Source organism: Carassius carassius, chromosome 7, assembly GCF_963082965.1.
Source record: "Carassius carassius chromosome 7, fCarCar2.1, whole genome shotgun sequence".
NCBI lineage: Eukaryota > Metazoa > Chordata > Actinopteri > Cypriniformes > Cyprinidae > Carassius > Carassius carassius.
The window spans coordinates 39,817,511-39,889,394 of record NC_081761.1 but is presented as its reverse complement, the minus strand read 5'-3'; the positions used below and the strand labels follow the sequence as shown (position 1 = coordinate 39,889,394).

Here is a 71,884-nt window from a genome sequence, read left to right as displayed (position 1 = left end):
TTAATTTGTGTGTGGAGTATGAGTTTATGAGATTTGAAAATCATTGCATTGTCCACAGTGTTTGAGTATTTATTGATATGAAATATAACACGTCTGTGTGTGTGTGTGTGTGTGTGTGTGTGTGTGTGTGTGTGTGTGTGTGTCACTCGTGTGAAGAGTGTGGTGGCGTCTCAAGAGGCTCCTCTGGTGGATCTGTTCCTGGGTCAGTTAGAGGAAGTGGATGGTCTGCTGGAGGAAGCGGGTGTGTCTCTGGTGTTCTACTACGCCCCCTGGTGTGCTCACTGCCTCGCTGCACGACAGCACGTCCAGCAGGTGGCGGATTTAGAGAAAGAAGGAAAAGAGAAACTGTTTAGAGCTATGACAAAGTAATTAGTACAAGAAATATTAAGATACTTTTAGTAACTACTAATACCACATTGAGGAAAAACTAATTGTCATATTTAAAACCTTTGCTAAAGGGATAGTTCACCCAAAAATGAAAATTACAAACCTGGAACAACTGAAGGGTGAGTAAATGATTACAGAATTTTCATTTTTTGCTGAACTATCCTTTAAGTAAAAGTATAATCTTGCATACTCTAATGTACTTAAAGGGTTAGTTCACCCAAAAATCATAATTATGTCATTACTAACTCACCCTCATGTCGTTCCAATCCCATGAGACCTCCGTTTATCTTCAGAACACAGTTTAAGATATTTTAGATGTAGTCCGAGAGCTCTCAGTCCCTCCATTGAAGCTGTGTGTAAGGTATACTGTCCATGTCCAGAAAGGTCAGAAAAACCTCATCAAAGTAGTCCATGTGACATCAGAGGGTCAGTTAGAATATTTTGAAGCATCGAAAATACATTTTGGTCCAAAAATAGCAAAAACTACGACTTTATTCAGCATTGTCTTCTCTTCCGTGTCTGTTGTGAGAGAGTTCAAAACAAAGCAGTTTGTGATATCCGGTTCGTGAATGAATCATTCGATGTAACCGGATCTTCTTGAACCAGTTCACCAAATCGAACTGAATCGTTTTAAACTGTTCGCGTCTCCAATACACATTAATCCACAAATGACTTAAGCGGTTAACTTTTTTAATGTGGCTGACACTCCCTCTGAGTTAAAACAAACCAATATCCCGGAGTAATTCATTTACTCAAGAGAGAACTGAAGATGAACACCGAGCCGAGCCAGATAATGACTCGTTCTCGAGTCAAGAACCGTTTCTGTCAGACGTGTCCGATTCGAGAATCGAGGAGCTGATGATACTGCACATGTGTGATTCAGTGTGAAGCAGACCGACACACAGAGCGTCTGAACCGAACTGATTCTTTTGGTGATTGATTCTGAACTGATTCTGTGCTAGTGTTATGAGCGCGGGTAAACCGAAGGCTTGAATCAAGGGCAATCATCGCCAGTGACGTCATTATGTCGAGCGCAAAAGAACCGGTGAACCGTTTTCTTCAACCGGTTTATTGAATCAAACTGTCCGAAAGAACTACTGGTGATCCGAAAACAGATGCAACCGGTTCTTCACTCGTCTGTCTGTTGTTCGTTATCTGTTTTTGATTGTTTGCTGCCTGCCCTGATCATTTTATGTTTGTGGATTACTCTTTTGCCTCTGGCTTCGATACAATTGTTTGCTGTTTCTGGACCCTGCCTGTTTGACCACACTCTCTTTGAATAAAACCTGCATTTGGATTCCCAACTCCATTGTCTCCTCCCTCATTACATATGTGATAGGTGTAAAACTCCAGACAAAAGCTACCAAATTCCTTCATTTAGGCTCTTTTTATGATTATTGAAAGGTAAATATCTTTAACATAAACTTAAAAGGTTTGTTAGTTTTAAGCAAATGCGAATTAAAGACACAGAGGCTATATTTGAAAAATAAGACATTTTATTTATAAAAATGACATTTTATTTAAATTTAAAGGGGTCATATGAAGCAATTTCTATTTTTCCTTTTCTTCAGTGTGTTATGTATCTATTTATGCATGTATAAGATCTCTAGACTTACAAAGCTCAAAGTCTCCCACAAAAGGATTTATTCTATCTAAAAGAGAAGGCTGATCCAGACTGGACTAAAACGCCTCATTCGAACACATTCCAAATCTCTTCATCACGAATGTGGAAATATTTGCATAATGCCTCCCAAATGTTCATGCAAAGAAAGAAGGCGTGGTTTCAGGAATCACAGAAGTATAGATGCAGTCATGTCAGGGAGATGCTGTATGTTTCTGTGTCAAAGCAAAAGCACTTTATTTGGCCTTCTCAAAGTAGATGCAATGAGGAATCAGTAGTTAAGATTTATTTACAACAGAACAGCACAACCCAGAATCTGTGCAACGCTTTTGATGGACAACGGTTTTGCAAACCTAGGAGAGTACCCTACAAGGCTGGCTGTACAAAGGCTATTTCTAAAAACAAATGGGTAAATTCTGACTTTGCTATGACAATCTGAAGCTTTTCTGAATCAGCTACTGTAAGTATATTTTCTTAATAGTTTAAGTATTTGCTATTTATTGACTGTTCAAATGTGGAGTTTTGTGCTGTGTAGAGTATCACGCTTTATGAGAGAAAGAGAGACAGGGTCACATCACAGTTAAATCAGCTTCCTTTCCAGATTGGATTCTTTCCAGATGAAGCACTCTTTAACAGACATCTTAGACATTAAAGGTTCTAAAACTTATGTTGTTTCCTTCATGCTGGGAACTCAACCCTTAAAATACAAAGGCATCTTACTAAGTTTAGTGAAGTTGTGGCCTAATGGTTAGAGAGTCGGAATCGCAATCAAAAGGTTGTGAGTTCGAGTCTTGGGCCGGCAGGAATTGTGGGTGGGGGGAGTGCATGTACAGTTCTCTCTCCACCTTCAATACCACGACTTAGGTGCCCTTGAGCAAGGCATCGAACCCCCAACTGCTCCCCGGGCGCTGCTCTGGATCTGTGTGTGTGCACTTCGGATGGTTTAAAAGCAGAGCACGAATCCCGAGTATGTCACGTCACTCACTCACTTAAGTTTAGGATTAGGGCTATAAATGTGTGTTATGATAAAGACATAAGCTTTGATCAGTCATGGTGGTTTCAGGCTGCTGTTGTTCTCCTATTCTCTATAACAACCTGGGAAACAGACAGAACACATAGGACACAATTATAAATAAGAATTTATGATAAATATACAATCTGACAAATGCTGTCAAAAAATATACTTTATGAATTATACTCCCTGAGTTTTTCATTACAGTAAGGAGCTTTACCTTTCCAGTTCTGGGTTTCTGTTAATTAAAGATGAAGCATGTTTAGTCAAACATCTCAGACAACAACAGGGTAAATAATGCACATTTTGTATTTGAAACAACTTTTTCTTTTTCTTCTTAAATTAGTTTAACTGTTTGTATGTGATCTTCAACAATATTTTGGCACTTACTTCTAAAAGTTAGTACGGAGGCGAATACTGTTGCTCCTATTAAGCTCTTTCTTTCTTTTGATTATTTTGAATAAAACACAAATAAGAAAATAAGTATAATAAGTATCATAACCAAATCACTATACTGTAATTTTTTTCACTGTATAAAAATACTCCTAAAACACGAGTAATGTTGATTCAACATGAAATTTAATTTTATTACATTAAAGATAACTGACATTACGGTGTTTTAGTTTGAAAAAAGAGCAGCCAGACTGCATGCTTTACAGTCAAAGGAAATAAATAGATATATGCAGTTACATGTCTAATAATAACTTACATAACAAGAGCAACAATGAGTGCCACAAAGGTTATTGCTAGCAGAACACCGAGAGCAATCTCCAGAGCTTCCAGAACTGTCCTCCACTTTGATTTCCAGACCAGGACCAAAAACATTCACCAGCTCCGATGTTAAAACTTTGTGCTCACTGTGCACTTTCCTGTGGGAGTGAACATATATATCAGTGGTGGCTGGCTGGAAATGGTCTAGGTTCGGCTGTGCCACATCCAACTATTTCAGCAAACATCCCAGTATGATTAAATGCTAAACGGTGAAAGTGAAAGAAAAGTTAACAGAAGAAAAATAAATACTTGAATCTGAGAGGCTTGAAACATATTTAAAAAACAAATCTGAACAAGATTGAAAAAATATCTAATCAAGCTCTGGATTATTCTGCAGATAATTCTCACAATACTTTATTTTCAGCAAACTTTTTTAAAGGTAAATTAAAAATTCTTTTTAATTTCATAATTCACAATGTATACAGTGCAACAGCAAAAACTATGAGGAAAAAATAAATGTTACATTTAGTTTAGAGCTTTATAACCAAACCACACCGAGATGTGATCATTTTTACCTTCATTACAATCATCATTCATCAAAACTTTACCGATGAGATACTGGTCTGCTTTATTCAGACCCTACAGAGTAGTCCTAATAGCATTATATTTATAGATATTGTGATATTATCTTGCACTTGTCACAAAATTCACATACCTTGCTTGTTTCCATTGACAAGCTTGGTTGTTAAACCAATAGACTCATGAGCATTTAAAGTTAAAATGGAAATTAATGTACTCAGATTCATTTTAGAACTGAAGAATATTATAATTGATTTCCATCCAAAGTCCTGCCCACAAGGCTATCGTCTGCAACTATCATAAGTGTATTTATTATAATTATGTTTTTTGTTAACTTACATATATTGAAGATTAGAAAAAGAAGCTGATCTAAATCTAAATACATTGACTCAAGTTGACAGCTTACTCTTTGACCTCCGTGGCTGGGATCACAGCACCACTGGAGTCCATGGCGAAGAAACTGACGAAAGTCTTGGCTGTAGTTTCTCTGAAAATGGTGCGCATCTCAATCCCATCCTCAGCTCTCACACTGAGGATTTTCACAGTCCAGCCTAAAGCTTTTCCCATGGAACTGAGAAAAAACCACACTATCAGATGGTGAACAGAACACATAACCATAAGAGGAGGCAGAAAGAGGTACCAATGAAACATTCAGTTTGATTTGTAAACCAGGGGAAAAATCATTTAAAACACTCAAAACAATGTTTTGTTCATGATTGATCCTGTTCTTTAATCTGATGCCCTGATTTAACAGCTCACTATAGAAGAGAGGCTTTCTGTAAATAATGGCATTAAGACAAAACAAATTGCGTGACTTGAACACATAGCCCAGAAGTTAAATGGACTACTTTTTATTCTGCTTTTTTGTGGGTCATTTTATGGCAAAGAAGTGCATGAACCTTTTCTTTTTGTCTTCAAGTCAAAACACAGAACCTCACAGGTTTGGAATACCATGGTGGTGAGTAAAATAATTCATTTTTACAGTTATTTTAGACTACTTATCCTTTAAACATGTTTTACATGTTTTTACAGTGCTTCAGTGAGATTACTCACTCCTCCACCTCTGGGATCTTCTTCTCCACTATGTAGACAGGCTGGTTTAGGGAGATGATGGTGACGCTGTAATGATGTACACTGTTTTATTCTGATCTGCAGGCGACAAACACAAGAACTCAATCTTCGCAATGACTGGTCTTCATTCCTGCTCCATTCTAAATCAAAATGGCTTTCATGCTCTTTTCACGCTGTTTTGAGTAGTATTCTGACACAGCCTTGTAAAAGCTTTCTCTTTTGATCTGTTCCTGCTCACCTGTACTGATGTAGTCATGGACAGTCCATGTTTATCCGTGGCTTTAGCCTGAAAGTTGAACAGACCGTCTGTAACACTCGATGCATCCAGTACGTAGATCTGACCAGTGCTTTCCTCCACATCCAGCAGAGATGTGGACTCCAGCAGTGAATACTGCAATTCTGAGCTCTCGCCCACATCAGGGTCTGATGCCTGAAAGACAAACCACATTGCAACAAAAAAACAAACAAATAAATCATGAAATCAGTTGTGATTAGTAATTCTAGTCCATTGAAAGCCCTGAAATATACAGCTGTGATCTTGGTCATGTATTTTTATTTGGTAAGTAATGGTGTTTTGGGGGGAAACATTGCAGACACCAACATTTAATATGCCAAGAGAAAATAGTATGTCAGCTCAGTTTGAAAAATAGCAGCACTCCTTTTCTTAATCATTCGTATCCATAGCACAGGATGAGTTACATGATGAAATGTATTTAAGGGTCTGAATAAATCACTCTCCCTAGACATGAGCAAAAGTAACAGAACAAAAGCACAAGCCACCACAGAGGTTCACTTACCTGGATCTTCACTATAGGGAATTTGTATGGAGAGATACTGAAAATTTCTGCTTTATATATTTCATCGTCAAAAACAGGAGCCTCATTCACGTTTTCAACCTGAACTCTGACCTGAAGATTAAGTGAAAAAAAGTCAAATGCTTCTAAGAAGAAATCTTTGACTTTGACATGCTTGAAGAGAAATAAACACATTCTATGCAAGGATGTGAACGCAAACACTTTTAGCTATAGAAGCTTGTCTCATTGTTTCTCAAATGTTTCAGAATGCAAATGCAATGCAAGTACTCGTTGCATTCCCAGTGTAGGTAACTTGTGTAGGTCAATTACTGCCAATGTTAAACAGTCCTCAAGTTTTAATCTGATTTAATGATTTGTTATGACTACAATAACTCAGAACAATGTGTTTGTGTAATTGTGTAGTCTGTTTCTGGTCTTATTTGTAGTAAGAGGAGTACCGTTGTCTCTGCTGTGTTTGGAGGAGTTCTGGAGTCTACGGCCTCTACTGTGAGGATGTACCACTCCTCTTCCTCCCTGTCCAGAGCTCTGAGAGCTTTTATGGTTCCTTCACCATCCACAGAGAAGACATCCTCATGTGACTTCATATTATAGCTGACTGTTACCAGTGGACTCCCTGTCAATGCCTTGACTCTGCCTACTGTTGAGGACTCAGGTTCGTTCTCATTGATTATGAAGTTGTAGGAGGTCCTCTGAAAAGCCATACTCTCGTTGACAGAGGAAATTTGAAAGTAGATCAAGACTGCAGCTACAGAGAGAAAACAAGGTGTTGGTTTTGACATGTTGGTTCTGTTGAGCCCAGTTCATTTTCACAAGCACACCAAGTCACATAAGTAACACGACATGCACTCACAGATGAAAAAAAATCATGACTGATTATAAAAGTATTTATTATGGAGCTAAAATAGTCTCAAAATTAGGGCTGGGCAATATATCGAACGATATGATCATGCGCATCTAATCAATAAAGCTGCTTCCGTGATCACCGCTAAAATCGCCATCACCTGCTTATAATTGGAGTGGCATTTAATAGACAGCAGAGGTGGGACTTTCAAGTCACAAGCAAGTCTTCAAGTCATATCCAAGTCCTCAAAGGGTTAAAGTTAATAAGATAATTAAGTGACTAATTAAATGATGATTGTGCATTAGTGATGAACTTCTGCTGTTAACAATCAACATCACTGAAGTAAAGCGAAACACAAGAACTACAACTGAATTTAGCCACAGCCTTCAACTGAAAAAAAAAAAACACTATGCCACCATAATTGTGGTCAGGGTTTGCTTTAGGTAGTGTCTTGACCCTTTTACTAATTCAAAGCAATTTGGTTCAAAACAATTTCAATATTGTTTTCGCAACAAACATGTATGCATTGCTGAATCAAACCTTGAAGTAACAGATGATCTTATGCTTTTTCTGCTTATAACTCATGTTGACTTGGACATCGTGAGATAGTCTTCTTTGGATTGTTGACTGACATTCAGCTTTTACCAGAGTTGGGACTTTCAAGTCACAAGCAAGTCTTCAAGTCATATCCCAAGTCCTCAAAGGGTTAAAGTTAATGAGATAATTAAGTGATGATTGTGCATTAATGATGAACACCTGCTGTTCTTGAGAATTACAGAGGATCAGATGTTGATGTTTTATTGGTTAAAGTGATGCAACCATAATGGAGATCAGTGTTTGCTTTAGTGGGGCTCTTGACCCTTGACTGTCATGTTAGATCTCTTTATGTTGCATTGCATGAGGTGCTGTAAAGCAGAGAGAAGAAATTAATCTGTTTGTGATAGGTGGTCAGATTACAATCAAATTAACATTAGCTCTATTAAGTTTGGCATAATCAACCCAGTAAAACTACACTATGGAAAAAAAAATTAAGTGAATTTTAAATCTACTAAGTGCATACAAAATTTGAAAAACTATACTCTGCAGACACACACAGACATCAAGAACCAGCATATGACTCTCAACAGTGGTGACAATCAACAAAATGTTGCATGCTGGGTAAAACCTTAGTAAAAACTCCCGTCATGCACTGCAGTATGAAAAATTGTCACCACTGTTGAGGATCGTGTGATAAGTGTGTTTGTCTAAAAACCTGAACTGATTGTCTCCTTTTGTGTCTTTCAACATTGAAGCATTGTGATTTTTTTTTACTTCAGTTCAGTAATAGCTGAGTGTCAGTCTACTATCCAAAGATAAACACAATTTCATGATGTTCAGTCATCATGAGTTATAAGCAGAAAAAGCATAAGGTCAATCTGTTACTGCAAGGTTCGACTCAGCAATGCATACATGTTTGTTGCGAAAACAATATTGCAATTGTTTTGAATCAAATTGGTTTGAATTAGTAAAAGGGTCAAGACACTACTTAAAGCAAACCCTGACCACAATTATGGTGGCATAGTGTTTTTTTTTTCTTTTACTTTTTTTTCATTTGAAGGCTGTGGCTAAATTCAGTTGTAGTTCTTGTGTTTCTCTTTACTTCAGTGATGTTGATTGTTAACAGCAGATGTTCATCACTAATGCACAATCATCATTTAATTAGACACTTAATTATCTCTTTAGCTTTAACCCTTAGAAGACTTGAATATGACTTGAAGACTTGCTTGTGACTTGAAAGTCCCAGCTCTGATAGACAGAGCCGTAGATCGCTGACAAGCCACGCCATATCGCGTTCATTATCGAAGGCGATTCATCTGCGATAATGAACGCGATATGGCGTGGCTTGTCAGCGATCTACGGCTCTGTCTATTAAATGCCACTCCAGTTATAAGCAGGTGATGGAGATTTTAGCGGTGATCACGGAAGCAGCTTTACTGATTAGATGCGCATGATCATATCGTTCGATATATCGCCCAGCCCTACTCAAAATAAATTAATTTGCTAAATATGTTTAGGTAATTCACAATCACAAAGAAAGTTTATATATTTAAAAGTCTCAGAATAAACACATACAAACTGATAGTGATCCACACAAACAACAATGATTTGCAATTGAAAGTGAACAATCAATTTATACACATAGAAACATTCAGAAATGTGCAAAAATACCGTTGTGTTTTTATTTTCTTTGCAGTGTAAATTTGGTTGTGCATTTGCAGATCATATTTTGTGAATATGAATTATGCTATGAATTTGTGAATTGCTTTAATTTTGCATTGCATTCATTTTGAGACTATTGTAGCCCCATATGTTATTTTCAATCATGTAAAATAGCCCCGAGTTTTAACTTATAAAGGTTTCGTGCTGGCATTAACACATTAGCACTCTGTTTTTGCTTCTTTCTTTACATTTTTACAGTATGGGACACACTACTAAGGACGATCAACAACTTGCACAAACCTTCCTCAGACTGTGCTGGTGCTCCATGATCTGTCGCTACAGCAGTCAGTGTTAGCTGTATATCTTCTGTGACCTCGCTAAGGTCAGAGGTCAAAATGATGTCTCCTGTTTCAGCATCCAACACGACCATGGAAGAGTCTTCAGAGAAACTACAGAAAATCAACATTTATGTTTCAGGTTCATGTTTTTTGCCAGCTTTTAAAGAATCTTTTAATGGAAGGTCTTGATTGTGAAACTAGAGCTGCACCTGTAGCTAATGACGGCGTTGGGTCCGGCGTCTTTATCTGTGGCAGAGACTGTCAGCAGCACCTCTCCAACCCTTGCGTCTTTAACCAGAAGGCTTCTGCTGTAGGAGTCCGAGCTGAAGACTGGAGCATTGTCATTGACGTCTGTGATACTGACCCTCACTGTGGTGATGTTCTACAGAAGATATAAACAAGCAACGGTTTTGAAGTACAGACCAAATTTGCTACTATCTCTTTTAATGTGAGAATTAACAGTAATGTCCTATGAAGACTTCTGAATAACAGTAAGAAATCTAGTAAAGAGTGCAGATGCTTCTTTTTTGTTTCTTGTGTCATTAAATCCCAAATTCAAATCAAATATAATCCTTAGGACTAAAAGAAGTATGCAGGTTTGCTGAAGGTTTTCTTCTTTTGCTATGCAAGCAATGCCTTAAATGTAGCACAACTTATTAATTAATTCCCTAGTTTACGGTAAATTGTGACCACGAACAAATTTGCACAGTTTGGCCAAGATTTACCTAAAAACTAGGAAATTACTAAATCGTGGGAATGAATTCTTAATTTCTGACCACGAAATGGAAATGAATACTGTACATTTAGCTGTGGTATTGCACTGTCCATGGCAACAATGAGCACATCATACACGCTCTGTGTCTCCCGATCCAGCTCATCCATAGCTAGCAGAGTCCCATCCTACAAGTGAAGGAAATTAACATTATTTTTTTACAAAGTAAATAAGATCTGAGCATATAAAAATCTGGTATCAAGAGCATCAGTGACAGCTCTCGTAAGTCCACTCACCGCTCTGAAGCTGAATAGTTCAATGTGTGAGTAAACAGTGATGGCGACACGTCCGTTTTCTCCAGAGTCAGAGTCTGTGGCTGATATCATGCACACCTCTCCAGGTGATGAGGGCATGTACACACCTTCCTGAATCTCTATGCGCTCTGGGAGAGGAAGGAATTGTGGGTGGTTGTCGTTGATGTCCAGAACAGTGATGATGACCCTAGCTGTGGAGATTAAGCCATCATCAGGCTGATCTACAGCTATTACCTGAAGAACACAATGCAAGCATCCCATTTAGAATGAACAGTCATCCTGAACATGTTGGGTTCAAGAGATGAATATGATAGTTTTGAACCTCAATGTTGTAACTGCGTCTAGTTTCTGTGTCCAAGGTGGCATCGCTCATAAGTGATATTACTCCTTGACTGTTAATAACGAAGGTATCACTGTCCATGACAAAGTGACCTTTAGAGAACCCACCCTGATTGGAAAGAAGATAAGAAAAAGTAAGTTCATAAAACAGATAGTTCCGCTGCTTGATTCTGATTGGCTGAGTCACGTTCAAAGCTGTTGTAAACATACACCTTTGTTTACGTCTGTGTGTTGCCCGGCAACCACTTTGTTGCAAACACAAATGTTTCTGAGGAGCTACATTACTTGGTGGAAGATAACCATTTTTATTAATACCAATACACATTATTTGCTCTGTTTTATTCTGTGAAACCTTACTATGTATATGGAATAACCATATTCCAAAAAGTCGTACCTAACAATGCCCCCTAGCTGTTATAAATACACTGTAAATTCACTTGGAAGGTTATCTAGTCAAACAAGACTTGCAAGTTCACAGTGTTAAAGCTAAAGTCCTGGGCTGCATTTCCCAAAAGCATCGTAAACTTAAGTACATCATAGACCCATTTAAAAGCAGGTTTTCAGGAACAGTACCAGGTCTGGATCAGTGACTCTGATCTGAAGCACAAGCTGGTCCTTTGGCGAGTTCTCCAGAATAGACACTGTGTACTCATCCTGGTCAAATTTTGGCGGGTTGTCATTCACATCCTCAATGGTAACTGATACCATTACGCTAGCCGTCTTACTGGCATCATCCTGCTGAGCTGCCTGTTTTTAAAGGGAAAATATGAATAATAAAAAAATAATAATAAAAACTTCAGCTTAATGGTTTCCATTAATGTTTTGAGAAACTGAAACCTGTATGTAAACAGTAATCTGGTCAGATTTCTCTCGGTCTAGTGCTGATGTCACAGAGATGACCCCACTGTCTCCATCAATCTCAAAATTGCTCTGATATTAATTTGGAAGAACTGAAACAGAAATGTGGATATGTTGTTATGATCAGAAACCTGACTCAGAAAATGAGGAAATGTCTTCATTCAAATAGAAATATATTATTAGGGATGTAAAGTACTATGATTATGCATGAGTATTGTTTAGTATAATTTTCACACCCCTCAAATATAATCAGATTTAAAATCCCACATTTATCAAGAAAGTATATTTAGAAACAGGTGGTTTAGATCAGAACGCATGTCATGTATGTGTGGTGTGTTGTAATTCTGTTAACACTACCTGCTGTTATGCTGTAAACTACAGGCTCGTTGATGCCCGAGTCGCCATCTTGAGCTTTTATGGCCTCAGGAGTGACGCCTGACAAAGGTCCTGTCTGTGCATGGACAGAAAACACCATGGTTTTATTTGTGTGGTCAGACAAGTGTTCAAAGCACTGATCTTGTCCTCTGACGTCAGGTACCTGATTTTCCTCAATGGATGCTTTATAGAGACTGTGATCAAAATAAGGGTTTATGTTGTCGAAATCTTCAACAGTTATCGTAACCGTTGCAGTGTCACTGTATCCTCCTACATTCTGCAAAGAAACAGTGATGTGTTACTACTTTAAAATTATAGTTCACATGAAAGTAAATATTTGGACATTTATTCTCCATCTTCTTTCACTGTATGGAAAAAAAAAGCAGCTTGGACATTCTGCTAAGCATCTAATCCTGAGTGAGTATATGATTTCTGCTTGAGCTATTCTTTTACTGTAAAGAACAGATGAGTAAATCTAAGCAGTGACATGGATGTCAGAGTTTTATCTTTACTCTAGCTTCCACAGTGAAGATGTACTGTTGAACACTGTTGTAGTTCAGCTGTTGTTTCATCCTGATGTTACCATCACCTATCACTTCAAAGTCATCTGGCACTGGAGGCTGTTAATACAGTGGAAGTCATCAATTAAGACACAAACTCAGCTTACTCAATAATTAACTTTTCCCTGGCTCTGCATGCATTGAACTGTTACTATGAAATAAAATAGGTACAATAAAATATTTTAATTGGCTGACAGCCCTATATTATAAATATAACTTTGGAGAAATTACAGTTAGCGCCCAGTAATACAGTTTTGTGGAAGCCTGCATGTTGTAATAGTAATATATCACAGGATTCAATGCACAAGACTCACAAGTATAGAATACATAATTCTGCTGTTTTCTGGAGAGGCGTCTTTATCTTCAGCCGTCACCTTGAGCACAACTGATCCCACAACTGTCATCTGCAGCAAAAGACACGGTTTAGTGTGCGATGTGAGGTGTCTCTGTGACCGAACACACTACAGCTGTATAAAGACCTGGCATTACACACACCTCTGACACTGTGACGCTGTATGATTTACTCTGGAAGATCGGAGGGTTGTCATTGACATCCAGAACCTCTAATGTCCGGGTATTTCTCTTCTAAAACACACAATGAGGCCTTTATCAGCTCAATAATATTCATATCATAATGGATTTGATTGTATAATGCTTACTGAATGGTTTAATGATGGTATTGTGTAAATAAACTTACCTCTGTGTTTGAGCAGGTAACTGAATAATACAGATTCCCTCCTGACTAAAAGAAATAAAACATACTGTAAATGGCACTTATTGTCTTTATGACAGAGTATGACTATATGAAATATATGACTATGTAAGTATGATAGGTAATTTTACAGATAGGCTTATATACTTTATCTAACAAATATAATAGAGGAGTAAACCTGCTTTAGTTCTTCAGCGTCCAGTTGTTTTCTGGTCCGTACAATCGCGGCTGAGTCTCCGACCGTGTAAATCAGCTCCAGAAACGTCACACCGTTGGGATAAATATATGTGTCCAGCACCGGACGGTCATCAGGCCTGATATTAGTGATAATCTCTACATCTCCTGTAGGCCAAGTCAAATACACATTTATATACATACTCTTAATACAGGATCTAAAACACATATACTGGATATACGCTATTGATCTTGCATTACTACTCTTGTAATACACCTCTCAGAAGCAAAGGTGCTTTAAATGGTATTAACAATTGTAATAAAACATAGTTATAATCACATATTAGTAATATTATCGAATGAATTAATATCTTATTAGTGAAATTGTCGTTATGCTGAGGACTTCTTCATATTCAGGTAAAGGTATAGGCTGATCTCACCTTCATATTCCTCCTGGACGCTCCCTACAAAGGCATTAGTTCCAGTTGTACAGTTTATCTTTGAGAAACCTTAAACAGTAACAAGTAATAGGTTAGGACTTAACGAACAGCTAAAGGACTGAATCCAGTAGTACACACTGCATTAAATCACACACTGTGTTGAGAAACAAGACAAATGATAGTGAAATGGCTCTCAGATCATCTCTTTACATCTCTTATTTCTTGCCAAAGCAGTAAATCAGAGAATGCAAAGTGAAAGTAAGCTATGTTACTGATTTTTTGTGTACACTTAATAGCTTCAACACTAAATCCTGACAAGCATTTTACTTCGTTTTATATCTCTTTTCAAATTCTAGATCCTGATAGATCATAACATTTATTTTTTGATAAACAAGACTCAAGACTCATGTCAGTGATGTTTCAGCTATGCCTCACATCCAAACTTCAGCAGGTTATAACAAAAAAACTGACTTACCAATATTACTCCATACACTCTGGACATGCAGACAAGCTACAACGAGTGAAAGAGACAATAAGGCCATCTTTTCCATACTTCATTGTCAACAATACGGTCTGAAGGAAGACAACGACTATTCCTTGAATAATTCACACCCTGCACTGCTACAGTAACTAGATGAGGTTATTGTAAAACCTATTATTTTATGTTGCTAAGGCCCTCACAGATACTACCTTATCACTGCTTAAGTTCTCAGAACCAACCATATATTTATTACACCAACATCACACAACATATCAAAGGTTACACACATGTATAAAATGCATGAAGGAGATTATATCTTATCTTTGTCCCGTTGTATTGGAGGCAAACTTGCAATCCCTTGGCTTGAGCACTTGTCTACTTACAGTACATGATGTATTTCATGTGTTTGACTTGTGTTGATCTGGGCTTGAAGACTACAAGTGTGTCTTGAACTTCTCATTACCTGTTGGGACACACTTACAGAAAGAGCTTCATTTTAATTTTCAATACATTGCAGTTTAAAATAACTTGTGTACTTCCTGTTGTGTGCATGCCCTCTCAAGTGCTCAAGACCACAAGCCCTAGGTCAACTAATGAAGACAGCAAATAAACACATTGCACCAGGAACACGATTATTAAACTTGAAGGGAAACGTTACGGTCTTGATTATTTTATATAATTAAAGATTTCAGATTAAAACATCAGTGTTACACCAACAAACAGACTTGTGCTGGATTTGAATGATTTAGCACATGACTGTGGTGGAGGCACGACATGCAGCTTGTTGAGAAGTGTGCACTTATTTTTATTGCATGTATAACATGTTCACCTGGCATAAAAGTACAAATGTATGAAAATAGTCATATGTTTTACAGTTTTTAGAGAACACTAGTGAGATCACTTCAAAACATTGTTACAAAAACCTGCTTTCGGGAAGCAGAAAATATTTTGCTAGTCAATGTCTGTTACAGTATACAACACAAATAGAGTGGTGCAGATATAGAAAAATTCAGAAATCAACTTTTTTTTCAATTGCTACACAGCAAAAACATCTGAGTGAAATTAACTCTGCTGGGAGTACATGTGAGACCACACTCAAGAGTGTGAAAGTGTTAAATTAACACTGAAGCATTGTTAAAGTTAATGAGATAATTAAGTGATTAATTGAGGGATGATTGACCATTATTGACTAGACCTGATGTTAACATGCAGAATCAACAAAGACGAAAAACACTATTTTAATGCTGTCACCATTATAGTGGTCAGTGTTTGCTTGAGTTGGGCTCTTCACCCCTAAAATGACAACGTCAGATTTTAATTGGCTGTTATAACTGAGTTATAAAACTGATGGACAAGCAAAGTCTATTGTTATTCCTGAACTATTGAGTTAAAGTTACATTGTTGATTATTGCAGCCGTATGTTTCTTCAACAAAGTATTTCTAGCATTTTAAATACAATCTGAGGAGAGTCTTTCAGTTATACATGCAAACATCAAGAATCAACCTGTCAATCTCAACAATGGTGAAAATCCAAAAAGCATGTTGCAGTGCATTCTGGGTGCCACCTATCAAAATTCATCCATGGCTCCCATGATGCATTGCGGCATGAATAAATTATTAGCTGAATTGTTTCAGTAATTTCCTTTATTCTTACTATTCTATTTTTGTTTTCTAATGTTTAGAGTTCTTCTGTTTTTCGGTATATGCTGTTTGTCACCGTTGTTGTGATTCCTACACTACTTTTTGATGTATGTGTGTGCCTAAAGCAAGCTTTTCTTATGATCAGAACCACTTTCAAGAAATCATTTTAATTAGCGGATACTGTACAATCACAGGGTTGTTATAATCAATGAGGTCAATCAAATCTGTTTATGCTTTAATTGAGTTTGGTGATTCAGGTCAAATGCCCATGTTTTGATTTTTTTTCTTGTCTGTTTGTTACAATTCAGTTGTAACAGCCAAACCAAATCTGACTTTAAAAAAGTAAGGCTCAAGAACCCAACTAAAGCAAACACTGACCACTATAATGGTGACATAAAAATAGTGATTTTCGTCTTTGTTGATTCTTCATGTTAACATCAGGTCTCATCAATAATGGTCAATCATCATTTAATTAATCACTTAATTATCTCGTTAACTTTAACAATGCTTCAGTGTTAATTTAACACTCCTATTTTAACATTTTCACACTCTTGAGTGTGGTCTCACATGTACTCCCAGCAGAGTTCATTTCACTCAGAAAGCATTTTTAAACTCTGAACACAGCAACACACCTACATCACACAATTAGCCAAATAGTTAATTTTCTAGCCAAAACCACACTTTGTTAAATAAATACAAACTCTACATTTCAAAATACTGAATGCCTTTTTCTACATATACTGTACTAACTCAAAACTCAGCAAAACCTATCCAACAGAAAGATATAGTCAATCATAGCACAGTCAAAATACTACTGATGGCTTTACAAAAACATGTCATGTTTCAGTTCTACCGGCATATAATAAAACAATATAAAAATCCCTAGTTTTGTAATTTAGCCTTCAGTTTACCTTCAACTAAATGTTTTAGTGTTGAATGTGTTCATTCTTGGCAACATACTGTCTAAACCTGACTGTATAGAATGTACAGTAGAACAAAACAGGGTCCTCTATGCAGAAATTCAACAGGAACTGATTGAAATTGTTCTCCAGTGGGTGTGTGCTGGATGTGGATAGATGCCAGTGATCAACAAAAATTCCAAGATACTGTACATGGCCTTTGGTTACTATGTAAGCTTGTTTCTGTCACAGAATAAAAAATAAATACAGTAATGTGACCTTTTTATGTCACAATTCTGACTTCTGTTATTGGAATTGCGGTTTATATCATGTAATTCAGACTAGAAAAAAGTCAGAATTGTGAGATAAAATTCACAATTACCCTTTATGTTCCCTGGCAGAAATAACTTTCATATAATTCCACATCTGTAAGAGGGAAAGCACATAATTCTAATTCCTCTCCCATACCCTTTCTTCTTTCTTTTTCTGATCCAACTACTCCTCTCCCTCCTACAACTATTCCTCTTCATCTCCCAGACATTATTTCTCTCTCTCTCTCTAATTCTGTGTTGTTCTGCATCCTCAATACCATTTTTTTTACTCTGTGTTGATGTGATGGAAAGAAGTATGGTATTCAGGCTATCATGTGTTCCCGGGAAATCAAACCCCCAACCTTGCGCTTGATAGCTCAGTGCTCTACCACTTGAGCTACAGGAACACTAATTGTATTAAAATTTACTTGTTGTGTACTTCCAATCTTAAAAGTATACTTTTTTTTAAAAGTGCATTTGCAGATAATATCATATAATTTAAATCACACTTTAATCACAATCAAAACTTAACATACTTAAGTGCGCTTTATAAAAATGCACTTTATGAGAATGTCTAATTAAGTATTACTTAAACATACATTTTACATAATTATTATTTTATTGTAGTTTAAATAAGTACACTTATTTTTATATATTTATCAATATACTAAAGCACATGTAAAATAATTTTGATTTTAATTTCAACTTAATTGTGTTCATAATGAATCATTCATTTGTTCTGCAATACATTATATACACACACAGAGAGTTAAAAATGTGCTCTTTTCTGATCCCAATGTCAATAATTTCATAATTTCATATAAATTTACTATTTACTATTTGTTTCATGTTGAATGTGTGATACAGGCTCTATATATATTTTTTCTAATATGAAATAATCATTGTATGCTGTACGTTTTATGTTTGTTACACTTTGTTTGGATTTTGTATCATGTATGTGGTTTTGGCAATATCCGTATATTGAAAATTTATTTAAAATAAATAAATAAATAAAATAAATACTATTTCTTATTTAATATTGATAGGCAATTTAACCACAATTGAAAATAGATGGGTTTTGAAAAACTGTGATGTACTGTTGTGGACACCTGTTGATTAATTTGCTCATTTTTTTTCTATTTGAGTCTCCCTGTCATCTCCTGCTATGTGTTAATGAAAATTACATGAAAACCCCAGTTTTAAAGCATGAAATTGCAGTTATTTTTTAGAAGGTGGAAAATAAGAAGAAACAATGCTTTAAATTCAGTTGTTAGCTACACTGCATTATTATGGTGTTGGAAATGTATGGAGGTGGTGGGTGATGGCCTGATGGGTCCCAGCAGGCACAGGATGTAGACTCCAACGTCGGCAAGACGTTGGATTTTGGTTGAAAATGAAAATCGGGTTGACGTCTAAATGCAACGACTGTTTGACGTCAAGCTCCAACATTAGGCAGATGCTGAATGACGGCTGGAATAAACACCCCCCCCCCCCCCAAAAAAAAACCATAAAATACGGTTAAATGCATGGCACTATACGTATTACCAACTTCACTTATTACTAACCAGTTTGACTTTATTTCTGTCAGACGTCTACAGAAAGTCCTTTTGAGAATTAACAGAGGTTTAGATGTTGATGTTTTATTTTAAAATGTTTGATCACCATTATTGTGATCAGTGTTTGCTTTAGTTGGGTAGTTTGACTCTTGGCTTAGCAAGTTTGTGGTTTCTGTAATAGTGTTTATCAAAACACATAATTTATTATAAAAGGGACCATAAGAAAAGAAAAGTTATTAATGTAAACTAATTTTCTCATCATTGATCTAAAGGGGTGGTGCTAGCGCAGTGGATAAGCAGTGTTGGGAAGGTTACTTTGGAAATGTAATAGGTTACAGATTACAAGTTACCCTGTTTAAAATGTAATAGTAGTGTAACTTTTTTAATTACTTTATTAAAGTAATGTAACTAATTACTTTTGAGTACTTTTTGATTACTTTTCTAAATTTGTGAAATTAAAGAATAATAAATAAAAGCATATACATCAACTTAAATACATTTATCTAATAAGCATGTGATGTATTCTGTGTAATAAACTCCTGAAACATTGGTGTTTTTTTAAAACTGCTGTCTCTTTGTATATGATGATAGTTTTCTCAAAATAAGTAAAATGCACATGAAGTGACACAGAGCAGTTCTAGAAATTATGTTTATGTGCTCGTGTACTCCTATATTGAGACAGCAGGGGTTGAAAACACTGCGAGCTTCAGTAGGCCTATGTGTAGTAAATGAAACCATGTCTTTGCCATTAATTTTCAGGAGGGGCGGACTGGGAAAAAAATTCAGACTGGAAAATTCAAACTCAAACAAACAAAATCATGGACAAAACTATTTTTTTGTATGGACCTGACATAAAAAAGGTTTAAATCTTTAATTTGGGGACATGCAAAATAATTAAAAGTTTTCTCCTGAACTGCACGTTCACACCCATTTTTCTCTTCAGTCTCTTTATTTTGCCGTTATCCATCTCTCTCATGACTTTAATACTCAAGATTGAACAAAACTATACTTTACAATACAATACTCTACAATACTACAATATCTTTATAGAAAAATCCTAATACTGTACACGAGTCATGTTTTTCCCTTACAAAAATTAACCATGCTTTTATTAGCCTATATAAAAGTAAAATAACCATGTTTTGTTTGTTTTTTTTTGCAAATGGATTTGTATTTATTTTTACATTTTTATTTTTGGTGATCACAGTTAGACAATAGTAACCATTTTCTCTGGATTTATAGTTAAATATTAAAATGTTAATTTTCGTAAGGGTTGTGTTGTTGTCTGTCGTAGCTCCCCCTAAACCTATAAAAAAATCTGATTTTTTTTTTCAGCTAAATTCCTACTGTAACATTACAACAGATAATAATGATGTCCTTTATATAGTATTTTGAGTGATGACTGATGAGCAACGTGCTGCTGCTTGATTAAATAAATAAAAAAACAAAGACAAAAAAGCATCTTTACAGATGAAACTGACCTGAAACCCTGAACAGTAGTTCTGCTTCTCTGCTCCAGCGCGCTTCCATAGTCTCTCTCTCTCTCTCTCTCTGTCTCTCTCTCTCTCTCTCTCTCTCTCTCTCTCTCTCTCTCTCTCTCTCTCTCTCTCTCTCTCTCTCTCTGTCTCTCTCTCTCTCTCTGTCTCTCTCTCTCTCTCTCTCCCTCTCCCTCTCTCCGTCTCTCTCTCTCCCTCTCCCTCTCCCTCTCCCTCTCCCTCTCCCTCTCTCTCTCTCTCTGTCTCTCTCTCTCTCTCTGTCTCTCTCTCTCTCTCTCTCCCTCTCCCTCTCTCCGTCTCTCTCTCTCCCTCTCCCTCTCCCTGTCCCTCTCCCTGTCCCTCTCCCTCTCTCTCTCCCTCTCTCTCTCTCTCCCTCTCCCTCTCCCTCTCCCTCTCCCTCTCCCGCTCCCGCTCCCTCTCCCTCTCCCTCTCCCTCTCCCTCTCCCTCTCCCTCTCCCTCTCCCTCTCCCTCTCCCTCTCCCTCTCCCTCTCCCTCTCCCTCTCCCTCTCCCTCTCTCTCTCTCTCTCTCTCTCTCTCTCTCTCTCGCATTGATTACTCTGAGTCTGATCCAAACCGTTTGGCGGAGGCGCGGAGAGCGCGCGAGTCATGACTAGACTAACACTTCATGACTTATTAGAGATTTAATTATCAAACGGCGGATTCGCAAATGATCGCTTTAGTGCATTCAGCAGGCAATTATACAATAATGATATTAAATAGTGGGGCAAAATCATCTGCCAGGCCACCGGGAATTGTCCCGGTTCTCCCGGTGTCCATTCCGCGCCTGATTTACACAGACACGCAGAACGTGCAGGAGTCATATATTGCATTTTTGGGGCTTTATATTCACAGACACTAGTCGATGTCATGTTTTGATTCAAGTGTACTGACCTACTTTTGATTTAGTCATCCAAAATGTGGCATATTCCGTCCGCGTTAGGCATTTTGTTTTTATGACTGGATTCTACGAACCAGACTGTGTTTCCGCATCCTGGAAATTATTAGGGCGGTATGTCTCAGAATAGTCAGTGCAATTTGGGAAAGAAATCAGTTAAATCTGTATGTGGATGTGTGTAAATATTCAAATGTAATCCCCTTTGTAATCGTAAAAAATTTCATAAGTAACTGTAATTTAATTACTCATTTTTTCTTAGTAACTGTAACTAATTACAGTTACTATAATTTTGTAATTAAATTACGTAACGCCTTTACATGTAACTAGTTACTCCCCAACACTGTGGATAAGACACATGTCTTTGGTGTGAGAGACCCAGGTTCGAATCCACTGTGAGACACCAATGTGTCCCTGAGCAAGACTCTTAACCCCTAGTTGCTCCAGAGGCGTGTGACCTCTGACATATATAGCAATTGTAAGTCGCTTTGGACAAAAGCGTCAGCTAAGTGAATAAATGTAAATGTAAAAGTGGTTGTTCATTATTAATAAACAATATTCAAGAAACAATACTTTCTTGCCTCAGATCAGACATTCAGAATTTTCATTTTTAAATACTTTTGGGAGTAAAATCTTTCGAGACACATAGACATCAATAATCAGCATATGAATCTCAACAATGGTGACATGCTTCATGCAGCAATGCATGCTGGGAGCCACCATAGTATAAAACACATGGCTCCCAGCATGTCACCATTGTTGAGATTCATACGCTGATTGTTGATGTCTGTGTGTGTCAGCATAGGTTAAGTTTTTTGAGCTCATGTTTGTTAAAAGATTTTAACTGATTGTTGTAATACTGCTGGTTCTCATGTGGCAGAAACACAGGGTTTGTAATATGAATGTACTAAAGGACCAACATAACTTTTAGATTAAAAAACATCAGTGAATCAGGTTATTTCATGATGATTATAAAACCATTTACAGATAATCACCTGATCTCATGTCACTTTAGCTGTCTTTGATGCTGCAAATGTGCTCGACAAACAAACTGTCACAGCAGCCAAAAAGGCAAAAGATATAATAATTGTTAAGAGCCCAACTAATGGAAACAATAACCACTTTTTTGGTGTTTAACTGTAAAGCTGTTATGGAAATTAAACACATTAGATTTAAACCCCTGTTAATTTTAAGAGCTTTTGTAGACGTTTGACAGAAATAAAGTCAGTCTGGTTAGTAATAATTGAAGCTGGTAAATGCTGTTTGTGGAGTTGTTTAATCCTCCTCTGCTGAGGTCTTGAGATATTTAATGTGATGCCATGCATTTCACCCTTTGTTGCAGTGTGGTGCTTATTCCGACCAAAATTCAACGTCTGTCTGATGTCACAGTTTGACGTCAAACAAAGTTGGGTTTAGACGTCAACCCGACTTTCATTTTCAACCAAAATATGACTTCTGACTGACGTTGGATTAGTTGGAGTCCAACGTCTTCCTGACGTCACATTGATGTACTGTGCCTGCTGGGGTGGGTGACGGAAGCACACATGACTCTTTTGTGTGGGCCACTTCTGCAGTTTGCAGGTGGCTGAAGAGGGTGCATGGCTTTTGTGATAGCTGACTGCTGGAGACATGTCCTCTTCGCCCATACGTCCTGTCACCTGTGCAGCAGCCACCACTGCAGTTTAAACCATTTGTTTAATCTGACATAATTTCTGTTAAATATTTGATTTCACACAGTTGGAGTTTTTATTGACCTTAAAAAGGCCTTTGACACTCTCGATCATGGAATATTGATATCTAAATTACAGACATATGGAATTAGAGGTGTAGTATTAAATTGGATTATTAGTTATTTAGAAAATAGACAACAATATGTAGAGTATTTAGGCCATGAATCTAAGTTGGAAACAATACAGTGTGGAGTCCCTCAAGGCTCTGTGTTGGGGCCTAAATTATTTATTTTATACATTAATGATCTCTGTGATGAATCAAAGATTTTATGTTTTGTTCTTTTTGCGGACGATACAAATTTTTTTGTATCGGGGAAGAACTTAAAAATCTTAATCAAAACTATTGAACAAGAATTGGTCCTACTTCAGAAATGGTTTAACAAAAATAAACTGTCGTTAAATTTAAGTAAAACTAAATTTATGTTGTTTACGAATCAAAAATGTTCTGATAATGTTTGTTTGAATCTAAATGGAATAACTATTGAGAGAGTGTCAGAATTTAGGTTTTTAGGAGTACTCATTGATGAAAAATTTAAATGGAAATCACATATAGCCTATGTAAGAAATAAAATGTGTAAAAATATTGCTGTTTTGAGTAAAGTAAAGTTTATGTTAAATTATAAAGCAATGAGAATCCTTTATTGTTCCTTTATTTTGCCCTATTTGATGTATTGTTTGGAGGTATGGGGTAATTCATATTTTACTAATTTAATGCCCTTATTTATTTTGCAAAAAAGGGCAATAAGGATAATTAATGGAGTTGCTCCAAGAGAACATACTACAGGACTGTTTCTGAGGTCAGGACTACTTAAATTGAAGGACTTGGTTTCTTTACAAACTTTATTAGTTGTTCATAAAGCAAAACATTGCTTGTTACCACATGGACTGCAAACCCTTTTTACTATAAATAGTGAGACAAGTAGAAGAAATAATGATTTTAAACAACCTTTTGCTGGAAATACCCTCAAACAAATGTGTGTTTCAATTTCTGGTGTGAAAAGATGGAATTGTTTAGAGAATGATTTAAAATGTTGTTCAAATATAGTTCGATTTAAATATAAGTATAAAGAGAAGATACTGAACTTGTATAAAGATGATGGTGAAAATTCTTAAAACTATAATATGAATGATTATGGTCTCGTCATTGTCTTTGATGCCAGAGTTGTCATTATTGCATTAATGTTGTTTGTGTTCGTTTAGTGTTGTGTAAGCAGAATGAAAGTAGATTACATCTGGTCTGCGTTATTTTTAATTTTTTTTTTTTTTTTTTTTTTTTTTTTTTTTTTGTCGTTGTTATTTATTTTTTATTTTTCTTCATGTCGTTGTTATTTATTTTTTATTTTTCTTCATGTCGGTTAGGCCATCTAATTTGTAACTTTCTTATTATAAGAATGGGGTAGGAGTTTATAAGATTCTTTTTTCTTCATCCTACTCCTGTTCTTCTTGTCATGGAATGTATTTTTGTTGTGTTTGTGTGGATTGTTGTTGTGGCATTTCGTGTTGCATTACCATGAAAAGAGAATAAATAAATGAAATGAAATGAAATTTCTTTGCTGATATGCATTAAATGAACACTTAAAAACACACACAAAAAATAATTTGGCAAACAGTGTATATATCTCTCTCTCTCTCTCTCTCTCTCTCTCTCTCTCTCTATATATATATAATATGTACATTCACACACAAACACATTTGTAGAGTGATTTCTATATTTCTGTAAAAACAACAAAATCACTTATTTATACATGTTTGTTACTTTATTTGGGTACATACATTTACTAAAAAATACTGTAATTTGAGTGTTAACATTTTACATACGTGAAAACCTCTAACACACTGTTTTACCAATATTGTTCTATGAGACATATGTATTTTGGAATGTTTTTACAAAGGTAACTCACTTGACAAACTCACCGTTTCTTCGCACAAACGAAACAATGACTGCGTTCTAATCGGCAAGATTAATGCTTTCAGAGGGCACTTCGAAGGGAGAATAATAGCGAGGGCCACGCTGCTATATAGTTTCACACTGAATTTGTAATAATAATAAAAAAGGCGAATTATGTAATAAACTTAAACCACAACTTCAAGTCTTTTAAATCACTCAAAGTGGATAGTGAAATCGTCTAAAGGAATAGGGCACAGGGTCGATAACTGTGAATAGAACACAGCCCAGGTGCGCGCAATCAATGACGTCGACACAGCAAACTAACGACGAACTATGCCTCTAACCACAGGTGGAGAGCTGTCGTTCACACGACACAAGTTTGCGACGCAGTTTGCGAATGTTCGTTTGAACTATGGTTTCGGGAAATACCGGATCGTTGAACTACGTTGGTAACGACGGAACTTGCGACCATAGTTGGCTAACGATGCTTTTGGGAAACTCACCATGAGCAACAGAAACACTTTTTATATACTGCTTAATACAGTGCCATCTTCTCAAGAATAAAGTTCTGCATAGTCATATATTTATAAAGTGGGGAATATATGCTTTTATCAGTTTTGTATGATAAACGTGACTCAATACAACAATGCGACTACAGTAAAAAATAAATAAATAAATAAATAAAATAAAAGTTTTTACCGTCCTAAAAACACAGATTTGTGGCAGTTATTGGAACTGGAAAGGTTCGTCTAATCTAAAAACACACGTGATCGTTGTCATGCGGTGAATCTGGCCAATCGTGAAGCAGATGTGACGTCATCAGCGCTCCTGCAGCCAGTCAGCAGACTCAGGTGTGTTCACCTGAATTACACTCCAGGGATACTCTTTCAAACCCGAAAGTAAAAAAAGATCCCAATAAAATCCAAAATATCAAGACGAATTTTGAAGACTTAAAAACTGCCATAAACATCACAGTACAGTAAGTTCGTATACCGTCTTCTGATATTAAGGTGTATTATTGTTATGTTGTTTTATTGTTTGAGTTGTTTTCGCTGTTAAAATCCATCTTTAAGCTTCAACCAGCATTTTAAAGAGTTGTGACGGATGTAGAAATGAACCAAATAATCTTTCGGATTATAATAATATCGAGCTCTATGGATTCTGCTTTTAGTTGAGATTAATGTAGCCTATGTATTCATTACAGTCTAAAACACACAAAGAAAGATGTAATCATTTAAAAATGAAGTAGATTGGCAGATGTTCAGGTTCAGTGACAGTCAGATATTCTCTGGTGCTTGAGTCTCATGGGAACAGTTTAAATACTGTATTTGAAGACAAATCTTCAGTTTTCAGTGAGATTCACTCGGGCACGAAGTTTAGCTGCAGTTTGTGCCATTCTGCGGTCTAAATAAGTGTTTATTATGTTCATTTATATTGAGTTTTGTTAATTCAGTATACATTTATTTACAGCTATTTTAGTACTTCGCCTTAAATGAAAATGAGAAACATCATGAAAACTGGCTAAAACTAAATAAGGTTTATTTTTCTGTTTTAATGTATTTCAAATAATGAAGTTTAATTTAATAGTAATTAAAGATCTAAACCTGTCTTTATTTGGACAGTTTCTGAGAGGTTTTGTGTTTGTTCATGAGAAGAAAAGCCCTTTTGTCTGATGTTTTGAAATGAACATGCAGGAATGAGAAAATAAAGTGCGGACTTCCATCCAGAAATATATAAACAGTGCTGCATCTGAACTCTGTGGATGCAGGGATTCTTTTATGTGATGATAAAAACTCATCAATCCACGGCACTCGAAAATACTGTGAAAAAGCCCTTTATGCACATGACTATAACATTAAAAACAACACACATGTGTGAGAAAGTACGAGACTGGATTGATGTTAAAAGAGTTATTAACCCTCTGGTGTTGTTCAGTCATTTTAGACTGGAAAAAAATGTCTGGAAATTTAAAAAATGCTACTGCATCACATGGTGCTGATATAAAACTCTGTGACTGTGTGACTTACACCGTGGGATTACAGATATATTAAATAATAGTCCATAATTTAGATAACAATATTAATTAATAACATGCAATTAATATCGATCCATGTATTTAACATGAAATGTAAAATATTGAAGTAAAAACCTTTTTGAAATGAAGTAGACCTATTAATGTTACAAAAAAAATAAAAGTGATCATGGCCTTTGGTCAGTATTAACCGTGAACAACACAACTGTGACTAAAAATAAATTTATAAAACAGAAAATACATTTGTGACCCGTGATGGCAGAATGAGTCACAATCAGCAAATTTGCCTAAAAAGAAAATGTTAGTTATTTCCTCACAGCTAACAGTTATTACTAGCTCCATACCCAGTGTTGGGGGTAATGCATTACAAGTAACGCGAGTTACATAATCAGATTACTTTTTTTCAAGTAACTAGTAAAGTAACGCATTACTTTTTAATTTACAAGAAAATATCTGAGTTACTTTTTCAAAACAGTAACGCCAGTTACTTTGTATTCCCATTTTTTGATTGACAAGCCTCCTGTTCCCATATTGGGAGAAATCGGAAGTATGGAGGCGTTGTGTGCGCTGTGTGAACATGTTACTGTAGTTCTAGACTAAATGTGAATGTGCATTAATTCATCCCACTCACAAAAAAACAAAACAGATTTAGTATTCATCAAAATTAATCAAAACAGTGAAATGCAAACTCAGAATATGACGCAAACCTGCAATAACTAAATATATTAAATAACACAAATGTATCTATTCCCATTTTATTAACAGTGTCTTTGCTGCTGATCTTTAATGATCCAGTTCAACCATACTAATAATTAAAAAATGACTTTAGATAAACTAAAAATTGTGCTTCATTGTTTTTTTTATTGCTGAAGAGTGTTGAACCTTCTTCTCCTGTGTTCTACTGTACAGACGTGAATTGACTTTTCCTTCAGCCTGAGGTTTATTTATTACACTTTTTGGTGTGAAAGGGCTTTTACATTTGCTATAAGTAGAACTTCTTATATTAAAAACAATCAAGCCCTGCTCATATTTAAAAAGTAACGTGAAAGTAACGCAAAAGTAATGTAACACATTACTTTCCATAAAAAGTAACTAAGTAACGTATTTAGTTACTTTTTTAGGGTGTAACGCAATATTATAAGGCATTATTTTTAAAATTAATTTTCCCCAACACTGTCCATACCTAACTACTACACTATACAGATAAAGACAATCATTTCAGAAGCACAGACGTCTGTGACTGAGCCTGGTTTAACAGTGTTGTGTGAATCTATATGCTGTACTGTATCTGTACTGCACTATTCTAATATAATCTAATATCTGTCTAATATCTGTTACACATCTGATGTTTTTCACCAACAGTTTCCCAAACATTCACTTAAGGCATAACAGATAATGTTTGCGTGAAGTCAGATATTCTCAAATGATGTGAATGTGTGTATCTGTCTGAAAGATGTGTGTGTGTGTGTGTGTGTGTGTGTGTGCTTCAGATGTGTCAGTCAGCACCAGGAAGATCCTTTTCATCAGTTATCACTCTTAATCTTCTGGTAGATCTATGGTTTATTTGGTCACATGAAAGATCAGCTCTGAAAATACTCCTCATCAGTTAGTGGATGTGTGTCAGTGATGTCAGCAGAAACACAGATTCCTGCTTTTCTCCTGCTGCTGGAGTCAGATATGTTGAGTAACACACAAAAGCATCAGTGAGCTCAGATCTTGATGATGATGATGATGATCACTCTTCAGATCTTCTTCACTGCAGTCAGTAAAGCAGCACTTCAGGATTCAGAAGAACAAACATTCTCTTCAGTCTCATTCTGTGTGCAGCGTTGAGAGATCACTGGAATAATAATCTCAATATTATGTGTCCTGTGTTCTCTTATGTTTCCATATGCAGGTGTGAAGTCAGTTTGTCATTATGGAGAACAGAGAGAGATCTTCATATCCGGATAACAGCTGTGTGTCTCTGAACAGTGACAGATCCATGGATTGTCCTCTTGTATTCAGTAATAAACCAGTGACCTCTGACCCCAGGTGAGATATATTCCAGTGTTAAGGTCTGCAGTGATACACAGCAAAATCCCCAGTATTAATTTAACAGTCTGAGTGTGGACACATATAAACACTGGAGCAGTGTTAAAAGTAACACCGAAGCAGAGTTGAAGTTAATGAGATAATTAAGAAGTTAATTGAGTTATGATTGACCATTATTGAAGACACCTGATGTTAACAAGCAGAATCACCAACCGACAAAAATCACAATTTGTGTGTCACCATTATAGTGTTCAGTGTTTGCTTTAGTTGGGACCTTGACCCTTCAGTTTTTAACTTTAGTTTTTGTGTGTCTGTGGTAACTGAGTTATAACATAAAGACCAGAGCAAAGGCAATATTATGGTATTGACTGTGGACTAATTGTCATGAAGGGACCTGAATGCCTGAGTTCAGGTTTCTTTACTGTGTACATAAATTAGGTGGATAAAAAAGTGATCCAGCATTTCTGGCATAATATGACATGTTTTTAAAAGTTAGTTCTACATAAAGAAAGAGTTCTTTAGTTTAGACACATCAAGAATCAGCGTAAGCATCACAACAACGGTGACTATCAAAAAAGCATGTTGTAGCCAATAAAAACTCATCCATGACTCCCATCATGCATTGCGGCATGAATAAATTATGAGCTGAACTCTTTTTAACTTTTTATTCTAACTATATTTTATTTTTGCTGTTTTTATGTGGATTTTTAGTATCTAGTTTTGTGATGTTAAGAGTAGATCTGTTTATCCTAAAATGTTGTTTGTCACCGTTGTTGAGATTCATACGCTGATTCTTGTTATCTGTGTATGCCTAAAATAAACACTCTTAAAAAAAAAAAATCTGAATCGCTTGCAAGTGATGCCTAAAAATGTATAGAAAATACAAACTCTTTCATTGTGGAATCAAAGCTGTTACAATCAATAAAGACCGATAATCTTAGAAAAGAGACTGTAAATGAGTTCAGTGATTAAGGTCAAGCAACAATTACATTAAAACATAATTATCACCACCCAATGACTCTTGCTCTTGGCTTGACACAATAATCTGAAAATTAAGAAGTTACAAGCCAAGATCCCAACTAAAGCAAACACTGAACACTATAATGGTGACACACAAATTGTGATTTTCTCGTTTGGTGATTCTGCTTGTTAACATCAGGTGTCTTCAACAATGGTCAATCATAACTCAATTAACTTCTTAATTATCTCATTAACTTCAACTCTGCTTCAGTGTTACTTTTAACACTGCTTCAGTGTTTATATGTGTCCAGACTCAGAGTGTTAAATTAACACTGGGGATTTTGCTGTGTAGACACTGATCAACGTGAACAATCACTGGATCACACTTCATCATTTTTTAGATGCTCCATGAGTGAACAAGTGCTGCTTCAACATGTTCAATCAGAGAAAACACACACTGAGAACAGCAGCAGATTCAGACAGAAGTCACACACTGATCCCAAAACTGATCAAGAGTTTCTGCTGTTCAGTGAACCGGCGTTTAGAGTCAACAGACTGACTTACAGCTCATCAGTTGAAAATTATGAATTATTTAAAAATATATATTTCTTATTCTGCACAGTGTTGTCCTCCAAACAATCTGCAAAATAAAGACTATGAAAACTAATATAGTGAATGTATCTGTGTAGGATCTGCCATACATTATGTGATTTTTTTTTAAAGGTAAAGTTCACCCAAAAATGAAAATTAGCCCTTGATTTACTCATCCTCAAAGCATCCTAGGTGTGTATGACTTCCTTCATCAGAGGAATCCAGTCCAACTTCCAAGCTTTATTAATGGAAGTAAATAGGAGATATTTTATAGTCTAATGGAAATCGAATAAACTAATAAGATATATCCATCATAAATATAGTACCATTATGATAATAACATTATAATTAGAACTTTATAAACTGTAATCTCTGGCTTCTGCTAACTGTCACGAGAGAGTGGCTGGGTTCGACAGGGCTTCAAACCATAGCAAAAGCACCTTCACATGAAGCTGTAATAATGGCATCCAGGAGAAAGAGATCTGCCTGAACATCTCCAAGATCTGGATAAATCAGAGAAAGAGATTTATTACCAACTAACCTATATTAAGTAAATATTTTATGACTTCCGTTCAATTAAATACTGCAGGTTCAGCGGAAAGAAAAAAGTGTATGCTATTCATTCTAAGATTGAAGAATTTGAAGCTTCTATGAACTAGAAGATATTATTCTGTTAAAGGATAAGTTCACTTCCAGAACAAACATTTCACCATGACAGTCATATGATCCTTCAGAAATCATTCTAATATAGTGGTTCATTATTAATGTGGAAACATGCTGCTTAATATTTTTTGGGACCTGTGATTAGATTGTTGCAGCACTTTTATAATAAACGAAACAGCATACATAACTAAAGGAGGAATGATTTCTGTGTTTATCAGGATCATCAGGAAAAAACAGAAGAGAAACGCATCCTTGAATTCTCCTGATCCTAATTTCAGTAATGATCCAGTGACCTCTGACCCCAGGTGAGGATAATTGTGTGGTGATGATTGAACTGCTTTATGGGAGTCAGAAACACACTCAATACACACAGACAGATCTCCACACAATGAACACATGATCTCCTACATTAAAACACTTCAGGAGCGCTAGGAAGATGTGATGAATATATATGAAATATCATGAAAATATCTAATCATGTGTTTTCCTTTAATTTAGGAATACAACAAGACATTCACAAGCAAAATTATTGAGTTCCTTAGAAAACAAAAAACACAAAGTTTTTAAATTAATCTGTTATTAACCTGTGTTTAATAATTATGTAACTATTGTCACAGGGTGAAGAATCACTCGACAAGGGTTCATGAATTAAATGCCCCGGAGGGTGGATTTATTTATTGGTGTAAGGTGCCTGGTGAAGTGAGGTGAGCCGCTTCCTGAATGCTGGTGCTTCCCGTGCGTTCTCCTTGCTCTTCGGTGCCAAACCAAAGTGAAAGTGGGTCCCCTGACGTGCTCCAAAGGGGGTGGGCTGTCGGTCACTCACTGCTTTCTGTGGAGAAATGAGAGAGGGATTAGACCAGCGTTGCAGGATTAGAGTGCAGCGTGTGTGCTTAAAAGGGCGCAGGCTGATGGGGAGCAGCTGTGACCGATCAGCCGGCGGTGAGGACCTGCAGGTGTTTTACGTTGGTTGCCAGGGTGACGCTGATTACTCCGAGGACGCTCGTCACATTCCCCCCCCGGTCCTGTGAACATAGGCAGAGAGAAGGGGTGAAGTTAAGGGGGGGGGGGGGAATGACCCCTGACAGACCTGCGTAAGCTGTCCAGATTCAGGAGAGGCCATCGGCGTTCACGTTGGCGACCCCGGCTCAATGGCGAACTTCATTCGCAGGAGGATGTCCATCATTCGCTGGAACGTCGCGGGGGCCCCGTGTAGGCTGAAGGGAAGGATCCGGTACTGCCAATGGCCACTGGGGGTCGAGAAGGCGGTCTTCGGCTTGGCGGCCTTGGAGAGCGGTACCTGCCAATAGCCCTTGGTGAGGTCCAGGGTACTAATGTACCGGGCCCTTCCTAGGCGGTCCAGCAGCTCTTCGACCCGAGGCATGGGGTACCCGTCGAACTCGGAGACTTCGTTCAGGCGGCGCATATTCTGCCCGCATTCTCCACCACTTGTCACGGGGTGAAGAATCACTCGACAAGGGTTTGTGAATTAAATGCCCCGGAGGGTGGATTTATTTATAGGTGTAAGGTGCCTGGTGAAGTGAGGTGAGCCACTTCCTGAATGCTGGTGCTTCCTGTGCGTTCTCCTTGCTCTTCGGTGCCAAACCAAAGTGAAAGTGGGTGTCCTGACGTGCTCCAAAGGGGGTGGGCTGTCGGTCACTCGCTGCTTTCTGTGGAGAAATGAGAGAGGGATTAGACCAGCGTCGCATTCGGTTCGTGACCGAATTTCTCCGAGGATTCCTCTGAGGACGCTCGTCACACTATTTATAGGTCTATGTTGAACATAGTGTGAAACCAAAAATACCAATATTAACCAGGAAAATGTAAGTTGTGCATTGAGGAAAGCACGTCTCATATATATACTGTACAGTAGGTGGCCGATCAAAATAAACTTTTTGCCGCCGTGAGTGCCGAGTGCATTTGCAGCTTTTGACCGCTGAGTGATGCTTAATCACAAGTTATAAATAAAACACATCAAAGCACATTTTCGCAAATAGCAGTCATCTTTCCCTCACCGATGTGTAACATTTGACAGCTGCAGTCTGGGAAAATTAAAGAAAGACACTGTAGTTAAAATATTGAATATTCACAGATGAAAGTTTAGTACTTATGAAGTTATGTGCGTTTCTTAGAACAAATTCAATCGGGATAAATTTCAAGCCTATGAGCCTGTGCATAAATTTTCTCTACGCTACACAGTATTACACCATTTTTTAGATTTGAAACATTTAATATGTATGTAGTATTATATATATATATATAATATGAATTATGTGTTATATTATCCTTAAGAAATGGTTGATTACTTTGCATCAGAAAATTTTACTGAGTAACCTTTTTTAGTGAGCTAAGCTAAATGGATTTATATGACAATATTCTCACATATTAGGCCTATATTTGTCACAAGTACATTTTTAATTTATATTTCAAAATTCTTTTAATAAAACAGCATGCATTTTTGTCACACACTACTTTGTTATTCGTTACCTGTTCTGTATTTTGACCGATAACTTCTTGGGTAAAAGATATCTGTCTGTACACTGATTAAGAAATTCCTTTATTTTAGTAAAATGTGAGGCACTGTATAATTTCGCTCCCATTATTTAGGCCTAATTAAAACAAGAAACAAATAAATTTAACATGCTCGATTTAGCTAAATCCTTGAAACTCTAAAAAATGAACTGATTAATAAAGCATCCTCACGTTTAAACTCTCGTTATAATCAACAAAATGCACACAATGTAAAAAAGAGCTTCATTAATTGACAACTTCAGTGATTTTAAAGGGAGCCTTCTTTACTTGCTTTCATACAATTTTATTATGCAGCTGCACTTAAATGCAGGTGTGTATCATATTCCTTAAAATATCAGAGTCCTAAATTTGTGCGGCGTGCATGATGCTGAGTGTGACATGCAGAATTTATTCTTATTTGTCTACATATTCTATCTTGATTACAAGTGTTGTTTGGTTTTATTTTGGATAGTTGCATGTAAAAAATGATTTACTTTGTAATGGATATGCAAGATGTGAAACTTACATCTTATTCGCAGTCTTTAGCATTTTTATCTATGGTGTTTAACAACAAATTAATTTTACTGTGTGTATTTTACTTTGCTATTTGAAGTTCTCTTTTTATGTATTTTTTCTAATGCCCAGCCTTTTGGTCAACCTTTCGCTTGTTTTTATATGTGCTTAATAACTAACTAACTAACTAAAATATCCACAGCATAAAGTACAGCCTCATAATTCATCAGCATTCAATCACAAGCAATCATCTGGCATAAATTAGAAATTCTAAATAAAATACAAGACTGACATCTCTATCGATTTAGATTTTAATTCATACATCCTTTATATTTAGATATTTTTAATCAGTTGTTCTTGTGATATTTCAGCGGAGCAGATGGAGAGAGAAGCATTTCTGGAGGAGTCTCCTCTGTCTTCGGTCTGAACAACACGAGCGTTACAGCGTCTCTGAATAAACATGATCAAGCAGTGAATGATGTACTACAGAGAGTCAAAGAGCAGCTCAAAACCAGCATGAAGAACAAGTATGAGAGATTATGTGAGGGACTGAAACTCCAGGAGAATGAAAGACTCCTGAACAGCATCTACACACAGCTCTACATCATAGAGGGAGAGAGAGAAGGAGTGAATGAAGAACATGAAGTTTTACAGATGGAGAAAACATCCAGAACACAACACTCACAAGACACTCCAATCTACTGCAATGACATCTTTAAAGCCTCCGCTGAAGCAGGATCTGAGGAGAAAGAGCAGATCAAGACTGTTCTTACTAAAGGCATCGCTGGAATCGGAAAAACCGTCTCTGTGCAGAAGTTCATTCTGGACTGGGCCGAGGGAAAAGCCAATCAGGATGTAGATTTCATGTTTGTGCTTCCATTTCGAGAGTTGAACTTGATCCCAGATCATCAGTACAGTCTTCACAGACTTCTAATGGACTTTCATCCTGAACTTCAAGATCTGGACTCACAGATTTATGAGGAGTGTAAAGTTGTGTTCATCTTTGATGGTCTGGATGAAAGCAGAATCACACTGATGTTTTCAGACGCTCAGAAAGTTTGTGATGTGACTGAGACTTCATCAGTGGCTGTGTTGATGTCAAAGCTCATGAAAGGAGAGCTGCTTCCCTCTGCTCTCATCTGGATCACCTCCAGACCAGCAGCAGCCAATCAGATCCCCTCCAAATACATCCACCGTCTGACAGAAATTCAGGGATTCAATGAGCCTCAGAAGGAGGAATATTTCAGGAAGAGAATCAGTGATGAGCATCAAGCCAGCAGAATCATCTCACACATCAGAAGAGCAAGAAGCATCCACATCATGTGCCACATCCCCGTCTTCTGCTGGATCTCATCCACTGTGCTTCAGAAGCTCCTGGAAGAAGATCTGAGAGCAGAAATCCCTCAAACTCTGACTGAAATGTACATCCACTTCCTGCTGATTCAGATCAACATGAGGAAGCAGAAGTATGAAGAGAGAGATCCAGAGAAACTCCTGCCGTCCAACAGAGAAGTGATTGTGAAACTTGCTGAAGTGGCTTTCAAACAGCTGATGAAGGGCAATGTGATGTTCTATGAGGAGGACCTGATTGAGAGCGGCATAGACATCACTGTTGCTTCAGTGTATTCTGGGATTTGTACTGAGATCTTTAAAGAGGAGTCTGTGATTCATCAGAGGAAAGTCTACAGCTTCATTCATCTGAGCATTCAGGAGTTTCTAGCTGCTTTCTATGTGTTTTACAACCACAATATGAGCACTACAGAAGCATGTTTTGATTCACTGCATAATTTGTACAAAAGAGTAATTAGTAAAGCTCTTCAGAGTGAGAATGGACAGCTGGATCTGTTCCTGCGATTCCTGCTGGGCATCTCACTGGAGTCCAATCAGAGACTCTTACAGGGTCTACTGACACACACAGTGCACAGCTCAGAGACCATCAGAGAAACCACACAGTACATTAAACACAGGATCAAGAGTCTAAATGATAATGATGAGCTGCATGTAAATGAAATTAATGAGCAACATGAACAAGTTAAAAAACATCTCTCAGTTGGTCAATCCATCAATATGTTCCTCTGTCTGCTGGAAAGATCTAGACTCTGTCCAGAGAGATTCAGGAGTTTGTGAAATCAGACAAACACTCAGAGAAACTCTCTCCTGCTCAGTGCTCAACAATCTCCTACATGCTTCAGATGTCAGAGGAGCCTCTGGATGAACTGGACCTCAAGAAATACAACACATCAGATGAGGGGAGAAGAAGACTGATACCAGCTGTGATCAACTGCAGAAAAGCTCTGTGAGTGTTCAGTCGTTAGAACATATTGAACCATGTATAACAATGAATTTACCACATTTAAAAATGAACCATTTCCTAAAATCAAGGTTTTTTCCTAAATAAACTCATGACATTTGTTTTCATTATTTTAATGTGATAATTGAAATTCACTTACAATGTTAGTAAAGTTTTTTTTATGGTAAAACATTTTCAGATCATGACTACTTTCACTCGGTCTGATTGTTGTCAGTAAATGTCTACTGTTATGATTTTCTAACATCATTGCAGCTCTCTTCTGCTCACTGCTGGGTGCTTAAAACCTGATCAGGTGTTGAAGTGCTGTTCTGGAGATGTTCAGATGCAGATATCTACTACAGTGTAACATCAAAATATGAAGGAATTAGAAAACAGTCAATTTGGCAGCTTTGGCAGTTAATCTGTCAGCAGAAAAAAATGCATTACTTTTAGTTTTAGTTTGTGATTAGTTTTATCAAATGCTCTTTTTACAGTGATGAGGATTTTTTTTTTGGTCTGAAACATACATTATACTTTAAACATTACATATATAAAAGCATCAAAGAAAGATTGATTCCTCTCATTTTTGTCATTTCGACTTTGCTGGGAGTGGAATGTTTCTATTTACCTGTGGTAGTGGCACGTGCCCATCGATCCCTGGCTCTTAGACCTGCGAAAGGACAATATCTAAGGCCTTTGATTGTAAAGCTTCATCACTACCAGATAAAGGAACGCATCATCAGTCTGGCATTACAATACTTTCAGCTTGAATACATGGGCTCACGAGTGCATATTTTTCCAGATGTTTGGCAGATGTGCAGAGCAGCCAAGTTCAAATATGGTTTCCTCTTCCCATCCCGCTTTCATATTACTGTGGATGGTGTGTCAAATGTTTTCAAAGATGCAGCGAAAGCATGATAGTTTCTAGATTGAAAGCAGATAGGTGGGGCAAAATGTTAATGCAGCTGGATGCAGAGCAAAAATGTGTACTTGCTTTATGATTTTCATTTTTTTTTTGGAGGGGGGGTAGGCTTTCTATAATTAGCTCAATTGGCAGGACTATTGGGACTTGGACTACTTAAGGATATGTTGTCCAATCTGAAGGCATTATAAGTGAGGGTTAATGATGTTCAAAGTGTTTAAGATGTTTTGTTCTAAGATTTAAATTGTTCTGTTTTCCTTTTTATGTAGCCAGCTAATTTGTTTAAGATGGAAATTTGTCTTATTTATATTAAGGATAAAACGGCCATGAATAAGCAGGAAACATCATAGTAGAACCATAAATGAAAGGGGATTTGGACCTCAGTTTAAGTTAAGTTATATTACTTGGCCGCTCATTTGAATATTTTCTCATTTTATGAAGATTGTCTCCAATGTTGTGATATTCAAGACATGCCAACTTGGCTTCAGATTGTTCACTCTTCATGCAAACATATAGTACTTCTCTCCCAGCAATTCTTTATAGCCCAGTGAGAATGAGTAAAGCATTATATAATTATAATCCAGTGATACTTATTTCATTAAGAATAAGCAAGACAGTGATGACAATAAATAAAGCCCCTAAACTGTATAAAAATGTAAATTTTGCTGGAATCATGCCTTTTAGCCAGGATTAACTGATTCAAGTAAACCTGAATTATAAAATAATCTAATTATTTTCTCATGCTCAGGAGCAGATCTTATTGTTTCAGGGTGGAACATTACAAATATTTAGTTCCAGGTTCCTGGGGACAATTGAGAATTTTCTTTGCATGTATTTATTGTTTTCTCATTATGGTTTTAATTTGATTTCTTATTATTTAATCTCTTCTAGTCTTTATGGCTGTAATCTCACTGAACAGTGTTGTGAGAGTTTGTCATCAGCTCTTCAATCCTCAAACTGTGTCCTGAGAGAGCTGGATCTGAGTAACAATCACCTGCGGGATTCAGGAGTGAAGTTGCTCTCTGGTGGACTGAAGAATCCAAGTCAGTTGCATATACTAAGGTATTTAAAAACAAATAAGAGGTAATTTACAGTCAGCCAGTTATAATGTTAAAGTGTGCCTATAGATAATCAGTATGTTGATGTGTGTGTTCTTGCCTCTTTCAGTCTTGCTGGCTGTAATCTCACTGCTCAGTGTTGTGAGAGTTTGTCATCAGCTCTAAAATCCTCAAACTGTGTCCTGAGAGAGCTGGATCTGAGTAACAATGACCTGCAGGACTCTGGTGTAAAGTTTATTTCTGACGGATTGATGAGTCCAAACTGTCAGCTGCAGATACTGAGGTATGTTTTAACTGGGATGTGTTTAATAAAAACGCACAGTGAACATGTATTTTCTCCACTGCATGAAAATGATGCTCATTATTAAAGTGCCCCATTAGGCTATTTTTAAGGTTGCTAATATTGTTTTATGAGTCTCATAAAACAGGTTTACATGCATGCAAGGACAAAAACCATGTTATTTTTCCCCAAAAATTTAATTAATTTTACCTAAATCTAAATGATTTGTAAAAAACTTGTGCAGAACAGTTCAAAGAATCAGTCTCTCTAAACCCCTTACTCTCCGTCAGCCCTCACTACTGTTATTGGCAGAGGTGGGTAGTAACGAGTTACATTTACTTCGTTACATTTACTTCGTTACATTTACTTGAGTAATTTTTTGGGGTAACGAATACTTTTCGGAGTATATTTAAAGATGGGTACTTTATACTCTTACTTGAGTAAATTTTGAGGGAAAAATCTGTACTTTTACTTCGTTACTGTGGGCGACGCTCCTCTCGTTACTTTATCTTAATGCAATAAATGTTATAATGCTTCAGTTTATTCCAAACGCGCCGTCTACTTTTCTCTGGGCAATGAGCGATGCCCATTCGCGAATGATTCATTCTTTTGAGTCAATTCTGTGCAAAGGCTTGATCAAACCAATTGGCAAACGAGTGAATTGGTTCATGAATCAGTTTGAATGAGTCGTTCAGTTCCCTGCCGCACGCGCTGAGCGTCTGAAGTGGTTCACTCGGAGTTGTAACGTTTAAGAACAGAAAGAGTGTTGAAAACGTGGCTGGAACTGCACTGAATTGAAATCTGCAAAGGTTATTATTTGCTAGCGATGGAGATCCTTATTAGATGAACACCGCGTGTGCTGTCTACTGTTTAACAGGTAATAACTTGGGCTACATTCGATTACAGTACACGATACCACTGTGACATTAGTTTGTTGTACGTGTGTGGCTTATAACAGAGGGGAGTCAAGTTGAATGCAGCTTCCAAAAGACAAAAAATAGCCGATTAAGATTTTATTAATTTTAATACAATCACACTGGTGCAAGTACGTTCAGCGAGTCATATTATCAGATGCTAAATTCAGATCTGTGATTGCTTGCTGGCGCTTAGCCAGAGATAGATGCGTTTATACAGCGCTGCGTATTATAACAAATCACACATGATTCTTTTGAGCTTATTAAAGCATTGGCCAATCAGAGGCGTTCAGATGAGTCATCGCTAAAATGCCGGTGCTTCCTTCACTCGCTCACTGACTGAATACCTCTTTCTGGCGAATTCTCTCGCAGGAACAACAAAGTGCAGATGTGTGTACGAATCTTTAATTAAGATATTGATTTCACAGTGTTAACAGTTTCAGTGATTTTAATGGGAGTTTCTGAGAGTGATTGAAATCTAGACTGTCAGTGAAAATTATCTTTAATAATGTAAATGTTATTTGCTCTCTTTCTGAACAATGAAAGATTAGTAGCAATATTTATATCACATTAACTTTCAATGTTAAATTCACATTTAATATAAAGTCAGTCGTATTAAAAATATGTTATGGCATGACACCTTTATCTGTTACTTAAGTAAACAGACAGGGTTTTATAATAAATTACATAAATTGGAGTAAAGGCTGATGAAATATATACATTTATACACGCACACATTCATTACATACATTTTATCTATATATCTAAATAAAAATAGGCTCAGTATATATGACCCAAAGTAACTAGTAACTAACTACTTGAGTAGATTTTTTATCCGATACTCTTTTACTCTTACTCAAGTAACTATTCAAGACTAGTACTTTTACTTTTACTTGAGTAAATATTTCTAGAAGTACTTTTACTTTTACTTGAGTACAGTTTTTGGGTACTCTACCCACCTCTGGTTATTGGTCACATGGCGCAGTCCTTTGTGATTAGTCCAGAGCCGTAGAGAGATCAAGAGATTTGCTCTGGATTGTTCTACCGTGTACAGCGTGTGTCGGAATTCGAAACGCCCATTGCCATGACGGAATGACAGCCCTGGAGACTTGTCAATACATAGAAAAGATGGTATTAATTGTACCTTACTAATTCGACCCAGAGTTTGATGATGAAATGGCTGATCAACAAGAGACTGATTTGCAAACATGACTGGAGCAGAATGTTTCTCAGTGGTAAGTGTCAAGTGTTAACAAGTTTGTGGTAATTCTAAGATGTGATAAAACAAATGTAATACATCACAGCATAGGACAGCGGTACTCAATTCCAGTCCTCACGACCCCATGCTCTGCACACTGTTAATACACCTGATTCAGATAATCAGCTCGTTAGAAGTGAGCTCCGTGCATGAACTGTGTTCCGATTGACAAGGTCTCTACACAGTGTTCATTGCTCCCTACTCCCTGAGCAGGGGAAATCTGTTGAAGTGTACTTCACTTTGGAACATGGATAAGTGTGACATCATATACCTCTGTAAATAAATACAATTTGAAATCATGGCAGAATATCCTGTGATGTCCACTTCACAGGGTACTTACGTTCGACTAGAACAAAAGTCTGTAGCTATAAGAGAGACATTCAAAATGTGCAGAACAGGGGGTCGCGAGGACTGGAATTGAGATCCGCTGGTGTAGGATACGGCGTCTTTTCATCATGATGTTAACCACATGGAAATTTTACTGTTTGAGGGTGGGCAAGTTTGGGACATAGAACGTGGGCAGACATCATGAAAATGTGTTACTTTGTGACGTAGAGCTGTAACAGAATAAGATTCATATTCCTGATGACTCGTTTAGGCGATTGAAAGACAATAACTTTATTTATCGTGCACTGTTAGCTTCAAAACTGCAGATAGTTTATGTTCACATACAGCTACATGACACACTGCATGAAAGGTAATATTTCAAAAGGCATAATAAGGGCACATTAAAATATTAATTTATATGGCTTAATTATTTGAAATGGAAGCGCATTTATTTTATTATACATTACATTTTCATTCAGTTCTGTGATTTTCTAAAATCAGAACCAGTGAAAAACTCCATGTAAGACTTCATTTTTGAAGTGCAGAGTAAAAGTTGTTTATTCTTGTTGATTTGCTTGAATTACATTACTGCTTACATTTGCAATTCCAGTGCATTTTATTCAGTTAATAGTAGGGGTTCGCCAATCTTATATTCAGTATCAGTATCGCTTCGATACTGGCATTTTCTGCTGGATCGGGGTATCGGTCAGACGAGACCAATCCAAATCCAAAATAGTGCTATTCAGTGTTATTATTAAGCCCTACAAAAGTCACAAACATTATATAGCACAATGTATAGTAATAAGGTTTTCATTCACTATATTCCAAGTGTTCTGAGACCGTTCCATAGTTTAATGTGAAGAACAGATGAATATTCAAGTCAGGTTCATGAAAACTCTTCTCTCCACTGCGGCTGTCTGTCATCCTCCATTCAGCATTCAAACTGTGCGTTGCTTTCGGTTACTACAGTCAATACGATAAAACTCTCACCAAGATGATTAAATGTGCCTAATGTTATTCTTGATCTGTAAATGGTTTCACATAAAATTAATTTATCTTGCTGGAATTTTGTGCTGTTTCGAAAACGTTTCAATTTCTACCGGATACTTGTTTAGATCACAAGACTGAAGTAGAGAGCACTATGAATTGTTCTTCAAGAGCACAGTTACTGAAATGTAAAACTATGAAAAGAAAAGGCACAATAAAATAACGCACATATTTAATGTGCACCAACATCTCTTCACTTTGTGATTTGAACTTATTCTGCGCATGGGATGCACATAAGCGCTTTGTGCCTCTCCATATTTGGAGCCTTTAGTATTACAGTGCTTTGGTGCAATTAAATATTATAAATAGCCTTTCTTGTTCGTCTTTATCATATGTTGCTGCCTCATTACTCTTCTATACATTTAAAATAATAGTCTTCAAGTCTCAACATTTGACTACTGTAGTGTATATTGACATATAAATATATTACTTGTTTTTCATGAATGTATTTTACAACAATACAAAGAATAATGTGTAGGCCTACCAGATTTAGTCCAAAACTTATTCACTTTCATGTTACCCACATTTTTTTTTTCACCGAACCTTTAGGATTTCACAGAATTATTGTGCACTCATTATTTTTCTAGAGTAACTTTTGCTTTACAATTATCAATTAACCTAGTTTATAATAGTATTTTTGTCATATATTATGATTATATATGTATTTTTTTGTTATTTTTTTATAATGAAGCTATCTATATTTAGTAGATTGAGTGTAAAAATCTGCATCGGTATCGGATCGATATCAGTATTGGCAGATACTCAATTATTTTTGTATCGGAATCGGTATCAGTTTGAAAAAGTGGTATCGAGCCAGCCCTATTTAATAATAAAAAAAAGCTTTTGTTAGAATAAAACATATAAAGAGAACACTTGTATAAAATAGGTATGTTTACATGGTCACATTTTGTTTAAATTAGGATTTAATCTAATTCCATTTGATGAATCCAAACATAATGTTTACATGAATGCTAAATAAAGTGATTGGGTTGATGTGCAAGTTTATGTGACACAAACTTAAAATCAGATTAAATGTTTGGCATGTGCACACTGCACAAATGTAGTTTCCAGCTGTTTTCGCGTACTAACCATCTTCTTTTCTTTGTTTTAAAAAACTAATATTATATTTATCTATTTCCGTTCTAATTGGCAAACAACATGCACAAAGCTTTGTGTATTGATGCTTATATTACTAAAGCAGTTAAAATTCTCATTGCTACTATCAAACCATGATGCTCACAGAGTCTGAAACAAGCAATTGTTGGATGATGTCCTGTACCACTTTACAGATTCATTTTAGATTGATCCGCCAGACATTTGCTATATGCAATAACAACATCAGCTTGTTTAATGTGTCATTTAATAATTTCTACATAACTGCATATACAAAAAACCTCCAATTGTAATTTTTTCAATCTGATCAAGTGTTAACATGTGTCTGTAGATCAGGGATTCCCAAAGTGTGGTGCTCGCACCCCCAGGGGTACGCGAGCTGCCACCAGGGGGTGCGCGAGAGGAAAAATGTAATGGCGGTCTGTTTTTTTAAGTGGGATTTTTCCATACAATAAAAAACATGAACAGTAAACATTTCCTTTGTAATTGCTTTAATTTTAAATTAAAAACTATAATTTATTAGTTTTCGATGGAAACGTAGAAGACAGATGCTGTCTTCTACGCACTGTTCTTCTTTTATGAACGGCAGGCTAGGCTATATCATAGACAGTAAAAGAAATGGACACAGCGACCCCATTGGAACTCAATTGAGACAAGTGAAGCCCATTTTTAGCGATTTTTAGCACTTCCGTTTCTGACGCGCAGACTCAAACTAAGCTTGATGACGTCAGCAACCTGTCTGACAAATATAAATCTTCTAAGTAGCTGTGCGTGCAAACTGCCATCGTTAATCTTGCAGAGACGGCGAGCTTGAGCGGGGAGTTCTTTGGCGTGAGTGAGCAGGAGTAAGTATTCTGATTAATTATTTTGTATAGTATTTTACAATGTAACGCCAGTACGCCATATTAAGTTAATTGCCTGCGAGCTTCTCCTCCTGTCTGTACGGTATTTTCTCTACTGTGCGACAGAGAGTTGAGTGGTTGTGACGCAATCGTTAGCCTTTTTTTACAAAAAAATTTTCTACGGGGCCATAATGTAACAGAGAAGGTAATGGAGCCCTTTATACATTGTCGTGTATCTTTAGAAATAAATAATGGACAAATGGAGTCTTTAAACGCCTCAGATGAAAAGTTATTCACTGTCAAAGTGACGCCAAAATGAATGCAAAGTCAGTGGGATGCTAACGCAAGTGAAGTTCTGCTACAAGATGGCAGCTCGCGGCCGACTTCAACTTCCGGTCGACTTCCTTGCCGTCTGGGCTATATGCGTGCCAACTCGAGTCACCAAAGAAGAGTCCGAGTCGAGTCCACGTCGAGTCACCATTACCAGAGTTCGAGTCCGAGTCGAGTCTCGAGTCCCATATTGGAAAATTTTTTACGTTTTATGAGGAAACAATAGCAACCCACTTGTTGGTAGGCATTGAAGTCCATTATATGAAGAAAACATCCTGAAATGTTTTCCTTAAAAAACATAATTTAAGAAAAAACGCCATGGATATCCTGGATGGCATTGGGAGGAGTAAATGATTAGTGACACGCTCGTTTTTCCCAGGCGCGTCCGCACTGCAACGAGTTAAAAACATCTCAACTTTTCAGAATGCCGCAAGCGCACCACAGGTCATGTGACAAGAACTAACCAATCAGCTTCATCCTTTCCCGCAAGTGCCCGAGCGCTTAGGAAAAAAAGTAAAGTGAAAGTAAAGTGAGTGACGTCAGTGAGTGTGTTGTCAAGCAAAGAGAGCGAGCGGTAGCAGCGTCTGTGAGGGAAAAGAATAGATCCCGGCCGGTCTTGGGCACGAAACAGGAAAAGTGTAACACCTTATATAATTTTTTAAATAACATTTTTAGTCAAAAACAACGTGATGAATGCTCAAGTCCGATTTTATATATCCTCGAGTCCAAGTACGAGTCATCAGTCAGCGAGTCCAAGTCGAGTCACGAGTCCAGAGAATGGAGTGTCGAGTCGGTCTTGAGTCCAAAGAATAGTGACTCGAGTCGGACTCGAGTCCGAGTCCAGGACTCGAGTACTCCATCACTGTGTCACGCTTACCTAGCGGACTCCCCGCGGACGCGGAAAGTTTAACATAGGCTTAAGGCCGGCGACACACTGGATGCGTGGCGCAAGCGTCTCAGCTGTGTGGCGTGTCTGTTTTTAATTCGGCTCCCATGTTAACAGGTTAGAGCTTGCAGACTGCCTGCATGAGACGTGCGTCTCAGGTGCGGCTCGAGCCGTGCGGAAAACGCGTGCATGCTAGAAATACGCCTATTTTTCACGCGGCACGTGCGCGTGTTGGAAGTGTTTCCAGGCAAAATATAATAGGAAAATATGTTTATATGTAATTTTGTACACAAATACATATTAATTCATGACATTTTGATATTTGAAAGTCTATAGGTTGACATAAATTCAGATATAAATGTAATTTAAAAAATAAATAAATAATTATCGATTTTCAAATATTGCACATGTCAAACATAGTCTATTTTGCCGTCAATACTGTTGACGGTGTCCTTTATCAGTAGGCGTAGGTGTAGGTGTAGGTGTGTAAAAAAAAGTTGATATTGTTGTCATGAAGACAAGATCCTGGTCTGTCGGCGGTCTCCCTCTATGTCACCTACAGCAACAGCAGCGCCAGCGCCGCGTCAGGCACGGTTCTGGTGTGTAAAGACACAGAAAACGCGAGGCAGCCGCCACGCTCCTAACACGCAGCAGAGACGCCAAGCAGCCAGTGTGTCACCGGCCTAAGATGCAGTCTGTAAGACGTGCACAGGAGCATGACTTGACGCGACATTGCAAAAAATGTGCGTTCACAAATGTAGCCTATGTTGATCCAAATATGGAAAGCACATTCAAATTTAATAATATGAGGTTCTCTCCAGAGATGTTTTGCCACATTTCTTCAATTAAGGATGATAGCTACGTAATATATGGTGTTCCCATTTGCCTGAACTTCTTCAAGTAAGTTGCGGGGCAAACCAAAAATCCAGCACTCTCCTTCACTACTGATACTGCGACTATTATTTTTTCTACGTGTTCATTCGCTGGCCTTTTTCACATTTCTTTTTTTTCTCCCTTGAAAATCGTGCTTTCTGTTACTGAGCCTGTGTCTGTCACTCGTCCTCTTAAAAGTGGAAGCTTGTGCGTAGCTTTGTTGCATTATATTGAAACTTTGTTGATGTTTTTATTGTCATGCGTGTTCTGGTTATTTACGCATGATTAAACATGACTCTTTATATGGCGATAAAAGACAGCTTTGTTGCGTTTTTTTTTTAAGTGGGGATTGGGGGTGCGCCAACCTGGTTGGGACATAGAAGGGGGTGCGCAGGAAAAAAAGTTTGGGAACCGCTGCTGTAGATGATCTCACTAGTGTGTGTCTGTAGATGATCTGATTTTGTGTGTCTGTAGATGATCTGTCTGTGTGTCTGTATATGATCTGTCTGTGTGTCTGTAGATGATCTGACTGTGTGTCTGTAGATGATCAGACTGTGTGTCCGTAGATGATCTGACTGTGTGTGTCTGTAGATGATATGTGTGTCTGTAGATGATCTGACTGTGTGTCTGTAGATATCTGATTGTATCTGTATATGATCTGTCTGTGTGTCTCTGTAGATGATCTGTCTCTGTGTCTGTAGATGATCTGTGTGTATCTGTATATACAGTACAGACCAAAAGTTTGGACACACCTTCTCATTCAAAGAGTTTTCTTTATTTTTATGACTATGAAAATTGTAGAGTCACACTGAAGGCATCAAGGGCTATTTGACCAAGAAGGAGAGTGATGGGGTGCTGCGCCAGATGACCTGGACTCCACAGTCACCGGACCTGAACCCAATCGAGATGGTTTAGGGGTGAGCTGGACCGCAGACAGAAGGCAAAAGGGCCAACAAGTGCTAAGCATCTTTCGGGGAACTCCTTCAAGACTGTTGGAAGACCATTTCAGGTGACTACCTCTTGAAGCTCATCAAGAGAATGCCAAGAGTGTGCAAAGCAGTAATCAAAGCAAAAGGTGGCTACTTTGAAGAACCTAGAATAGGACATATTTTCAGTTGTTTCACACTTTACTGTTATGTATGTAATTGCATATATAATTCCACGTGTTAATTAATAGTTTTGATGCCTTCAGTGTGAATCTACAATTTTCATAGTCATGAAAATAAAGAAAACTCTTTGAATGAGAAGGTGTGTCCAAACTTTTAGTTTGTACTGTATATTAATCTGTCTGTGTGTCTGTAGATGATCTGTCTGTGTGTGTCTGTAGATGATCTGTCTCTGGTGTCTGTAGATGATCTGATTGTGTCTGTATATATATTAATCTGTCTGTGTGTCTGTAGATGATCTGTCTGTGTGTGTCTGTAGATGATCTGACTGTGGGTGTCTGTAGATGATCTGACTGTGTGTGTCTGTAGATGATCTGACTGTGTGTGTCTGTAGATGATCTGTCTGTGTGTGTCTGTAGATGATCTGTCTGTGTGTGTGTCTGTAGATGATCTGACTGTGTGTGTCTGTAGATGATCTGACTGTGTGTCTGTAGATGATCTGACTGTGTGTGTCTGTAGATGATCTGATTGTGTGTGTCTGTAGATGATCTGTCTGTGTGTGTCTGTAGATGATCTGACTGTGTGTGTCTGTAGATGGTCTGTGTCTATAGATGATATGTCTGTGTGTGTCTGTAGATGATCTGTCTGTGTCTGTAGATGATTTGTCTGTGTGTGTCTGTAGATGATCTGACTGTGTGTGTCTGTAGATGATCTGACTGTGTGTGTCTGTAGATGATCTGTCTGTGTGTGTCTGTAGATGGTCTGTCTGTGTGTGTGTCTGTAGATGATCTGTGTCTATAGATGATATGTCTGTGTGTGTCTGTAGATGATCTGTCTGTGTCTGTAGATGATTTGTCTGTGTGTGTCTGTAGATGATCTGACTGTGTGTGTCTGTAGATGATCTGACTGTGTGTGTCTGTAGATGGTCTGTCTGTGTGTGTGTCTGTAGATGATCTGTGTCTATAGATGATATGTCTGTGTGTGTCTGTAGATGATCTGTCTGTGTCTGTAGATGATTTGTCTGTGTGTGTCTGTAGATGATCTGACTGTGTGTGTCTGTAGATGATCTGACTGTGTGTGTCTGTAGATGATCTGTCTGTGTGTGTGTCTGTAGATGATCTGACTGTGTCTGTAGATGATCTGTCTGTGTGTGTCTGTAGATGATCTGACTGTGTCTATAGATGATCTGTCTGTGTGTGTCTGTAGATGATCTGACTGTGTGTGTCTGTAGATGATCTGACTGTGTGTGTCTGTAGATGATCTGTCTGTGTGTGTGTCTGTAGATGATCTGTCTGTGTGTGTCTGTAGATGACCTGTCTGTGTGTGTCTGTAGATGATCTGACTGTGTGTGTCTGTAGATGATCTGACTGTGTGTCTGTAGATGATCTGACTGTGTGTCTGTAGATGATCTGAATGTGTGTGTCTGTAGATGATCTGACTGTGTGTGTCTGTAGATGATCTGACTGTATGTGTCTGTATATGATCTGTGTGTGTGTCTGTAGATGATCTTTCTGTGTGTGTCTGTAGATGATCCGTCTGTGTCTGTCTGTAGATGGTCAATCTGTGTGTCTGTAGATGATCTGTCGGTGTGTGTCTGTAGATGATCTGTCTTTGTGTGTCTATAGATTATCTGTCTGTGTGTCTGTAGAGGATCTGTGAGTGTGTCTATAGATGATCTGTCTGTGTGTCTGTAGATGATCTGTCTGTGTGTGTCTGTAGATGATCTGTGTTTGTGTCTGTATATGATCTGTCTGTGTCTCTGTAGATGATCTGTCTGTGTAGATAATCTGTGTGTGTGTGTCTGTAGATGATCTGTCTGTGTGTGTCTGTAGATGATCAATCTGTGTGTCTAGATGTTCTGTCTGTGTATCTGTAGATGATCTGACTGTGTGTCTATAGATGATCTGTCTGTGTGTCTGTAGATGATCTGTCGGTGTGTCTGTAGATGATCTGTGAGTGTGTCTATAGATGATCTGTCTGTGTTTCTGTAGATGATCTGACTGTGTGTGTCTGTAGATGATCTGTCTCTGTGTGTCTATATATGATCTGACTGTGTGTGTCTGTGGATGATCTATCTGTTATATGTCTGTAGGTTGTCTGGCTGTATGGTGTCAGAGGAAGGCTGTGGTTATTTGTCTTCAGCTCTGAGCTCAAACCCCTCACACCTGAGAGAGCTGGATCTGAGCTACAATCACCCAGGACAATCAGGAGTCCAGCTGCTCAGTCACAAACTGGAGGATCCAAACTGTACACTGGAGAAACTCAAGTATGTCAAACACTAATACTGACATACAGAATGTGTGTGTGAATGATGCAGATCTACAATAATGTGTGTTTGTGTGTTTATAGTGTGGATCATGGAAGAGAGATCAGGATGACGGCAGGACTACGGAAGTGTAGGTCTTCCCACACACACACACACACACACACTTATGTTTATCTTTGTGAATAAATTAATTTGATAATTGCAGTCCCTAGCTCTGTAACCTAACATTATCCATCACAGTTGTGTGTCTAACCTTAACCTAATTCTAAACCTAACCACTAAGTTAGTCTTAACCCTCAAACAAAGAGGTATCAGAAAGAAACGACCCATAACACCCTGACTTTACTCTGTTCTTCCACTCTACTTGTGTTCAGATGCCTGTGATCTCACGCTGGATCCAAACACAGCAAACCCTCGACTCATTCTGTCTGATGAGAACAGGAAGACCACACATGTGAAAGATCCTCAGCCGTATCCTGATCATCCAGAGAGATTTGATGTTCCTCAGGTTCTGTGTGTGGAGAGTCTGACTGGACGCTGTTACTGGGAGACTGAATGGAGCGGATTTGCTGAAATATCAGTGACTTATAAAGGGATTGGCAGAAAAGGACCAAAACATGACTGTTGGTTTGGAAACGATGAGAAATCCTGGAGTCTTTACTGCAGTCCTGAAAGTTTCACTGTCCGTCACAATAATAACGGCACTGATTTACCTGCTGTCTATCCATCCATTAATAGAGTAGGAGTGTATGTGGATGTGTCTGTTGGTGTTCTTTCCTTCTACAGCGTCTCTGACACTCACACACTCACACGCTTACACACATTCAACACTACATTTACTGAACCCCTCTATGCTGGATTTAAGGTTTATTTGAATTCTTCTGTGTCTCTGTGTGCGATTACAAAGTAGACATGTCCACAAGCAAACAAAAGTTGCAGTTTTCTATACAATGTTTGAGTTGCAGTGCTTATCACATATTGTATGTGATTTCCTGTACCAAGTCAGACAGCACTAGCATATCATTGTTTACTATAGAGGTATTGTGGTTTTCCAGTCATGGGTATTACAGAAGGTCATGTGCTGTGCTTGTGTGCATCACATATGACTTGTATGTCTTTTGATTAATTATTAATTGATATAAATTTCCTTTATTATAAAAACATATTTAAGTAAACTGTACAAAACTGTTTGTAACAAACTTGAAAAAGGAAGCAGAGAATTCTAGAAAGTATCTCACGCTTACCTGACCCTGACCATATTTGGGCAGTCTCTATTTATTGATTTTAGAATTAAATTTTTTTATCATTTTTAATTAAATTAAATTAAAGTATAAAAATAAATTAAAAGGTTAAGGTGTGCAAGATAGGTGCACAAATGGTAGCTCAGGTACAGCAGGTCAGAAAACTAGGGCTGTAGTTGTAGCACGTTAATTTAATTAGTTGGTTATGGGAAAACACTGTGAAAACACTATATTTACATAATGCACCTGCCCTGACCCAGAACTGTATGACATCTTACATTTTATACTATTAACAAACTTAATACAGGGCGAGGCTATAGCGCATTTATTTTGGCACTGCTGTTACTCTAAATTTTTGTGGAAAGGCTTTTCCTTATTGGTTACTGAGAATATTGATAAAGATGTTTCTTTACTTTGAGAAAATATTTTGTTTGGATTTGTTAATTTGAAAGAAAAAAAATGCATTTACATAAAAATTTAATTTGCTAAATCTTATTTTGGGACTATTAAAAACTATTTTGGGACTATTAAAAAAACGAAAATGTTATGTTTATTTGCTTACCCCCAGGGCATCCAATATGTAGCTGACTTTGTTTCTTCAATAGAACACAAATTATGATTTTTAACTTGAGCTGTTACAGTCTCCATTTCCCCTGTTCCTCCTCTGTCTCCATGGAGGCCACCCCTTCCGAAAGGGGCAATCTGTCACACCCCTGTGGACTGTTGATCAGGGTTTCTCCCTCTGTGTCCTTTTTTGGTTTTTCCTGTTGGTTAATAACCTTCATTGTGCTCACCTGTCTGCCCCTCGTTATCTGCCCAATATTATTTCCTGTCTCTTGGGTTCTAGTTTGTCTGTGATTTGTGAATGTTACCCTGCGCGTGTGTGCCTTTCCTGTTTGAACTCTGCTTTTCGTGGTATTCTTTGTCATCCAGCCTGTTCTGTTGTTGTTGTCATTTATTGTTAGTTATTTGTATTGGGATGTCTTTTTTACAATTGTTGATTGCCTCTGTTCTTGAGGTATGTGTATCTACTGAAGCCTAGAATATGTTCAACCGCTTATATCCATTTCCAAGATATTTTACAAACAAAAGACCATATCTACATATTAGATTAACTATCTATTAAGGTTTCTATAATTCACTGTTTGCCATTGGTAAACACCCTTTTTTTCACCTCTTGGATTTTTTTTTTATAAAAAAAAATTACAATTGTATACTTAAGCACAATTTATTTGTATGTACTTTAGTATAACTAAATATATTTGTGGCACACTATAAATTGGTATACTTAAAGTCTGATAAATTGGAATTAGCTAACACAAGAAGCAAGATCCCAACTAAACCAAACACTGATCACCAAAATGGTGACTTCTAATGAATCAAATATCAACATTTAACTTCTGTTAATTCTCAATAAGAGCTTCTCTAGATGTATGACAGAAATAAAGTCAATCTAATGAGTGAAGCTGGTTAAGCTGTTTGTGGAAATGCATATTTCCGAACATGTAAGTTTCTTTTTAGTATACTGTAACGATAAAAACCTTCATATTCATCCGGAAAAAGGAGGCGGGAACCGGCGGACAATCAAAAACATTTTAATAACAAAATAAACACAAAAACAGCGCACCAGCCCCTCACGGACGACTGGTGCGCGCAAATAAAACCCAAAACACAACTAAAAGCCCAGGCCTGGTCCTCTCTCGTCCTTCACTGTCGTCGCTCCAGTTTTATATCCTTCCATCTCCTCCGTGGGACTCGAGACCGGCGGGTCGAACAGGTGTAGTTCATCTCCAATCACTCCACCGGCCTCGCTACCATGTCCCTCGGCCCCGCCCCACTCGTCACATATACTTTCATGAATTAGATATTTTAAATACAATTAAGTATATGTAATTTTCACAAGGGGTATCACTGCTGAACACAGTTGATCTGGCTGTTATTCAGTCTTTCAGGAGCTTCATAGCTTCAATCTGCTGCTCGATCACTAGAACATCTTCATCAGCATCTCTTCTTCTGAAATGATGCTCTTTTCTGCTTTATTATTTCTCCACGAGCACAAGAGCTTTAAATGACAGGAGCCACACAGCTGTCACTCAGATATCTCTAAAATAACATTCAGTTTCAATCAGAAATCTACATTAATATAGTGCTTTATATACAATCAGAAACTATTCTTGAACATCTCTCTGTTCTTACTCTGCAAGCTACAAAGATAATCAACATTTCTCTAACAGAATATTTGTTTATCTAGAATTTAATCTGTTCAAAGATAGAAATACATATTTCTGTTTGTACAGTAGTATGCATGCGTTTGAGAGAGAGTGTATGTGTGTGTGTGTGTGTGTGTGTTAGGCTGGTGATATTGCTAGTGTGTGTGTGTGTATGTGTGTGTGAGAGTGTGTGTTAGGTTGGTGAGATGGCTCTTCTCCGTAACCATCCGAAGCTCAAGAACTTCATGATTCTCACAGTAACATGCATGACTCCTCCCAGGTTATACAGCATGTGATAGAAGGTGTGAACAGACAGGCTGCGCGTCTCATCCGCGTACTTCAGCGCCACGATCGGAGTGTACAGAGGATTCGTCAGGTTACGGAACGGAGGCCGCGGAGACTCGATCACCTTCTTAGTGCACTGCAGACACACACATCATATGATAAACACTTGAGCTCTGTGAGGTTGGGTGGATCTAATTCCCTGCCAATGTATTAATTGTTCATAATCTGGAAGGAAATCATTCTGAAAGTGAAACCAGTGATATTGTGAACGGGTATGAATTTATGTTCTGACCTTAGCGATGTCTTTAGGTGTTTGTCCCAGGCCTTGGAAGAGGTTGACTTGTGTGGGCAGGTAGCAGGACCTGAAGTGATGGAGCGTCTCTGGATCAGCACCAACAAACTCCTTCTTAGAGACTTCTGCCATCAGCTTCAGCTCAAACTCAGTGTTTACAGGCCCGGGCTCGATCATCGACACACTGACACACACACACACAGAGATGGGAAATACGTCAGACTGAAGTGAGAGACATCAGCACAATCTAGTGTTCATGCTGTTTGATCACGAAAAAAAAAGAGTCCAAGACCATTAGAAACCTTAATTTACATGACTTATCATTGGGAAATCACATGACAGGAAGAGGAAATGAGGAGTGTGAGTCGAATGTTAAATACTGAGACTCACTAGACGTTAAAATTCATCAGCTGGATGGCGAGACCCTCACACAGTCCCTCCGTGGCAAACTTTGACGCGGAGTAAACATCATTAAACGCCACACCTGTGAAGAGCAGCATTTGTCTGATTTGTTTGGTGTTTCCACATGTGTGTGATTCGGCAGATGCTCCCGAGAGCTCAGAGCGTGTGTGTGTGTGTGTGAGCGTCTCACCATGCAGGCCCAGAACGCTGCTGATGACGATGATGTGTCCGGAGCGTCTCCTCTTCATGTCAGGCATCACCTCTTTAATCATGCGCACAACCCCATAGAAATTGGTCTCGAACACCTGCTCCATCTCGTCCAGACTGAGAGCCTCGATCGGCCCCACCAGACCCACGCCAGCGTTATTAACTACAGACACACAGATCACAGTTTGACTAAACCTTCACAGCTCTAACAGAGTGAGATGGAGCTTCCATCTTTACCTTCTTCATTACTTGTTTAGTTGCTGTGCTGGATTAGTTAGTTATACTAATTTATAGGGAAGCACCGAATGCTTGGAAACCAAAATTATTCAGCTGAAAACAGCAAAAACAATAATAAGCAAGACTTAATAAATTGCACCGAACAATGATGTGATGCTATCAAATAGCAAACACCGGAGAGTGAGAGGCATGTATGGCAAGGGTTTTATCTTAAAATATTCCCAGCGTCACTCGTCGTAATTGCATTTTTACTAGTAACAATTCAATTAGAGAGTTCTACAATTCAGTTCCAACTAGTAAAAATGCAATTATAGAGCTCTCTAAATAAATTCCTACTAGTAATAAATCTAGTTACAGAGCTCTACAATTGTACTCTCACTATTAAAAAAAACTTGTATTAGATTAGATTGTATTACTATTATAAACTTCATTAGATGCAAAACAGATTGTAAAAAAATTGTAAAACAAATTAATTAGAGATCTCTTTAATGCAATTTGTACAAGTAGCAAATAAATTAGAGAGCTCTCTAATTGAATAAGAGTGCTCTGCAATTAAACATATCTTTAATTAGATTTCTTTACTAGTAACAATTGAATTAGAGAGCTCTTTAATGTAATTCTTACTGGTAACAAATTAATTGGAGAGCTCTTTAATTCAATTACAGAGCTCTGCAATTAAACATATCTTTAATTAGATTTTTTTTACTAGTAATAATTAGATATCTCTCTAATAGGAATTGTTATAGGAAGGATTCAAATGTAGAGCTCTCTAACTGGAATTATTAGTAGAAATTCTGTTGTAGAGCTCTTTAATTAAAAATGAATGGAAGTCAGCGGAGACATGTAACTAGTAAAAATGTATTTGTAGAGCTTTCTAATTATAATTGTTACTAGAAAGAACTGATTTAGAGAGCTCTCTAACTGGCAGTTACTAGTAAGAATTTAACTGTAGAGCTCTCTAACTGAACTGTTACTAGTAAAAATGCAATTATGATGAATTATGTTGTTTTGTAATTGATCTTTTCTTTGAAAAGCAAGACAAAACAGTAAAAATTTGTTCAGTTTCGACTTCGGTCAAGATTTTTCATTTCGGTGCATTCCTGCTATTTTATGTAGAATTACATTCAAATGTTTGGGGTCATTCAAAAGGGTGTGTGTGTGTGTTTGTGCTCACTCAGTATGTCTACATGTCGATCTCTAATGCTGTCCACACACTGTTTGACCGATTCATCACTGCAGACGTCCAGCGTGAGCAGAGACAGAGTTTTACCGTACACGTCTCCCGCCGCTTCAACTAACTTATCCTTACGCTTCAGATCCCGCATGGTACCTATGACTGAACACACACACACACACACACATACACACACACGCACACACACACACATATATATGAATGACCAAAACTTTCCAGAGTGCTTCCACTATCCTATTTTGTCCAGGTAGTGTTTAATATGAGGGACTGATGGAGTCTGTACTGAATCAGATCTGATTACCATAGATGTCATCATTAATCACACAAACATCACATTAATATCAGAAACAAACCCAAACAGACAGTAGGCAGCTGACAGATGAAGACAATCCTCTCAGTCTTAACCTCTGGCAAAGAGTTAATGAGTTAATGAGTTCATTAGTCTTACCATGCTAATCATAGCAGAGTAATCTGAGATCTCCGGCTCAAGCTCTTTTTAATTGTTGTTTATGCAACATTTTACAAATTGAACCGGTTTTCATAATGAATGAACTTTACACAGTTACTGAACTGAACTGAATTAACACCGCACTGCATTGAGCTGAATAATGACACTTCACAGCTGAATCTGCATTATCTCGTATTTGGTCAAGTTTGCATGCTTTATTCTGTTACTTTCATTAAACTGCTTAGAAAAAACAAAGGAGATCCGACATGACTTGTTTTGTATCTAACAATACCAGGTCTGACAAAAATCCTTTAAAAATGTACATCATCCGAATCACTTTCCTTTTGGATTTTCTTGAGCTCTACCGAACAAAGAGACTCTTCAGTGAATCTGATCCACCAAGAGAAGAAAGTGCACTTTCATAATGAGCTTGAAGTGCTCTGGTTTTATGTAAAACCTAGTCTTTAGTAGTTCACTTGTGGTAACTAAATACATACATGTGTCCCTGCAGCACAGAAGCAGTCATCAGTAGCACAGGGAGACTTGTAGCAGCAATACATTGTATGGGTCAAAATGAACCATTTGTCTTTTATGCCAAAGATCATTAGGTTATTAAGTAAAGATCATATTCATGAAGGTATTTTGTAAATCTCCTACCGTAAATATATCAAAAACAATTTTTATTAGTGATATACATTGCTAAGAACTTCATCTGAACAACTTTAAAGGTGATTTTCTCAACATTTTGATTTCTCAGTATTGTGGTTTGATATCCTATCAAATTATACATCAATGGAAAGCTTATTATTTCAGCTCAAAAAATGACCCTTAATGACACCTTATGCACATTTTAGTTCATATTCATGGTGTCCCAAAATAGCACACTTAGATGTTCTTATGATTATCTTAATAAGTCCTAAATAATAACTTTTAGTACATTAAGTACAAAATTAGAGCGTGAAGATAAAGCAATGTATGTACAAAATGAAAAATATTTTTTCACCTGTGCAGTCGGTTGTAGTTTGATGTATTAGTTATTTCTTTAAGGTTTAAGGAAGAACTTTGATGAACGATGTGTTGATCTACTGATGAATCACTGAAGCTCGTCTTACCGTAGTAGCGCTTCATCTCGTCTCTCGCGAGCATCACGGCGATCGCGAGCCCGATACCGGACGAGCAGCCGGTGATCAGCACCACTCTCTGTCCCTCCGCTGCCATCATCTACCGGAACAACGGAGCACCAGTCTCCTCAGACAGGTCTCTTTCTCTCTCTCTCTCTCTCTCTCTCTCTGTCTCTCTCTCTCACACACTCTCTCTCTCTCTGTCTCTCTCTCTCTCTCTCTCTCTCTCTCTGTCTCTCTCTCTCACACTCTCTCTCTCTCTCTCTCTCTCTCTCTGTCTCTCTCTCTCACACACTCTCTCTCTCTCTGTCTCTCTCTGTCTCTCTCTCTCACACTCTCTCTCTCTCTCTGTCTCTCTCTCTCACACTCTCTCTCTCTCTCTGTCTCTCTCTCTCACACACTCTCTCTCTCTCTCTCTCTCTCTCTGTCTCTCTCTCTCACACACTCTCTCTCTCTCTCTGTCTCTCTCTCTCTCTCTCTCTCTCTCTCTCTCTGTCTCTCTCTCTGTCTCTCTCTCTCTCTCTCTCTCACACACTCTCTCTCTCTCTGTCTCTCTCTCTCTCACACACACACACACACTCTCTAGGTCTTTTTTGCAGATTGATTACCATTTGTAGTGTAACCAGAATTTTACTACAGATACCACAGTGAATCTATATAGTGTGGTTAATTATAGAGTTTTTTCCTAACCAGCAGCAATGGTAACATGCAACATTTTTATTTTAGAAATGGTTTCTATTTATGTGATGATGCAGTTGTAGCAATAACATACAAACTATGACAATGATAATCTCAGGTACTGATTATGTGCTTTATTTAATGTTAAAGGTGAGTTTGAATATCATATTTTGTGATTTTAATAGCCATACTAAAGGTGCCATCAGATAGTTTACCTCAGATCTAAAAAAAAAAAAAAACCCTGCAAACTCAATGTGAACCCACAAAAATATTCCATAGCAGGATGGTATCAGTCACTCAGTATGTACATTTAATACTATTTATGAATTAGATTATAAACGTATCCACTTATTTGCTAGTGCAGTGCACTTCAAGAGAGAGCCCGCCCACACTCGCGTTTGATTGGCTGTGTGGCTGTGTTGCATATTTGAGTGATTCTGTCAATCAAATATGGTGTTGTGTTGTGTCGCATTTGGTGTGGACCGCCAAATTATTTGTCGCTAGAATCTTGTTGCATCTCTTGTAGTTAGGACAGGGTGTTAGACAAGATGATTCATAACCATTGTGGATGTGTGGATGTGTGTGTGTGAGAGAGAGAGCTCTTGAATACATGGCTTATTAGGATACAATTGTTTTAATAAACATGGTTTATGAGGACACTTCCTTTAGGGGTAGGTTTATGCTTAGGGGACAGAATATACAGTTTGTGCAGTTTAAAAACCATGACACCTATGAGAGTCGCTGTAATCCACATTTACAAGTATGAGTGTGTGTTAGGTTGGTGTAATGGCTCGTTTCCGTAAGCATCCACAGCTCAGACACTTCAAGATGTTTAGACTAACATGCATGACTCCTCCCAGGTTATACAGCATGTGATAGAAGGTGTGAACAGACAGGATGCCCGTCTCATCCGCGTACTTCAGTGCCACGATCGGAGTGTACAGAGGATTCGTCAGGTTACGGAACGGAGGCCGCGGAGACTCGATCACCTTCTTAGTGACCTTCAGAGACAAAGACACACAGAGTGAGTGCTTTCAATTTGCATCCTAATTACAGCTCATGATATCTTTCTTTTAGTTTTACTAAACCATAGCATTACATTTGAAACTATAGACCACTTTTATTAATATGTTCGAAAATCCTGATGGAATTGCACTGGAATGGTTAAAGTTGTAATAATCTGACTGTCATCGGTTTGCATTAAATAAAGATGTATCATATCAATCCCACGTTCAGTATGGAGTACCACAAGGCTCAGTACTAGGACTGTTGGTTTTTCTGTACATGATACAGGAAGACCAGGAGAACCAAGCAAGTCCTCTGCACAGATCCTTTTGGCAAGCTTTAATTCCCTACCAAGGGCTGGTGTTATGTATCTCAATGATTAAGGAGAATGAACTGAATGAATATAATGAATAATATAAATTTACAATCCGATTTGTGTTGCACCCTGGAATTAAACCACATCATGTCCATTTATCTGGCCAGAGGAGAACTTTTCCCCTCACTAAGCCTAGTTTCTCCAAAGTTTTTTATCTCCATTTCAGACACCAATGGGAGTTTGAGTTCCTTACCACTGCCACCTGCTTGTTTAGTTGGGGATACTTAAAGGGTTAGTTCACCCGAGAATGAGAATTTGCTACTCACCCTCGAAGCATCCTAGGTGTATGTGACTTCCCTCTGTCAGATTAATCCAATTTAAGTTATTTGAAATATTATCTTTGCTCTTCCAACCCTCTCAATGGGGGTAAGCGGGTATCTGTAATAAAACATCCCTCACATGGCTCTGGGGGGTTAATAAAGGCCCCCTGTATAAATAAACTTCCAGATTTCAAACGTAATAAACCCTTTTTTTCTCACTTTTGCTGACCGTTGGGAACCAGAAGATGTGCAGGTGGAAGATGGATAATATATGCGTTAAGTGCACCTCTGGGAAATGTAAGGGGAAAAGAAACAAAGTTTCTTGGGACGTTTTATTACAGATGCGCACACTTTATTTCATGTCTTCTGAACTGTTGACAACAAACACCCGCTTACCCCCATTGAAAGACTTGGAAGAGCAAAGACCATTTTTAATATAACTTCGATTGGATTAGGAAAGAGGAAAGTCACATACACCTAGGATGCTTCGAGGGTGAGTAGAAGATGAACTAACCCTTTAATACTTAGCAGGTATTATCGACTTGATCGCACAGACAGTAATGGATGAGGACTGAATTGAGCTAGATAATGACATTGCTGTTTTCTCCAGCTGCTTTAGAAATTAAACTCATTACATCTGATTAACACAGTTATTAAAATAAACTGAATTGTCAATGAACTGGTTTCAACAAAATAATGATGTCATTGTCCTAGTTATAGTGTGGACTTATATAGAGTTAGAACGGTTATTAAAACTTCATGGTTATTGCGATCGTTCGTGGTGTGAACAGGCGTTAACTGCCATGATTTCTGACCTTGGCAATGTCTTCAGGTGTTTGTCCCAGACCTTGGAAGATGTTCGCTGCACTGGGCAGGTAGCAGGTCCTGAAGTGGTGAAGCGTCTCTGGATCAGTACCGACATACTCTTTCTTAGAAACATCTGCAAACATCTTCATCTCAAACTCAGTGTGTACGGGCCCGGGCTCGATCATTGACATACTGACAGGCAGACAAATAAACCTCCATCAATAACAGCAGAGAGACATCCCACAGATCAAGAACTGCTGCTCTAAGATCAACCTCAAGAACAGTGCTTCTTTACCCTCATGAAGGTCAAGAAACAAAACTGCTGGTTTGTTTTTTTCTAAACTAAGTATTAAAATAGTTATTTAATCAGCATTCTCTATTCATCAGCAACACCATTTATGTCTAATGAACTCTCATGTCGTTTTTGTTTACAGGATAAGGTTTTTTATTCAGTTAGTCAATACTCACAAATATCACTTTCTCTGCAATTTGTAACCAAAACAAATCTATACATCTATTTTAGTTAATTTCTATGACTTTCTCTGGTCCAGAAATCATGCTTTTAAAAATCACATCCATGTTTTCCAATGCCACAGTATTCCTGTTTCCTACATACATTTGATGTTAGTTTAGAAATGGGAATCTTGATTCTTTAATTGACTGAACAAATTAGAATGTTTTTAACCATATATCTAGATTTTTAGTTGTTTTAGCTTATTTTAAATCTTTAAATGTATTTAAGTAATTTTGTTGTCCCTTGTAGCTGTGATCTTCATTGGGTTTGTATAAGTACCAGCCCCTCCAGACCACCAGAGGGACCCATCACACTCCATCACTCTGATTCTGTTAATATTCATGTTGTTTGATCACTGATGAAACGAGTCAAAAAGTGTCAGATGCTAAAGACATCAAGTGACAGTAAGTGTAAATGAGAAGATTTAAACCAGAGTGTCAGAATGATCATCAAATGTAGAGAAACTCACGTGATGTTAAACTTGAGCAGCTGGATGGCCAGACTCTCGCAGAACCCCTCTATGGCGAACTTTGAAGCCGAGTAAACATCATTAAACGCCACACCTGTGAAGAGCAACACGAGTCTCATCTCTACGTCTCTCATCATGCTTATCTGCTCTGTTTACTGGAGTTACGCTGTAAATGTTTCACGTTTGTCATTCAGCAGATCATTGGTTTCCATCAGCATGGTATATCAATAATCCTCAAGTAGAGGTAATGTCTTAGGAAGAATTGTTCAACTCTAATGAAATGAGAATAATAGTATATAGTGAATGAGTGCTCAGTGTTTACCCTGCAGGCCCATGGCACTGCTGATGACGATGATGTGTCCGGAGCGTCTCCTCTTCATGTCAGGCATCACCTCTTTAATCATGCGAACCACTCCAAAGAAATTAGTCTGGAACACCTTCATCATGTCATCCATACTGAGAGCCTCCAGCGGCCCCACCAGACCCACGCCAGCGTTATTAACTACAGACACAGATCACAGATACTTCACCAGCGCATGGATGTAAGGCCTGTCCACACCAACACAGAGTTCACATGCAAGGAAAAACATTTTAAAAAGGTAACTGTAACTTTTTATATCACAATTGTAACTTTATTTCTCATGATTAAAAGTTTATATCAATTCTGACTTTAGAATTCTTTACAACTCTGAGTTTATATGGAAACTTGGAATTGTGAGGAAAAAGTCAGAACTGCAAGAATTGCAAGTTGTAAAGTGAGTTTGACCAGTAATGCAAAGGTACACAAGGATAATTATAAAATACATGCTTTTTTATTTTGAATATTTTCAAGTTTGTTTTTATGTGCTATGACTGATGTTTGTCATAGATGCTTTTAATTATGTATTCACTGTCCTAAACACAAACACAAGGGCTGGTACTGGGCAACCTTTCATTTCTAAAACAGAACAAACTGAGTCAAACAGCATTTACGAGGTGTTTTTTTTTTTGCACCAAATCTTGACAGCAATCATTGGTTGTGGTGTGAACAGGCCCTCCTCCTTCTTGATGATTGATTGCGTTGAATCCCTTTACTGACTCTATTTTACTTCTCTTTCAGCAAGACTTCTCACAGAAAACTGGAGTTACAGATTCAGGAGTGAGTTGATTCGACAGCAGTGTCAGTGTGAATCCGTTCACTGATCACTGTTTATCTGATGATTCAGAAATCATGATCAACAGTATTTCTTTCTTTTACAGATGTGCGTAACTGTGTAACAGACAGAGGAACACTGCATGACGCTCAAGGCTGAGATTAAATGTGAAAGACTTCCTTCATCTGCTTAGTCTAAATTGGTCATGTAAACCTAAGACCGGATGAACACAATCCACTTTAGACACTTTAGACTCACTCAGTATGTCTACATGTCGATCTCTGATGCTGTCCACACACTGTTTGACCGATTCATCACTGCAGACGTCCAGCGTGAGCAGAGACAGAGTTTTACCGTACACGTCTCCCGCCGCTTCAACTAACTTATCCTTACGCTTCAGATCCCGCATGGTACCTATGACTGAACACACACACACACACAGAGAGAGAGGAATAAATACTGAACACACACACATTTGTTTTATAAAACACACACAGAGATAGAGAGAGAGTGAGAGAGAGAGAGTGAGAGAGAGAGAGAGAGAGAGAGAGAGAGAGGACTAGATACGAAACACAATGACATAAATATAACACACAATACAAGAGGAGTCTAGGAAAGCATTTGGACACAGGTCATATCCATCAGTCTGTCACTCACTGACGAATCATGAAGCTCATTACCCTGATGACGTGTGTGTGTGTGTGTGTGTGTGTGTGTGTGTGTGTGTGTGTGTGTGTGTCTGCTGTACCGGATGAAGACAAAGCCAGCTGAGAGATCAGTACAGTCATAGCATTAAACCGTGAACCCTGACCACACGCATCATTGAGTCATTATGGGTTAAATGGCTCTTTTAGGGTTCGTGTTAGTCAGCTGTCTTAATAATAACATTAACAGAAGTCTGTAAAACTGTGCATTCACACTCTTACAAATAAAGGATCCAAACTTGGATTTTCACAGTGATGCCATTTTGGTTCCCCAAAGAACCTTTCAGTGATCAGTTCTTAAAAGAACAATGTATTCTTCCTGTGAATAATATCATCTAAAGAACCTTTTGTGCAGTGGACAGATTCCACGGATGTTAAAGGTTCCTCGATGAAGATTTTAAGAGTGTTTAGCCTCTGACATGTGTTACAGCAGATTATGCTAATCAGGGATAGAGGTCAGCTCAGCGCGCGCACACGCACACACACACGCACGCGCACACACTGATTAAGAGCTGCTTCCCTGCACACAGATGCTCTTCAACACGTGTGCGTCATACTCACATCTTTATTAATTTATTAATTAATCAGATCATTAACCAACCCTACATTAGTAATCCGAAAACTTCTGTGTTATTTCGCCATTACTTATTATTTATATAACTATAATAGTATTTAAAATGTTTAATGTGCTTTTATTTTTTATATTTTCAATTTTATTTTCAAACTTTGTTTTCATTGTTATGTTTTTTCATTTTATTAGTTTTGTTTTTAGTATTTCTATTTTTATTTCAGATAGTAATTTTAGATCTTATAATAGTCAGCTAGTATAATCAAGGAAACATTTAATGTTAAAGTTTTTCATAGATTAGTTTTATTTTATTTTATTTCACGTTTATTTCCGTTCACCGAGAGCGATCTTTAATGGTTTAGGATAACAACAGTACATCTCAGAGACGTCTGCAATACATCTGCGAGACATACTTTTAGAGTTTACATCTTTAGGATGTTTCCTATCAGATGTCAAATATAGGCCTATTAGATGTCTTTAAGATGTTTGTGACTTAGAATGAATGTAAAACTGACATCTTAAAGACGTCTTCTGAGCTCGGTCTTTCTGTCACTGTATTTCTGTAACTAGGGTTGTCTGTCACTCTGAAGTAATAATAACTGTACTGTGGTATTTTTCCATAAACGTTGGTGAATGTTGTTACCGTAGTAGCGCTTCATCTCGTCTCTCGCGAGCATCACGGCGATCGCGAGCCCGATACCGGACGAGCAGCCGGTGATCAGTACCACTCTCTGTCCCTCCGCTGCCATCATCTACCGGAACAACGGAGCTGCTGCTTACTGTGGTTACTTACTGCCTCTTCAGCGCGCACTCTCAGCGCACGGGAGCGCGCACGGATTACCAAAACCACCTGCAAAGTTTGAAAGTGATCGCCTTCAGAAAACACAATCTCATTATTGGGCGTATTACTATTTAACAATCTACTTTTAATCAAATCTTTTTTGTTTTCTCAACTGCTTACACAGAATCTTTCCTTGTCACAGTTTCTGAAAGCTGACACTCCACACACACCAAATTCTATATGTACCACACAAAATCTAACAGGAATTAATATTATGGAAAAAGTGTTTACAATGTTTGCTTTTGAGATGCGTTTGTGATATTGTGAATGCAGTGCTTTAGTTGAGATTAGATTATACTCAACAAGTACAGAGCTAATGAAATGCAGTTAGCATCTAACCAGAGCAGGAATATAGTGTTCTATATATACATAAAAGTGCATAGTAAGTGAAGCTATGATACACAGAATGCACAGTGGAGTTGCTATATACAGTATTGAGCAGAGAATGCAGAATATAAATAGGAATGCAATGGAGGATTATATGTACATTTATATAACAGATTATATAAATGTATAGAAAAGTACCTGCAGGGGTTTTGCATTTTGTGTGTGCAATGGGTTTGTGTGCAAAGTTTGTAAAGAAAGAGTCGAAGTTGAGCATGTGTGTGAGCAGGTGACAAGCTGCAGTGAGTGAAGCAGTATAATCCGTGTGAGAGCGCCACCCAGCGGTCACTGCTCTGGACAGCTGAGCACATCTGCACGTGCAGAGTCTGAAACAGGTCTTTCTTAATTTTATTTCATGTGACGTTTCTTTGTTGATAATTACTTTATTTTCAGGTTATGAAATGACACGAAAGATTGTGTCTTCTGGGCATATGAGCTCAAGTCAAGTCACCTTTATTTATATAAAACAAAACAGATGGTGTCAAAGCAACTGAACAACATTAATTAGGAAAACAGTATCAATAATGCAAAATGATAGTTAAAGGCAGTTCATCATTGAATTCAGTGATGTCAACTCTGTTCAGTTTAAATCTCTGTAGATGAAATGACCCCAACTAAGCAAGCCAGAGGCGACAGCGGCAAGGAACTGAAACTCCATCGGTGACAGAAAGGAGAAAAAAACCTTGGGAGAAACCAGGCTCAGTTGGGGGGCCAGTTCTCCTCTGACCAGACGAAACCAGTAGTTCAATTCCAGACTGCAGCAAAGTCAGATTGTGCAGAAGAATCATCTGTTTCCTGTGGTCTTGTCCTGGTGCTCCTCTGAGACAAGGTCTTTACAGGGGATCTGTATCTGGGGATCTAGTTGTCCTGGTCTCCGCTGTCTTTCAGGGATGTAGAGGTCCTTTCTAGGTGCTGATCCAGCATCTGGTCTGGATACGTACTGGATCCGGGTGACTGCAGTGACCCTCTGATCTGGACACAGACTGGATCTGGTGGCCACGGTGACCTCGGAATAAGAGAGAAACAGACTAATATTAGCGTAGATGCCATTCTTCTAATGATGTAGCAAGTGTGTTATGGGAAGTGTTCCCGGTTTACCTAATTAATGCACCCTTAAAATCCTTTACCGGATTTGGATATTAAAAGCATATTAGTATGTTATGTGTAAGCCAGGTTAAAGAGATGGGTCTTTAATCATTAGACGTTGTGTTCACACCTTCAGTTAAGAACCTAGGTGTTATGAAGAGAGTCAGAGGATTTGGATCCAAATGCAGAATTTAGAGAATGGTCAGACAGGCAGAAATCAGGAATGGCGTCAGGTATAACCAGAATTAAGCGGAGATCGGGGCAGGCAGCAGAGAAAGCAGAGTCGAATACACAGTCCAAAGGTCAAACACGGGAATAACTAACACAGGGGAAAAAGGCTCAGAAATGTCAGACTGGCTAAACAAGACTTCGCAGTGAGTGAGAGTGATTGTGCTGCTTTTATGTGTGTAACTGAGGTGCAGGTGTGGCAAGGAAATTGGCTGATGAATGAGGTGCAGGTGTGGCAAGGTGATTGATGCAGTGACTCATGGGGAATGTAGTTTGGGTGTGGTGCAACAGTATGAGAGATGCTAGTGTCCAAGTGATGATATGGTGACATCTGGTGGTTGATGGGTGGAATGGTCCTGAGTTGAGTGCCCTCTACTGAAGTTCATGGGGACTCCATCTAATTATCGTGACATAGACAAGGAGTGGCTTCCAGACGCTCAAAACAATCTAGGAGGGCGGTGGAGCGGAGGCGGAACAGGGGGAGGGACGGAGGGCCAGGTCGATGTGGAAGTGCAGTGGTTGGGGACCGGGGCAGAGCAGGCAGAATTGGAGCCCTTCCTGGGCTTAACATGGAGATCATGAGCCTTTCCTGGGCCTGACATGGGAAACAGGGGCCCTTCCTGGGCCTGACATGGGAAACAGGGGCCCTTCCTGGGCCTGACATGGGAAACAGGGGCCCTTCCTGGGCCTGACATGGGAAACAGGGGCCCGCCGTGGGCTTAACACTGGAACAGGGGCCCGCCGTGGGCTTAACACGGGAACAGGGGCCCGCCGTGGGCTTAACACGGGAACAGGGGCCCGCCGTGGGCTTAACACGGGAACAGGGGCCCGCCGTGGGCTTAACACGGGAACAGGGGCCCGCCGTGGGCTTAACACGGGAACAGGGGCCCGCCGTGGGCTTAACACGGGAACAGGGGCCCGCCGTGGGCTTAACTCGGGAACAGGGGCCCACGAAGGCAGAGCAGGTGGCATGGGAGCCCACCAGAACGGAGCAGATGGAGCTGGAGCCCACCAGGGCGGAGCAGAGGACCACCACAGCCGAGCAGATGGGACAGAAGCCCACCAGGGCGGAGCAGAGGACCACCACAGTGGAGTTGATGGCACAGGAGAGCAAGTCTGGTCAGGTGGGACTGAAACAGAGAACATAAACAGGTTAATAGCGGCCTCCGTGGCCGTGACAGGGCAGACAGAGAGTTGGTGGATGGCCTCCATAGCCGTGACCGGAATAAATGAGAGCTCATAGATGGCCTGCATGGCCGTGGCAGGGTAGGACGAGAGCTCTGGAAGTTCGGCTGAGAGGTGACGAGGCTCAGGTAGCTCCGTGGTGACCTGACTTGGCTCCTGGAAAGTCGACGGGGACCTGACTTGGCTCCTGGAAAGTCGACGGGGACCTGACTTGGCTCCTGGAAAGTCGACGGGGACCTGACTTGGCTCCTGGAAGATCAACTGCGGCAGCCATCTTGTGCAGCGGCGCTGGGCTGGCGGCCATGACAGGATGAGTCTCAGGGGTGGCGGCCATTTTGTGCATCTCGTCATCCACAACACCCACAGTAAATGCGGAGCCACTTATTTGAAGTGCCAGATCGATATACATCTCAAGCGTCCAATGAGGTTGGTGCAAAGGCATGAGTGTGCCGAGCGGCTCAGATAGGACACTACAAAAAAATATCAGACATCTCATCCATGATAGATAAATGGGCCAACTCAACAAAGTCCCTCACGTAATCCTCGATGGGCCGAATTCCTTGACGTAGACACATAATTTGGCCTACTGGGTTCACGACTGACCTGGCTGTATCCATTAAAGCTGCTGGATCCTGGTTTGGTGAAGTCTTCTGTTATGAAGAGAGTCAGAGGCGTTCGGATCCAAATGCAGAATTTAGAGAATGGTCAGACAGGCAGAAATCAGGAATGGTGTCAGGTGTGTCAGAGATAACCAGAATCAAAACCAGAAACAAGCAGAGATCGGGGCAGGCAGCAGAGAAATCAGAGTCGAATACACAGTCCAAAGGTCAAACATAGGAAAAGCTAACACAGGGGGAAACCCACTCAGAAATGGACAGCCTGCCCGCCGTGGGCTTAACACGGGAACAGGGGCCCGCCGTGGGCTTAACACGGGAACAGGGGCCCGCCGTGGGCTTAACACGGGAACAGGGGCCCGCCGTGGGCTTAACTCGGGAACAGGGGCCCACGAAGGCAGAGCAGGTGGCATGGGAGCCCACCAGAACGGAGCAGATGGAGCTGGAGCCCACCAGGGCGGAGCAGAGGACCACCACAGCCGAGCAGATGGGACAGAAGCCCACCAGGGCGGAGCAGAGGACCACCACAGTGGAGTTGATGGCACAGGAGAGCAAGTCTGGTCAGGTGGGACTGAAACAGAGAACATAAACAGGTTAATAGCGGCCTCCGTGGCCGTGACAGGGCAGACAGAGAGTTGGTGGATGGCCTCCATAGCCGTGACCGGAATAAATGAGAGCTCATAGATGGCCTGCATGGCCGTGGCAGGGTAGGACGAGAGCTCTGGAAGTTCGGCTGAGAGGTGACGAGGCTCAGGTAGCTCCGTGGTGACCTGACTTGGCTCCTGGAAAGTCGACGGGGACCTGACTTGGCTCCTGGAAAGTCGACGGGGACCTGACTTGGCTCCTGGAAAGTCGACGGGGACCTGACTTGGCTCCTGGAAGATCAACTGCGGCAGCCATCTTGTGCAGCGGCGCTGGGCTGGCGGCCATGACAGGATGAGTCTCAGGGGTGGCGGCCATTTTGTGCATCTCGTCATCCACAACACCCACAGTAAATGCGGAGCCACTTATTTGAAGTGCCAGATCGATATACATCTCAAGCGTCCAATGAGGTTGGTGCAAAGGCATGAGTGTGCCGAGCGGCTCAGATAGGACACTACAAAAAAATATCAGACATCTCATCCATGATAGATAAATGGGCCAACTCAACAAAGTCCCTCACGTAATCCTCGATGGGCCGAATTCCTTGACGTAGACACATAATTTGGCCTACTGGGTTCACGACTGACCTGGCTGTATCCATTAAAGCTGCTGGATCCTGGTTTGGTGAAGTCTTCTGTTATGAAGAGAGTCAGAGGCGTTCGGATCCAAATGCAGAATTTAGAGAATGGTCAGACAGGCAGAAATCAGGAATGGTGTCAGGTGTGTCAGAGATAACCAGAATCAAAACCAGAAACAAGCAGAGATCGGGGCAGGCAGCAGAGAAATCAGAGTCGAATACACAGTCCAAAGGTCAAACATAGGAAAAGCTAACACAGGGGGAAACCCACTCAGAAATGTCAGACTGGCTAAACAAGACTTTGCAGTGAGTGAGAGTGATTGCGCTGCTTTTATGTGTGTGTAAATGAGGTGCAGGTGTGGGAAGGAAATTGGCTGATGAATGAGGTGCAGGTGTGGCAAGGTGATTGTGATGCAGTGACTCATGGGGAATGTAGTTTGGGTGTGGTGCAACAGTATGAGAGATGCTAGTGTCCAAGTGATGACATCTGGTGGTTGATGGGTGGAATGGTCCTGAGTGGAGTGCCCTCTACTGAAGTTCATGGGCACTCCAGCTAATGATCGTGACACTAGGTGTGTTATTTGATAGCAATCTTTCCTTAGAAATCCACATTTCTAGCATTTGTAAAACTGCATTTTTCCATCTCAAAAATATATTTAAATTAGGGCCTATGCTCTCAATGTCATATGCAGAAATGTTAATCCATGCTTTTATGACCTCAAGGTAAGATTATAGTAATGCTTTATTGGGTGGTTGTTCTGCACGCTTAGTAAACAAACTACAGCTAGTCCAAAATGCAGCAGCAAGAGTTCTTACTAGAACCAGGAAGTATGACCATATTAGCCCGGTCCTGTCAACACTGCACTGGCTCCCTATCAAACATCGCATAGATTTTAAAATATTGCTTATTACTTATAAAGCCCTGAATGGTTTAGCACCTCAGTATTTGAATGAGCTCCTTTTACATTATAATCCTCTACGTTCGCTGCGTTCTCAAAACCCAGGCAATTTGATAATACCTAGAATATCAACATTACCTAACATTGTTCCCCCTGAGCAGACACGCTCTTGCAGTTTAAATCTAGATTAAAGACCCATCTCTTTAACCTGGCTTACACATAACATACTAATATGCTTTTAATATCCAAATCATGTTTATGTATTTGTATTTGATGGCTGAGTCATAAAAAAGTTAAAGACCCTTGAGGATGTTTCAGACAAACACATTGTTAGCTGTGAGCACGAGAAACACAGAAGGATGTCTGAAAGTACGCATGGAATCTGTTGAAAGACGAACACACACACACACACACACACACACAGGTACTGCTGCGACATGCTTATGTTATTTAAGCAGGAGTAAATGTTTATCCAACACAGAATAACATCACTCATTTGTATCATTCTTTGTGTTTTATTTAGCTGTTGATGCGGGGGACAGCTTGATTTAGGTCATTGAGGTCAAGGTTGGGTCAGCTGCAGGGGTTGACCTTTGACCTCACCTTCACAGAATCACACACTTTTGGGGTTTCATGGAGAAAATAGTCAAAGGTTTGCAAAAGAGCGATTCATCACCAACATGAATGAAGTGTGTGTGTGTGTGTGTGTGTGTGTGTGTGTGTGTGTTTGTGTGTGTGTGTGTTTGTGTGTGTGTGCATGTGTGTGTGTGTGTGTGTGTGTGTGGAGCCTTAGGCTCACTTCAAGCAGGAATTTGGAATCTGCCAGAGCACATTTTATTTTATTAGTTAAGCAGCTCAACATCTTGTTCGAGCATGTTTAAGAGAGAGAGAGAGAGAGAGAGAGAGTGTGTGTGTGTGTGTGTGTGTGTGTGTGTGTGTGTGTGTGTGATCTGGGTGCGGTCTTGGAGAGTAAGTTTGTACGTTTCACTGAAGTCTGTGAAATGGTTCATTTATTAATTATGAGCTATTGTTTGAACACTGATGACTTCTGGAAGCCAGCAAGTGGTACAAATGAACTTTCCCTCTGATCACAGGCTGTCCAGAACATACCTGATCCTCACCAAAATCAGAAGACTGCTGCAAGCCTATTCTAAAATGACATGCAGACTATTTTAGGACTAGGGTTTTTGTTGTTGTGGTTGTGGGTTTTTTTTTTCCTTTTTTTTTTTCATGACAATTAAACACATTCACTCCACAATTCCCTTTATGGTAAAAAATTATGGTAAAAGTTGCTGATGGGTCAACATATTAAAAATATGGCAAACTCAAAACAAAGTCATATTGTGTTAACAAATGAAGCTATGATTCCCATGTTGAAGAAAGAGACACTGTTTGTTTGTAGCACAAACTGAATTGTCACATATGATTTAGTTATCAACAGCTGAGCTGATACTTGTTCAAATGCTGCTAGAAGATCTGAATCTGGAGTGTAACGAACAGATCAGAGAGA

The 71,884-nt window shown here is 38.6% G+C and overlaps 3 protein-coding genes, 2 long non-coding RNA genes and 1 pseudogene across 8 annotated transcripts; 1 reads left to right on the top strand and 5 right to left on the bottom strand.

Annotated features, from left to right (window-relative positions):
• Positions 1–2,985: 2,985 nt before the first annotated feature.
• Positions 2,986–3,475, bottom strand: LOC132144230 (uncharacterized). Its single transcript, XR_009434340.1, has 3 exons — positions 3,411–3,475; positions 3,241–3,258; positions 2,986–3,103 (listed from the first exon to the last, which is right to left on the bottom strand). It is a non-coding gene; the product is annotated as an uncharacterized LOC132144230 (long non-coding RNA).
• A 311-nt stretch (positions 3,476–3,786) lies between these two features.
• Positions 3,787–5,456, bottom strand: LOC132144231 (uncharacterized). The gene is made up of 3 exons (XR_009434341.1): positions 5,364–5,456; positions 4,717–4,881; positions 3,787–3,889 (listed from the first exon to the last, which is right to left on the bottom strand). It is a non-coding gene; the product is annotated as an uncharacterized LOC132144231 (long non-coding RNA).
• Positions 5,457–5,538: 82 nt separating this feature from the next.
• LOC132144337 (protocadherin gamma-A4-like) lies at positions 5,539–13,476 on the bottom strand. Its single transcript, XM_059555114.1, has 15 exons — positions 13,430–13,476; positions 13,228–13,317; positions 13,047–13,136; positions 12,685–12,792; positions 12,336–12,449; positions 12,155–12,248; positions 11,513–11,889; positions 10,923–11,048; positions 10,583–10,834; positions 10,376–10,474; positions 9,784–9,956; positions 9,537–9,685; positions 6,634–6,941; positions 6,179–6,289; positions 5,539–5,811 (listed from the first exon to the last, which is right to left on the bottom strand). Exons 7-15 carry the CDS (start codon positions 11,645–11,647, stop codon positions 5,539–5,541), a joined length of 1,626 nt encoding a protein of 541 aa, XP_059411097.1. The 5' UTR covers positions 11,648–11,889; positions 12,155–12,248; positions 12,336–12,449; positions 12,685–12,792; positions 13,047–13,136; positions 13,228–13,317; positions 13,430–13,476.
• A 15,140-nt stretch (positions 13,477–28,616) lies between these two features.
• Positions 28,617–51,501, top strand: LOC132144185 (NACHT, LRR and PYD domains-containing protein 12-like; annotated as a pseudogene).
• Positions 51,502–53,026: 1,525 nt separating this feature from the next.
• On the bottom strand, positions 53,027–57,504 carry LOC132144215 (retinol dehydrogenase 8-like). The gene is made up of 6 exons (XM_059555002.1): positions 57,396–57,504; positions 55,815–55,976; positions 54,387–54,566; positions 54,185–54,278; positions 53,795–53,978; positions 53,027–53,638 (listed from the first exon to the last, which is right to left on the bottom strand). Exons 1-6 carry the CDS (start codon positions 57,502–57,504, stop codon positions 53,411–53,413), a joined length of 957 nt encoding a protein of 318 aa, XP_059410985.1. The 3' UTR covers positions 53,027–53,410.
• Positions 57,505–58,697: 1,193 nt separating this feature from the next.
• Positions 58,698–64,692, bottom strand: rdh8b (retinol dehydrogenase 8b). Of its 4 annotated transcripts, none has more exons than XM_059554997.1 (6): positions 64,562–64,692; positions 62,905–63,105; positions 61,836–62,015; positions 61,514–61,607; positions 60,539–60,722; positions 58,698–59,083 (listed from the first exon to the last, which is right to left on the bottom strand). In XM_059554997.1, exons 1-6 carry the CDS (start codon positions 64,668–64,670, stop codon positions 58,856–58,858), a joined length of 996 nt encoding a protein of 331 aa, XP_059410980.1. In that variant the 5' UTR covers positions 64,671–64,692; the 3' UTR covers positions 58,698–58,855. The 4 variants fall into 4 exon arrangements, with proteins under 4 accessions (XP_059410980.1, XP_059410981.1, XP_059410982.1 ...); XM_059554998.1 differs by having other exon boundaries at positions 62,905–63,066; XM_059554999.1 differs by lacking the exon at positions 61,836–62,015.
• Between the last annotated feature and the right edge of the window lie 7,192 nt (positions 64,693–71,884).

What these genes read in the sequence shown, in the direction of transcription:
- rdh8b (XM_059554997.1), bottom strand. Translation starts at nt 64,670, where the DNA reads ATGATGGCAGCGGAGGGACAGAGAGTGGTACTGATCACCGGCTGCTCG. An exon ending in CAGTGCCATGGGCCTGCAGG is followed by an intron (nt 61,608 to 61,835) that starts GTAAACACTGAG and finishes TGCTCTTCACAG; the next exon opens with GTGTGGCGTTTAATGATGTT. An exon ending in CACCTGAAGACATTGCCAAG is followed by an intron (nt 59,084 to 60,538) that starts GTCAGAAATCAT and finishes TTGTCTCTGAAG; the next exon opens with GTCACTAAGAAGGTGATCGA.
- LOC132144337 (XM_059555114.1), bottom strand. Translation starts at nt 11,647, where the DNA reads ATGGTATCAGTTACCATTGAGGATGTGAATGACAACCCGCCAAAATTT. An exon ending in ACCAGCACAGTCTGAGGAAG is followed by an intron (nt 6,942 to 9,536) that starts GTTTGTGCAAGT and finishes TTCTCTCTGTAG; the next exon opens with CTGCAGTCTTGATCTACTTT. An exon ending in TCCCTATAGTGAAGATCCAG is followed by an intron (nt 5,812 to 6,178) that starts GTAAGTGAACCT and finishes TTTGTCTTTCAG; the next exon opens with GCATCAGACCCTGATGTGGG.
- LOC132144215 (XM_059555002.1), bottom strand. Translation starts at nt 57,504, where the DNA reads ATGATGGCAGCGGAGGGACAGAGAGTGGTGCTGATCACCGGCTGCTCG. An exon ending in TCGACATGTAGACATACTGA is followed by an intron (nt 54,567 to 55,814) that starts GTGAGCACAAAC and finishes GTGTGTCTGTAG; the next exon opens with TTAATAACGCTGGCGTGGGT. An exon ending in CAGCGTTCTGGGCCTGCATG is followed by an intron (nt 54,279 to 54,386) that starts GTGAGACGCTCA and finishes TGCTCTTCACAG; the next exon opens with GTGTGGCGTTTAATGATGTT.